Source organism: Neodiprion pinetum, chromosome 2 (genome assembly GCF_021155775.2).
Source record: "Neodiprion pinetum isolate iyNeoPine1 chromosome 2, iyNeoPine1.2, whole genome shotgun sequence".
In the NCBI taxonomy this organism is placed as follows: Eukaryota; Metazoa; Arthropoda; class Insecta; order Hymenoptera; family Diprionidae; genus Neodiprion; species Neodiprion pinetum.
This window is the reverse complement of record NC_060233.1, coordinates 39817141-39868579: the sequence shown is the minus strand read 5'-3', so window position 1 is coordinate 39868579 and position 51439 is coordinate 39817141. Positions and strand designations below refer to the sequence as shown.

The 51439-nt window shown below is 42.5% G+C and overlaps 1 protein-coding gene across 2 annotated transcripts; it reads right to left on the bottom strand.

The window, feature by feature from the left end:
- Positions 1-18367: 18367 nt before the first annotated feature.
- AstA-R1 (allatostatin A receptor 1) lies at positions 18368-51177 on the bottom strand. Of its 2 annotated transcripts, none has more exons than XM_046614037.1 (5): positions 49397-51177; positions 46268-46397; positions 38727-39005; positions 36577-36828; positions 18368-18766 (listed from the first exon to the last, which is right to left on the bottom strand). In XM_046614037.1, the coding sequence occupies exons 1-4, from the start codon at positions 49798-49800 to the stop codon at positions 36577-36579; spliced, it is 1065 nt and encodes a 354-aa protein (XP_046469993.1). In that variant the 5' UTR covers positions 49801-51177; the 3' UTR covers positions 18368-18766. The 2 variants fall into 2 exon arrangements, with proteins under 2 accessions (XP_046469993.1, XP_046469996.1); XM_046614040.1 differs by having other exon boundaries at positions 38727-38987.
- Positions 51178-51439: the final 262 nt, after the last annotated feature.

Sequence of the window (51439 nt, the reverse complement as noted above, 5' to 3'; positions counted from 1 at the left end):
ACCCATTTAATCGTCGAATTTTCAACGCCCATTTTCCTCAAATTTTCTGCCTGGACCGCGAGTTTAATACATTGTACTATATACATTGTATATACGTTTGCGCGACCCTCGGTTAAGCCGGAAAATGCTGTTGCGAATGGGATTGCCTGCGATTGCAGCAGATAGCACATTGTTGAGACCGGGTAAACGGTCGTGCAAATCCAGATGATTCGTGGAGACATTTAGGGAGTTGATCGTTCTGAAAACGGCGATACTTTGAGTGAATACAAAAACCCGGTCCGCGGGTGAGGAAAAATTAGGGTTTCTACCCGAGGCGGATTTTTTCAACTTTCATACCGCTGGTCGACGGGCCAAAGTAGTTCTGACCCTCTATGTAACTGACATTTCATTTCACCCACAAAACCCGGGACCGACCCCTGCGCTTTATTCATTCGCGCCCAGAACTACGGCACTCCAAGAGAGCTGGATGTAAAGAAAACGGTGAAAGCTCTTTGTGCCTGGCGCTCGAGCCGGCTCTGAGTATCGGCGAACTCCATCAACCACTCCTAATTCAGCGATTCCTCACTCTGCTTGATTACGCATTTCGTTAATTACGCCGTTATGAGGCAACGCTGAATGGATGTTGAGTATGCAGATTCTTCGCCGGGCGGCACGAATCGTTCCTCAGACTCGGGTAATCGAAACGGTGTAGAGGGCTTCGCCGCAAGTTCTGGGGGTGAGGTTCTCACTTCAAAAAAAGTGATTTGCTTCGGTTGGTTCGGGGTACGTTTTTTCTACAGCTGTATTCACATCCACCGCGACGCGGTCTGGTGAGCAAATACCCTAACAGGAATTAGGTACCCGCTGAATTATAAATCATGAGCAAACATTTTTCCCGCAATTTTCCGCCCGTTGACTGAAATAAGCGGTTTCGCCCTCTGCAGCCTCGAAACTGTGCATCTTCCAGGTTTCCATCTTTATTTTAAACCGTCCGCGTCTGACGCGACGGAGTCAACTCGCCTGTATAAATTGAAATGAAATCTTTCCTCGAGAAATATATTGCGTCAAATTACGTTTGCAGATTGCAGAGGCATTCGGGGACATCGTGGGATTAGAACTTGCCGTCGCGATTCTTTGCGTCTTTCAGCTGTCGGGACTCCTGGTTAAGGCAACATCTCGGCATTTCCGTGCCTCGTTTCTTTCCCCAGCAAACTCGTCAGCCTCGACTTCTGATTGAATCAGCGCAGACGATTAACGGCCGCAATTCACAGGCGGTACAAAAACACCGATTCACATGTCGGTTGTCCGCCTAGAGTTTTTATCAGGATCTATTCACCCTGTATCAAAGGTCGGGGGTACCGTGTGGCTTATACAGCATTACTCGCGCGGGGTTCGAAGTCACATTTCCGGACGAGCGGCTCTGCTCCCGACGTATTTTCCATCCGATTGAACAATCGGTACGTACCTTATGTATAAAGAAGGGAGTTCAGCTTGACGCTGAGTGGTTGGAACGTGCCTGAAGTAGGTACGAAGCGGGGGAGACCTCTAATGAATTCATCAACAGAGACTGGCCTCAACGTCATACTACGGAAGAGAATTTTCAATTTCCAGAGGCGGCTGCGGGGGCGGCGGTAATGCACTTTGTACCAACTTCGGCGCTGCAGCTCGTGCTAAATCGGAATTATTATTACGATGCTTGTAATCCCGTCGAAAATTTCTCACGACGGTTAAATTAAAATATCCAAATGTACGACCTCGGTTATTAAACTCGTATCAGGCTTGAGAACTCTCGACGTGGCAACGCGCCTCCTAATCCCTGACACGCCCACAGGGCGCCACTTCTCATCTCCGATGCTGATCGAGCTGATAAAACGTCCTCATCGATGCCCGAAGGACCTGGTTCCACTAGTCGTTATCACGCCCTAACCAAGTTGCGTGTAAAGTCTTGATTATGCTGATTATGTGACCTCGACCAGTCCACGTTCTGAGGGCATCACGCTCTTTGGTACTTTATTCTTGCAGGGCATGCCCACAAAGGGGCGCGTGCGAAGTGATTTACTTCACACCGTTTTCAGTGTCAAGCACCATCCGAACGCTCGTCGGATCCATTGACCCACCGGAAATGTTACACTGCGGCAAAAGAGGGAACATGAATGTGACGCGGAAGAGTGACTTGGTACATAAGGTGGGGAATAATTTAGTCCAGCTGACGATGCATAATGCAGATGCTGGCAGTTCAGCTTTAGAATACATAAGCTCGCGGAGTAGACTGCAGGTTTGCTTGCTGCCAGCTTGCTAATTATCCGCTAGCCGCGACTCGCGTAATTACACGACGGGTATCTTGTGTACGTATAGGTATCAGCGCAACTTCGTAAACGGAGGTGAGGAAAACTAGGGGGGAGGAAAAAACCGGGACACACTTACTTCTCCATGGCGAATTACGTCCGGCGTTTCTCGGCGCGGATTTCGCAGACGCGATTCCCCTGACGATTCCAACTATCGTAGCTACTTCATCCCCTTTCTGGTTAAGGGTGGATCTCCATTCCCCTGGGATAGCGTGAACCAACTTTATTATCGCCGAATCAAATATCACGAGTCACAGGGGACGTAAACTTTCACATATACGTATTGCGATGAAAAAGTACAACGGCATTGAAGACTTTTCAAACGCGGTTTCAGCGGTGAAAAACGATTGGCTGTAAGTTGAAGCGAGATTCTGCAAGGATTTTCGCAATTTTATATCCTCATTTTCTCCTGTTACCTCACATTTCGCTTCTGCAGCTCAGCGTTGATACAGCGGATGTCATCGTTCACTTTCCAGCCTTAGCTTAGACCTGCCAAGTCACGCGGGGCTGAGGAGCTTTCGTGTTTGAACTGAGGGAGATTACTGTAACGTTTCGAAATAAGTATTTCCTGAGCATTTCCGGATTTTTGTCCCTCGTTTCCGTTGGTCAAATTCTTCCTCTTTTGTTTTTCTATAGACCGTTTCCGTTCCTTCTTCATTCCTTCATACCAAGGACGGAATAAAAAGCTTATCCAAGATTTTTCTACTCTGAACCGTGGGAGGCTGTTTAACAGACATTGCTGCAAATGTGACCGGTAGCAATAACGTTGGAGGAATACCCGCCGCATATCCCGTTCAACGATTTGTCAAGGATGGAAGGAGAACGCCTGTTGCGGCCTAGGCCTCTGCTTTCCTATCTCTGCGAACAATATATCACCCGGTATATAATGAGGTATGCGAAGAGGAGCCGAACAGGGGCTGAACGTCGTTTAGTTCAGACTCACACGATACGCTTTCCTTGGAAATTCCACATCTGTCTCGCTCAGAATTTCAATAATTCAGAAATGTGTATTCTTTGGAGTAGAATTTTGCGGTTGAAAAGAATCCAAATAAACTCGCCACAGGTATTGTCGCGTGCAACTGGAAGCGAGGAAACGATCACTTCGTCTGTCCATGCTCTGAGGGATAAATTCTTTCCGAGTTGTATTATTGTGCCGTCAACCTATATGCTGTAATTTCCGGACCAAATTCCGGCGGACAGAATTCTATCAGAACAAAAATTTGAACTACCCGTATCAAAGTTGACCGGAAGTTGCGAAATTTTGAACTGACGGTAGAATATTGGTAAGGAGCATGAATTGTTGGACGAAATTTGGGTAGTCAACGAGTATTGGTACATTACTTTTTTTAAAATGTTATTACTGGATGCGGAATCGAGTGAAATAAATCAGATTGCAAGAGCAGGCGAATGTTTACTGAATTTTGTAGATCCGTCAAGTATCAAAATCGCAAAGGCTGACATCGAAGACGAAGGCGAGACAAGAGATTGAAATAAAAGAAGTTGAAAACACCGAATAAAAATACCGAAACTCCGTGTCGAGTGACGAGCACCGGAAACCAATTACTCATCACGCTTTGCGCGTCGTGGCACTGATGAAAATTTGTCTACGTGAATTGGGTAAAAGAATGCATGAAAGACAGACTGATTGATTGATTGATTGATTGATTGATTGGTTGATTTTATTATGCCTTGGCAAGCCTTTGGCAAACAAAATAAATACAGTAAAGATAATACAAAAAATAACAAACTAACAAAACGGTGCTGTAAAGCAGAAGATTATAGAAAATTATACAAATATAGGTAACGAAATATAAGAGAACAAAAATCGTATGATTAGATGGAACCTAAAAAATGTTACCGTGGCGACCATAATTAACGAAGATCAAAAGTGAAGCGGATGCAACAATTGATGAGACGCTCAAGAATTAAGATTATGGTAGACTAAACAACGATAGTCAAGAAGCGGAAAAATCAGAGAAACAACTAGTCATGACCACAATTTTTGACAGAGTACACTTCGATGGAATGTTAATATATATACAGGTCAAAATGAATCATTTGCGAAATATACTGAACTTGAGATCTCCACGACGGATTGTACTGCATGATCAATCCTAAATTTCGTGCCTTGCTGACAAATGGGATATTCAGTCAATTAGGAGAAATCAGTAGTGATGCAGAAAAATCAATTTCGCGTTTTTAAGAATTACTGCCAAGTAGCAGGACCTTGGTTTTACTAATATTGAGCTGAAGACCGTTAGTGGTTGCAATGTTGGAAATCGCATAAACATCCTCGGTAACTAATCGTATGCCGTGGTTTAGTTGAGGCGGTAGACAGTTGAGATGAATTTGCGTGTCATCGGCAAATATCATGCGATGCGAGTGTTGAAGAGCCAACCCGATATCATTAATATACCTAGGACGAACCCTTGTACGAATCCTGATCATCTCGTGGGTAGACAGGTGGAACAATTATCGTGATCGTCGACAACTGCCTGCAATCTGCCAGTTATATATGTGAAGATCCAATCGAGTATTTTGTTTGAAAAGCCGATTTTTGAGTCTCAGGAGGAGCTGGAAGTGAGGACCGGTATCTAATGTTTTGTCAAAGTGAAACAAAATCAAGATTCTAACGCGTCTGTTATTAATATTCAACTTAACGTCATCACATTATATGTGTAAAATCGCTCATTGAGAGAGAAAAAGAGAGTGAGAGGAATGGAAGAGAAGCGAAGGGAGACAAACACGCCATTTGATTTCAAGTTGGATCGTGAAATGGAACACGAAGGAGAGAGAATAAGCTCTACCATTAACCGCTTGAAATATTCGAGCTTCTGACCCCTTCCGATGAAACTTTTAATACACGACCGCCACGGATGTTTCGCGGCTAAAACGGTGTCTCGGTGAGGTCGATGAGAGTAGCAAGACCCCGTGACTCTTCTCTCCTAGTGGTATGAGGGAGTGCGAGAGGAGACGAAGAGAACGGAAACGTGCCCACATCGATGTCGGAAAGGCGTCTCACATCCCTCGGGACTGGAGCCAGGAATCTTCAATCTTGCTGCTTGAGGACAGGATCCGATCGCTTCCGGGTCGCTTAAAAAACATAAAAGTATAAAGGGGTCGTGGGATGGCCGTTGAAGCGTAGCGACGTGATTCGGCACCCCATAGCTTTATTGCTGCAGTGTATAAAATTGGCGCCTAGGCTGCGAAAGCTCGTCCATGAATTCATGCAGCTTCAAAGGGTTCCGAGTGGCAGTTCCCTGCTTCGGCCCAAGCTGCTCAGACCTTTTGCGACCCGGATGAACCCGAGAATTAGATGCTGAGCTCCGCGTTATCCTGCACTACGCAAATTGCAATACCGGTACGAGCATAACAAACGAGGCGGGAGGATTCGTGTACCCATGTAAATGTCGGTCCTATCATCCGGAGAAATGTGCCAACTGCGTCGTTTCGCCCACACTAATCCATGTCGGGCCTGTCTCGCAGCTGGGGACTCGGAACTCCTTCAGGACCCGGAACCACGCGAGGGGGCGGGGTTGAAGTTCCGAATTCAAAAAGCTCCGATAGCGCCTAATTCCGAACTATTTGGAGGCGAAACTTGAAGTAAAGAAATTAGAATTTGAAGAAACAACAAAGTTTCGAATGGTTGGAAAACTGACGGCTCAGCAAATTTCCGAAAAGTAATGTTCCGATAGAGCGAAATTCGGAAAAATAAAGCTTCGATAGAGTGAAATTCCGAAAATTCAAATACACTCACCCATCGTGCTTTACTCAACGAGTGGGTGTAAAAAATCAGAGAAACAGAAAATCAGAATGATCGGGATTCCGAACGTAAAAATATCGAAAATTCAAAACAAAGAAAGATCATAATGGTGAAATTTCTTCAACCCAGATATTCACGGAACTGAAAATCTTCGATCAGGCAGAATTTCAATGTTTCTGATCTTTTAATTTTCTCGTTTTCGCACTTTCGAAACTTTGAGTTGTCGATGTTACACCCTTTTCGCATTTTGTCTTTTCGGAATTTCGCCACCATGCAATTCGAAATTCGGTCTTTTCAGAACTTATCAAATTTGGAATTTCAGAGATTATTGTTATTTACTCATCTGACAGGCACTCATCGTGCTTTCGTACTCCTGAAGATCTGCTGGAAGCTGGCAATGAGAGTGAATATTCCAGCTTCGAGTTCGGGGAGTTCTTTTCAGGGGGTCTGTAACAGGGACGGTACACGATGAAGCTCGGTTCGTGTATCTGCTCTGTGAACTGACGGCGATCAGTTGCTGTAAAGACTTGAGAGCGACGGGACTTTATATCGTGGGGAAAGACGAGGCGGTGCGATAGATAAGCGACGGACGAGGGTGGCGTATTGATTTTCATTTTTAGGATGACCCGTTAACTGCGTACTTATCTGAAGAGACGGGGCTGTTGGCGGTTCAATTCACGGGTAACTTGACGCGGGATGAAAGAATCCGACGAACATTCTGCGAAGACGGGATCGGACGTATCGAGGAGCTCGACTACTCGACTTGATGGGCTGGACGTGATCAGCAGTTAGCAGCTCGGCGCTGTTCGATAGTGAAAAAATCGTACAGCTTGCTTCAGTTAATGCAATTTGCAAAAAACCCCCGTGGAAGTCTGAAGACTGTTTTAAATCTTGATCAATGGGGTTCAAAAATTTCGTGAAGAGCATGGTTAAGAGAAACTGAAAGTTCGAGGAAATCTCAGAGTCTATAAAAATTCAAATTACTCTGTCGGGGGGTAAGTTACGATCTGCGGTAGTATTTTGACGATAAAAATCGCTAGTCAGTATCTCTTTCATGAATTTAACATTCGTACAACACGCCTTTCACGTCGAGAAAAAATCCAGCGTTCACTTTCCAAACACGCACTCGCCGCGTGATGAACTTGACGGAGCTCGTAAAAACTAGAACAGTTTCGTCTCGCTCATGCAGGGTACCATGCTTAATTCATGGAGAATCTTATCGCGGTAGAACGAGCTCCGATTACACAAGAAAAAAACAGATCTACTCACGTGTCACTTCTACTTACCGTTCGATGGTGACAATTGTCAATCAAGCAATAAAATGTCCATAGTTTGACTCAATTTAACCGTGGCAAACAAATTGAAGACAGCGAGTTTTGACGGCGTAAGCTACCGACAACGTGAGCTTGAGTCTGAATTGGCGAGGTGTTGGGGAGGTTGCGGATCGGTCCATGATCCCGAGGTGTTCAAGGGCAACAATAAGCCGTAATCTGGCCGGCACTTTGAGGGACATTAAACGCAGACGTAACATGGTGATTGCAACTATTAGAGTTCAATTGGGTAGAGAATCCCGCCAGTTAAATTCTGTTGCGTAAGCTCGTCGAGTCGTGAAAGCGATCCTCGTGTCGGTGGCGAGGCTTCGCCGTGCGGCTTTGGCATGAGCTGCTTAACTTATCCGAGAACTCGCGATAAGAGCGGGCACACGGCTGATTAAGACGAAGACCAGAGCTTGATAATTGCGCGAAGAAACTTTGGAGCCAACTTGTTGCACGTGTGGGTAAAACGAACGTTCACCCTTGGCGTGATTAGGAAGCGAGCGGAAAGCTCGTTTTTCGACCATAGTTCCACGAAATGTGCGATCTGTGATAATTTTAGAAATTAAAAAAATTCAGAAACATCGAATCCGCCTGAAGCACTTCTCGCATCAATTTGTGAGTGCATTAGTCGGCAATAATTTTCGTAAAGTGTTTTCCCTCGATCGAAAGCGATCACCGTCAAATCGACACTTAGGTGTCACTATAAATTTTGGCCAACAGCTTGGCTTGTAAGCCCGAGATTCCAACGGCCCGCCTACCGGCGAAGGTTTATTTTTCGGCAGCTGCAAGCTCGGCACCATTCCAATAAATTCTCTCACTGTTAGTTACAAGGCTGCGATTCGATTGCCGGATCGAAACTCTAAGTCTTTCCCTCTCTCTGTTAACAATAATCTTATACAACTCACCGCATCGGAGGAAATAACTTGGAGTGTTAATTGCTGTATAAATACGCAATGCGCGTGTGCGTGCTTTTTCCACTTTTCACCCAATCGTGTAATCCTGCGAAAGAAACACCGTATTTTTTGATTTTGAATAAATCAAGACACGCTTTTCGCGGTTAACTCCTTTGATCTCTGTTCAGGGAAAAATACGTACCTGCAAAATTGAGGAAAACCTGGTCTTTTCCACGTGCAAGATTTTTATATTATTTACAAAATCGAGTAAGTTGCATTACTTTGTCAGCGTCTTTGAACGAGGTCGGAATTTCACAGCACTGCATCGCATTTCTATGTAAATATATTTTTTCCATATTTCTCGTCGACGAACGTGTCTTTCTCGCAAAACTATAGACTGACTGCCAATGATATCGCGAAAACACGCGCACACGCAGGGAAGGGAAGAGAATGCGGAAAGAATGTTTATTTGATTTTGTCTCACGATAGGATGAATAGAAATGAGATTTGTAAAATGTTTTCACCAGATTTCCGTTGAAACGGATGCTGGGCAAGAGAGAGAATCCGAAACTCACAAATATATACAGCACAAAACTTTGCAATGATTTTTAAAATGTATAAATTGTAACTTGACGAATACCCTTAATATAATATATATATAATATATATACATAAGAAGACAGATTAATGGGAATCAAAATATCGAGTGGCTGTTTGAATTATATCCTGCGATTTGTTCCTCGATAACATTCACGTACCAGCAATTATTCAATATCATGATAATTAAACAACGTCGTGACGGCTTGACAAAAAAAAAAAAAAAAACCGGATTAAATAATTACGAGGATAAAAAAAAAAAGAAAAAGTGCGAAGATCAAAGAGAATTTTTCGAATGAATTTTACAGAATACACGAAGTCGATTCAGCCCGCGTGCTGTCTTCTCTTGATCCGCGATCCCTTAATTAATGAAAATTGTCTTTTTTCGTACATTTTTATTTTATTTTTATTTTTTTTTGCAATCCTCTTCAATCCCGTGTATAATACTACGGACACAAAGGTTCGGATTCTTCAGGCCCGGTGCTTGGGCTCTTCTGGTATTTCCAGCGATCGGCAAACCTTGCCACGATTGCCTTTATACCGAGGTATAGAAAGAAAACAAGGGCTATTGATTGGGTCGACCTAAGGGCGCGATACGCGGGGCTCGGGACTCGGAGCCCCGGGCTTGGGAGTGATAATCCTCCCCGAGATCCAATACCTTAATACTCGCGGAGGCTGCGGAATTCCCCGACACGGCGCCCTGTCACCCGTACAGCAATTTACCTACCGGCGGTGATTGACCGTTTCAAGATTAGCCGAACCTGATTCCTGGTTGGTTAGCCTTAGGCTCAGAGGATTTTGGAAACGGTAGCGAAACCAAATGTGAAGACGAAAATCGATCCGGAGCATGAATCCCGGAAAATGACAGACCGCCGAAATTAACCGATCAACTCGATCGGGCATCCGCCTCATTTCCTATCGCCAGCTGATTCGATCAATCAAGCGGTGATAAGGAAGAACGTGTTACACTTACACAGCGGAAAAACAGTCAAGGTATTTTCATCTTCTCTCAACGTAGAGTTCTCTCCAGCCTTTGAAGAAACTTGAAAAAAAGAGGTAAAAAAGACTTGTACATCACAGCTTATCCCGGATGCGAATTGGGGTTGTCATTAATTATGTGCTAGCACTCTCATTCAGGGTGATTATCTCAGCTCGGTGAAGTAATCGCTTACAACTCGGAGTGGAAACTCCGTAGGTACTTTTGTTCGAGCTGTCGTCGTGAATATATCTCCGACTGAATAATTGCCGTCGAATTTTAAGGCAGTCTGAAAGGCTTGCCGGGTATTTAGAGGATGTTTAACACTGCCGCTGGAGATCCTTTTTCCGCGTTTGTCACCTCCGCGACTGTAGTTGAACTCGAGCAAAAATTTGTCATTCGTTGGCTCCTGCGGCTCTTGAAAACCGCCTTGAATATCAATCAGGGATCCACGTGAATAATTATTCGCATTATCTCAGTAGGTCATTTTGCTAAAACCGTGGATGGTAAAGGTCCGGAAAGTTTGTTTCTGCATTTGAAAGTCATTATTACCTACCTTCGAGTCAATGATTGGACTGCAAAGTTTAATTTCTACACTGATAACATTCTGCGAGATGAGAAATAATTTATGTACGGCTTCACACACACATATCGGAGCGATTTCAATCCTTTGATTTGAAAAAAGCTCTGGAGATCCGCATTTCCAACGAATATCTGACTTGCCCAAGAATTCTTCATGCCTCCAGTAGACCGCGCGTATAATTCGCCTCGAAAGGTAATCAGCAAATTCATCGGCAGGAAGAAGCCTCACTTTATCGAAAATTATTCATATGCCAATTGGCATACGGACTGTGCTCGAGTTGCACATCGTATAAAAATTGTTATACTCACAGGGATCTCACCTTACGTTGAATTCCACGTACCTTCTAACCCATTACACATATTGCACGAAGTTCCAGTTCCCAGTCATCGATTAACGATGATGAATACAACCGGAGAGATATTTACTGCCTTTCAACATTTTTATGCATATATATATATATATATATATATATATATATACATATACATATATATATACATAATACCTTTATTTATACACATAGGTACAATCCTCCAGAAAATCTTTGCATGTAACATCATATATCGCGATTTTTTATTTTCATCATTATCCTGATAATAATAGTCATTTTATTACCGATACACTTTCGACTAATTTTATTTCATTATACTTATATTTTTAAGCCTGGTATTCGGGCGCTTATTCCGAATCCAGAATGGTTGTAGGATAAATTTGAAACTCCTGTGAAGAACATTATCAGGTGCGCACGTTATTCAGGTCGACAGAGCAGGCAGGGGCTCATAAGCCGTTATCTATTGACCTAAACTAATGTATTACGGTTTAACAGTGACAATATTGTTATACCTCTACACCGTTGCCTCCGACTATCACGATCGCGTAACATCAATTAACAACACATTACAGACGGTAAAAATAATAACCACAACGACGATATAATAAATACACTTTACACATATTTTATATTAATTTATGTACTTACTTATCTTTAGCCTATCGCTAATAACATAATGTTGCTTCCATACATGCCTAGATGTTATTAGTACGAGTAGCTGCGCGCCTACATTCAACGCTGCGATCGATTACCAACGTATTGTAATATATTTTCACTTATTTATACATGTATATTTCTGTTTTCAATCTTACAGTATTTATGTTAATATATGTATATTTCTACTAGCAAATAATTAGCATTATCAACTTTATACACTTTATTTACATACGCCGATTACGGTAACTATTTAATTCTAATGTATGTATACCAGATCTTTATCCAGCATTCGGTGAACAGTATTATTGTTATTATTATTGTTATTATTATTATTATATTTATTACAGTTCACGTAAGAGCTGCGCGTCCTTGACTCGGTAACCATAGCTTAAGCATTGCTCGAATATATTTGTAGAATTAATCGTACGCCGAGCTCTTTCGCATTTCAAAATACCCGCATTACGTACAGTTATATTGATTGTTTGACCAAAACTGTTTCAATCGTCGTACAATGTGAATCGATGTCGGTCAGAGTCTAATTCTGTATAAATAAACTTGCATAACGGTGTTCCGCTGATACATTGACAGGTTGGAAATTTGAAAATGGAGAACTATCGTCCGAGAATCGGAAACATCTGGATGGGGAAAGAGGATGAAAAATTAACTGGCAGCCGATCAATCGTGAAAACATTTTACGCTCCGTTGAATGTACGCAGGCTGTGATTTCCCGACCCGACTCTGAAGCGTACGCGTCACCCCGTGGCGAAGGCGGAAAATTAAAAAATTGAGCATTTTCACCGGAGGCGGCGACGCGAGAAAATTAACAACGAACCGATTTATTTTCAACTCTGTTGCCGATCAGCCGGCATGCCGAGTACGATCCAACTCTGTAAACCGCAACCCCTTAATTTTTAACATGATTTCGGTTTGATTGATGCTGAGTTTGAACAGTGCAAGGGATGCTGGAACCCGAAGCGCGTTCACCGCATGAAACGTAAATTCGACTCGCCTCGTTGAGCGGAGGTTATTTTCACTTGATTATTATTGATACCGCGGTGAAATTTTTTCCACTCGGATTCAGTTCGCCGAAGACCATCGCGCCTCGCGACAAATCGGTGAAAATTACAGAGAGTGATGCGAAAAGAATAAAAAACCATAAACTTGTTATCAAACGTTAAAATAATTTTCGATGAAAAACCTGCCGTACATACGAATCATCGTCAGAAAGTGAAGAGGGTAAATTGACGTTCGGTGATAGAGGAAAGACCCTAAGCCCCCTCCCCTCACCAGGCCCCTTCGAATATGCTTCGTGCCATTTTCATTTTATGCAGGAAACGTTACGTGAAGTGCAAATAAAAGCGATTCTTTTCCGCACGTGCGCGTCATTTGAACGAGGAGGGGCGGTGAAGAGGGACGAAGAAAACTATAAGTCGATCGGAAAGCTGGTTTTATACGAGCACTTGAAGATTTTAAGTGCGAAACCGAGATTTCAGAAGTCAGGCTCAATCTCGACTGCTGTAAACTGCATCTCAGGTATGGTATTTCGGGGTTTGATAGGCGAGAATAATGACGGTGAATTTTTATTGAAAGACCTTAAAGGTGTAACGGGAGGGTGCAGTATATACCGTAAAACGCCGGTTCTCCTAAAACGGATTATCGCTACGATAAACGTTGATTGGAAGGATCAGAGAGGCGAAAGGATAAAGCGACGTAAACGTAAGCCGCGAGTAATTAGGGGCCGCGGATACAATGAGTAAATTGGAAAATTGGAAACCGCTGGTTGTAATTAACACTCGAGGGCCGATTGGATTGCGTTTGACACTTCGCTCCGAGCGTTGGGCTGCACTCTGGCAGGGTCGAAACTTTGACCCGGGCAGTTTTCACCCGCTCGTCGAGTTCGACAATTTTCAGCGCAAACACCGAATATCTCGAGTGTCGACTGTGTCTGGGACGTGAGAAAAATGAAACGTTGGCTCAAAGGTCCAGACGTCTGGGTTCCCGGCCTGTATCCGTCGCCCATACGCTCTGGCGAGTGAAACTGTTTGAAATTCCGCCGAACCTGACGAGAGCAAACCGATGAACCCTCGTGGGAATTATATTTGTTCTTTCACTGCTTCACCGCGCGCATTCCCCGAAGACAGATATCGCTCCACGAGTCTCTCCGCAAGTTTACCCGGCGATAGTTTTCACCGTTCACATACGCCAGCTACTTTCCCGGCACAATATCTCCCGAGGCAATTTCCATTCCAAGCGTATCTTATTCCTTCTGTCTGGAAATCACATTTCAATACGCGCGTGTATGCGTCGCACGGTGACGTCGGGTTTGACCGATTCTTCGGATATTTGTCCGGCTTTTTCACCGTCGTTTTTGATAAACGCCTCGATCAATCCCACGTCCCACCCCGCTGCCACCACCTCGGCAGGCACGCGTCCGCTACGACACATGGAAACAAGGAAGTGACACCTGGCTCCTGGATCAGCGGAACGAGCTTCGATATCCCTCGTTGTTAGGCCGGGGAAGGGATGAGAAAGGGCGGGAGATCGATGGGCCGCGATACGACTTACGATAAGGCTATCAAGCTTGCAGAAAAGGAAACGCGAAATGCGAAACAGGAAAGGGGAGACACTGCGATAGGATCGCATGGATCCATGGAGACAAGGCCGAGACGCTCCACCCCGTTGAATTACGCCACTCGCTCACCGCTGCAACTTTTTTTTTGTTTTTTTTGTTTTTTGTTTTCCGTCATATTCGATCATTCAAACCCGGTGAACTGGTCTTGTACGCTGCTGCAAGCGAAGAACGTACGGTGATCGAACGTTTGGCTTTCGCTACAAAGCATATGCCCAAGATCTGCCGATTCGTTTCCATCGTTTTCACCCTGACTTCTGAGACCTGTATTTTCTTTATATTTCCTCTTCCTTCTTTTAATTCGATGGGCAGTGGAAAGTCACCAATTGTTTGATTGGACTAAGGGAAAAGCCGAGTATGTTTTCCACGGGTTTGTATTGGACGTCCAAAACTCATTGAAAAATATTTGTGCCTGTTCGTCTGAGACTCGGATGGAAAGGGACTTTATTTAGCCGGTTTAAAATTTTACAGATTTGAAAAAAATGACGAGGCCGTTGCGCTTTTTCCGTTTTTCTTTGAATGCTTGAAATAAAATTCGAAGCGATCAGACGCCTTTCACAACGGACAAAATATATCTTATGGCGAATGTTTGTTTTGAAATTGGGAACAGGGAAGAAATTCTGGAGGCGTATTTTTCATTTTCTAGGTTTTTCCCATCCTCCCTAGAGCCTCTTTCCTCCCCGTTTCACACCCCCGCGACGGTGTCAAAGCTCTCAGATTGGATACAGATCTGAGTCTATGACTCGACGGTCGTAAGATAATATTGAGTTCCCCGTCTGCACTTTGCGCTGCACGTCGAAAGGTTCGCATAAAGCCTGATATTCGCCCCGTTGCATCGACGTTCCATATTCCCGCCGATTACCATCCACGCGTTATCCTGTTGAAACGGAGGAGTCCTCAAAGGGATCAGTGCGGGAATTCAAAGCTCAAAAGGGTGTACAGTAAGTATAGATATGTTAGTGATGAGAATGTCGTAGGTATAACAATTCACCGAGTAACTCGAGAAGAGATATTCGCGTCTTAAAATTCCGAGGTGAAACCATCGCTCCGGTTTTACGACCTGGGCATTTTTCATTCCCGTATTATATATATATATATATCATTAGAATTTCATCCCCGTCGTTTTTCACCTTGACTCAAGAAGAATTTTCCAGAGCAGATTATTAAACGCGCACACGTGCTGCGGAAGACCTCGAGTTATGTAGAAACGGCATGCGATGCACTTAATCGAGAAATTCTCGTCCCTCAACTCGGCGTCCTTCGTTTCTTGGATAACAGGGATGCGACATATAGCTACATATTTGCTATTGAAAATCTGCCGAGGAAAAGTGTCGTCGTCGTCGTCTTCGTCACTCGTGAAACGACGAGGTTTATTTCCTCTCGATTTCTTCACGAGAGCGAGAGTCACAAAGAGGGTAACGAAAACAATGAAGCCGTGAAATTGAAAAGCGTCAAATCATTGTTCAATACTGGCACGTTTCAAGGAAGAAGAAATTCAGTGGCGTCAAGGAGTCGGGGGTTCAATCAACTACAACTTTGTCAAATTCGCAACGATATCCATCAAACCTCATGAGTTGGGTACTCAATTTCCGACTCCCACACTTTACAAATTCGGCATTAAACAGCATCCCGATTGAGGGTGGTTGCGGAAATAAAGGTTGCGTAAAAAGTATGGAAACCCCTGGAAATCTCGCGGGGTTCGGCGAAACGAAATTATCAAGGTTAAATCTTAGGTCATTTTTAACAAGGGGTTTAATCGTGACCTTCGAACTTCATATTCAAGGTTATTTTTAGATCAACTTTGATTTCTCAAATAGGAAACACCATTTTCGATACCAGAATCGGCAAGAGCGGGAAGTTTCACGCTTGAATATATATATTAAAATGCAAGGTCAACGTGACCTCTACGGGTCAAATAAAGGTCAAGCTTTTGAAAATTGATCCTAAAGTCAATAGGTGTTCCCATTTGAAAAAACAAATTTGATCCCAAAATGATCAAAACGTAAGGTTCAAGGTCGAGTCAAAGGTCACCGTTGAATCCCTTGTTAAACATGACCTACGAATGAAACTTGGTAATTTTTTTACACCGAACCGCGCGAGCTTTTCAGGGGCTTCCATACTTTTTTCGCACCCTATATACACTTCGGACGGGAATTTAGCACCTCGGGATTCTACCCTCGCGTTATATTCGCTGCCGGTTGACCGAGCAGGGCAATTATTCTTTTCCATTCAAAGTTTCCGCCGTGATTGTCTCCGCGAGGATACGAATGCGAGAACCCCACGATCCGGTTCAAAAGTAAAAATTCAAACGATTTCTCGTGCCGTGGATCACAGGAGTGCCGGATCTTTTGACCGGTCACGTTACACTCTGGCGGTGTAATTACAACGAAGTCGAATGTGAAGGGTACTTTTATATGCCAGGGCGAGAGTTGCGATCCGGTTTTATAGTTGCCAAAATTAGAAAGCCGCTGCGAATGAGGAATCAGTTTAATCGTTCCGTAATTAAGGAAATCCCGTCAATCCAATTAGGCTGAAGTTCCGGCGGGTTTCGCCCAGCGCGATAAAAAGCGAACGACCATTGCTGGGGAAATTGGAAGCGAGAGATTTTCGCACGAAACACCGACATCCTTGATCACGATGAAATTAGGCAATAAATTGAACCTGATTAAGGAATAAATTTCCACCAAGTACCGAGCGCCAAGGTTTGTGGTTTCAGTTGAATTAGACAAATCGCGATTCTCATGGTTTCTTACGACCGTATCGAGACCGCGGTGATCCGATAAAACTCAGCTGAGGTTGGTTTTCCAGAGTTGAAAATAATATTGAATGAAATTTGTTCGGAAGTCGAATCATGGACGGTTTCTTTGCCGCGTTTGAAGGATTATTCGCGGACTAAGGTCACGATCGAAAGCCCGATAAGGCGTGTTCCGGATACTAAGAAAGTTTTACCCCCTTTTCGTAATTTTAACAAACCGCAAAAGAATTTCGAGACAAAGGATAATCTTGGATCTGGGATCTTGCCTGGCTGATGAATTCGTGACAAGTCGCTCGCTTCTGTTAAGTGTCTTCTACGATGGATATTGCATCGTGTCTACGCGTTGCTGCCACGCAAACATCTGGGATCTGAATAACGCGCCTGAGGATCGACGGAAATTTTCATCCCTTTTGATGAAGTCGGTAAAGAAGTTGCCAAAGAAACTTTGTTCGAAACACTCTTCGTCATAAAAAATGACTAAACATTTCATGAATTTGCGAAAGTTTACATTTACCAGTAAATGAAATTGAAAGCCACGAGGAAACTTTTCCTGACCCATGTGAATTACACACTGTGTACGGTATTCAAAGTCTCGTAACTCGAATAAGCAAGCTTTTCAAATATTTTTTCAAAATTCTGATAGTCACTGTTGCGATGTGACAAATTCCATTTCGTACTGTATATTGATAAAGAATTCAACCATAGTTTTTCGGAACAAACTGACTTCTATTATTACTGAAAAACATTTGCGACCTTTGAGTGAAGACATTTTTCGACACGCGGAAAGATTCGTAAGTGACTAAATTTCACAAGAAATAATCTGTGGAAGGGTCGTTTTTATGCTTACCCTCTTTTACGTGAATCTGTCTGCAAGAACGAGGACAAACTGTTTGACGCCTTTTTGCGTAAAATGTTATCGAGTGCGGGAGGAACGGTGGCTTGGCTCTGGTCCAACCCAGACGAGCTTATTCTGGTTGCAAATTGGCTCTTACATGTCGCAATAATTCGGTCTGAATGCCGTGATTGTGCGATATTATCGCTGAGAGGTTGAGTTATACCATAAAATTAATGACTGGCCCCGTGTTTTATGTACGACACACACATATATCGTACATATCTTACATGTGTCGCCGATGTTTCGCAAGCTCGCGAGATCGCGCCCTTGTGTACACCGCGTATCGATTCAACGGCGCTCTTCAGGCTTTCACGTAGGAAAAACCCTCGAGATAAGAACTTTTCACCTAAACTGTCACATCTGTCTTGCGAAACGAGCCTTTGTACTGTTTCGCTGATCGCGTCAAATGCGTTCACAGATACGCAAATTATTTGGAACCATTTCATTTTGACTCAACGGAGTGGAAGGCTTTCGTTTCATCATCGGGACGCTGACCGAGCACCGATTCACTATTCCTGAATTTTTCAATTTACTTTTCACGAGATTTTTCAAACATCAATCATATCGGATCGGTTACCCGAATTTGTAACGGCTAATATAATTCCCTTGTATTCGTGATATTTCGTTGCACGTATACATATCTAGATAGCTTTGTTCCCAGCTCAATGTTAATTCGTGGTACGGTAATTTTTTTTTTTTTTCAACATTCTTTTTTACCTTTCGTTTTTCACAAATCGGAGCGTGGAAACACCGCAGTAAAAGCTTACAATATTCGTTAAAATATACATTACCTCTGTTGCTAAGCGTGCAGCTTTCTCAGTTTTTGTTCGTTTTTCTTCCCAACTTTTGCTTCCTCCGTATTACAACAATTAATTGCAACTAAGGTACAGTCATCATAACACATTGTAGTATTTTCGCTGCGTATATATGTGTAATATTACGTGTATATATATATATATATATATATATATATGTAATTTTTTATAACTCAGTTACCTTTACATCCACGTTGCGGTGAAACAATTTGTTGCCTAGCTTCATTCTAACCTGAAATCAGAAACAAGTTTTTATTTTCTTTTTTTTATATCCAGAAATGTCTATTTTCTCACAACATTGACAAAAACTGATACCATTGACTTTTTTCCTTTAATAACCGCACCTTTTCGTGACCTGGCTACGAAAATTCATGTATGATAGTTTAATCCGGCTATCGTCCAGTTATTAAATTATACGGGGTTAAGAAATATATACATGTACGTATAAAAGGTCGTCGGAAGCTGTTTTACATAATATTCCGGCTATACAAACCGGATCAAGCTTCATATCTCTGCATGACGCACGGTGAACAGGAAGCTTATTTTTTTCAGGCCGTATTTTTTACTGCTATACGTATATATCACATTTATACATAGATATATCCGAATCCGGCTTTCACCAACAAAGTAGAAGAACTCTCCCAATTTCTCGGGACCTGTTATTTGCCCCGTTATATATGCATAAGGAATCAGACCAGCGGGGGTGTCGTTAACGGCGTACCATAAAAGGATATTCGAGATCCGAGATATCACATATTCCCGGCAATTTCAAAGGACTCACGAGTCAGACGAAAAGGTCGGGAAAATTGGTGACCTGATTTTTATTATTACTAATAGTACCAAGTATTATTATCTATTTAATTTTTTTATTTTATTTTTTTTTTATCTCGGACAGGAACACTCCTCGTCTTCCCTTTTCTAAGATCATGCAGGGACAGATCCGACACGCGTACTTCTTTTTACGTTCGAAAGAACCCGGGGTTTCACCCCCCTCCCCTTACCTCTTGCCCATCTCCTCCCTTTCTCGCTCTCTCTCTCTCTCTCCAAATGTCAATGTATTACGACTCATACATGTATGTTCCTTGTAGGATTAGCTCATTAGTTAACTAGGTTTGTAGTACCAGCCTGATAGCATGTGTTCTTCAATAAACATAGATTTAATTTAATTTAAATGTTTCTCACTCTGTTACATGTTTCTGTAACGTTCTATCGAGAGTTCCACATTGTAATGTATTGTTGTCCTTAGGGGGTACCTTGCCCCAGGACATTCTGAATAAACGCTTCTCTCTCTCTCTCTCTCTCTCTCTCTCTCTCTCTCTCTCTCTCTCTCTCTCTCTCTCTCTCTCTCTCTCTTCTATTCTCTCTTTCTCCCTGTGTCTCTCTCCCTCTTTCGTTTGATACCCAGCGACGCGTCGGAGTTAAGCTAACAAACATCGTCTCTTCCCGTGAAGCCCTCATCTCTATTCCCCGGCTCAGAGTTCCCTCAAGGATTCCCGGAGTTGAAAACGAGCTTCAATGAGTCGTATTAGTTATGGTAGACTGAGAATGAAACGGTCTCTCATCGCTAGAGTTCGATTTTAATCCAATCAACCCAAGCTTTCAATATATTCCCGAGTTGAAATTGAGAATCAACGAGGATTCGCGACAGGATCAACAGCGAAAGCTTCTTTTCATACCGCGGCCATAAGTTGCTTTAATTTATCATTCAAGCGTGATAAAATTTATGTAGGGAACGTGTACCTATTTGCCGCGTTGCATTCGATCCTGAATAGCTCAGACTTACCGAAAAGCTAGAAAAGACAAGCCACGCGTTTTAAAAAACCGTTTTCTCGCCGACGCGACGGAGTAACGACGCCGAGCTTTCGGTGCACTCGTCTAGTTATACTCGATTAAATTGTTCCTGGATGACGGGGCGGCAAGACTGCAGGGGCTCGAATGATTTACCGATAACCAGCTTGAACTGCAGCTGCTTTTAATGATAGATAATGAAAGTTCGTTAACTGGAGTCAACCAATTACCGCTACATAAGTTCCCCCCGCAGAGACCGCCGCGTCTTCCGCAGACAACTACCCTTGTTATCTTTCATCATGTTCAATTCGCTGTGTTCGGTTGAAATTTTCACCAATCATTGAAATTTCAAATTAAGCACCGATATCCAATTTTTCCTTTACAATTCCACGATTTTTTGTATTCGGTTTTTGACAAGATTTTCACCGCTTACGAATACGTAATAATTTGATGAAAATCGATAGTATGTATCGATTTTCTGCCAGCGAACTTTCGCAACTACATTTTGACCTCTACGTTTATTTATTGTTTTATTTCTCATTTTGCTTATTTATTTTTTTTTTTGGCAATTACACTTTTATAACGATACGATGTGAGGTGATCTGTCTCGAAGACTGAAAGTGCGCACTTTGCGACAGCATCTGGTTCACGGATAATAAAGATCTCGCAAGCTCACGGACTCGCTATGCTTGTTAGAGAATAGTCGTAATGAAAGTTGGTTTTATTACGCGCCTCGCTGGCAGAACGACTCGGAGATGGCACGACTGTAACGAAGGACGGTGTCTCCCCTGAAATTACCGGGACGTACATCTCCCGGCATATCGGAGATTATCTCCCATCGAAGATCGGACTGCCTGAAATCGAACGAAACGTGCGCGACCTCGGCTCGCGGATGCGGTTGTTTCGAACATGCAAAATCGGAGGCGACGCCGAACACCCACTCACCTTATCACCAGCTGTTTGCCCAACGGATAAATCCACCCCTCGGAGTTTGCCTACCGAATTTAACGAGATAAACACACGCGCCTCAAACATTGTTTGTGCAAAATCGTCTAGTCTTGTATACCTACCAAAGGTACAATTTCGGGGAGCGCGTTCGCCGTGTTTGTCGTTCTCAGGAATTATTAACCCTCACCAAATTCCGTTTAACCTTCTCCTTGCTAGACAACTTGGGATAAGATATACCAGTTTTAAATTTAATTATTCACTAGTCGGATTTCACCCGGCCTATTAAACTTGTTAGATTTTGCAATCGAACCTGTTAGGTTGTGAATAAAGGAGAGGAACATATCTGTTCAGTTGAACGTGTTCGACTGGTTGTCGAAATATGAAGGAACATTGGTGAAATGGAAAGAAGTAAAGTATAATGTCGTAACGATCTTGCGTTGTGGAACAAAATAACGGGTTTCTTTGATCGTAAGGGAATGATCCAACAGGTACAAATAAATTGAGCAAAGATTATGGTTTTATCGGCGATACGTGTTTCTGGATAGAAGTTAGAAACAAGACTGTTTTTATAACAATACTGGTCGATGCATCAACGTTATTCATTTTGTGACATACGCAAGCTCGTATATGTCTTTTATCTATGATGACTACTAGATGAGAAAAGGGGACAAAATGGGTGATTTCACACTTCGTAACAATATAATAGCCTGAGAAATAATAGAGCAGGCTACAACTTGTTCTATTTTTTACTCACCGTGTGGCTGTACACGCTTTCTGCAATTCTCCGATTTTTGCCTCTGCGTACACATAATACGAGGATGAGAGACAGCAAGTTTAATGCTTACGCCAGGCGGTAACGATACTCACGGGTGATTGTCAGGCATTGTGTTAAGCTCTTCACCGAGTTCACAGTGCGCAATAAAAAACCCTCAGCGATGTTGCCTACTTCGCTATTCTCGTTGCGTCAAATAAATCCACGTAAAATTTCAACGCTTCCCCAAAGCCGCTTATCAATTTCAAAATATTCAGAACGCGAATTCACCGCGGCAGAATTTTTCATCATATCTCTATTTAACAGGAATTTTTCAACCAAGGTGAACTAAGATTGAGCAAAAATTGATCTTTCCCTTATTTTCTTTCCACCGAGTCTGAAAATTTGGTCGAAAAATTGTATAAGTACGTGGGTATTATATATATATATATATATATATATATTTTTCCTTCTTTCTGTTTTTATTTATTTATTTTTTTTTTTTGTTGACTTCACTATGTCACAAACACAGTCCGCAATTTACATTTATGTACAAGTTAGAGACTAATTAACGTTCGTGTAATGCCTGGTTACGGACGCGGGTGCAACGTGACTACGCAATTATCTGGATGGTACACGTGAAACTATGTAATTTACATGAAAAAGGTGCGATTGCGTGACTATATAAAATTTAATTACTGCTAATACGTAGTCACGTGTTTCATAGAGGAAGCTACTTTGCCTTGTGATTGTGTTTTACGTTGTCAGAGCTCGAAAAAAAAAACATTCTCGCACAAAACTTGTAGTTTTTTTTTTAAACACACTAACGCCAACGCATAAACTGTTTAAAATACTCCTGCTCCTAATCGGTGAATTAAAATCCCTTCGTGCTTACTCTACGAATCGAATATTACGGAAAAAGTGCGGTAGTTGGACAAAGTTGTCGGTCCGAGTCACGACCACGTGATCGAATTAGTCACTTGTCGGTGGGAGAAAATACATATCTGCTCGGAGTTTATCAGTGGTCAGAGCGTTTAATTTAATTTCGTCCGCCGGGTTTATGATTGAATTTTATCGAGGGTGAGCGGCATTAGTTTCTCCATGACCAAGACGGAACGAGGGTTTCTGGGTGGGTTTTAACGGGTTATTGGCAATGTAAAATCTGGTAAACGATCGCCAACAACATTATCCGAGTTCGATCTAAACGGTGGTAATAAACCGTATACCCGGGCACATCGAGGCGCGATCAAGCGAGCTACTATTCCAGTGGATGCGGTGTATGAAAGAAAAGTGAAAACGACGTACAGGGAGTCAATGCGAAGGCGGAGTTGAAAATAAAAAAATAGCAGGGTGACACTGTCGAATTTTCGAAAATATATTTTGTAACATTCGTCAATAATACAGAAAGTCGAAAAACGGAAAGGTCAAAGTGCAGGAAGCGATTGTATTATAGAATCGTGAAAACTGTGTGTACATATTTGTATACAGCAGAATTCTCACGATTCTATATTCTCGCTTTAAGCTTTCGAAATTATAAAAATGGCATGAAAGAGGAGGAATTCTTTGGACACTGCGAACCTTTTACCTTCTGGTATTTTTCAACGTTGTTACCCCCACCCCTCGCATCTCACTCTCATTTCACAGACGCAGAATTTATACAAGCACCGCGAATAACGCGTAGGGCAAGAAAATGCCAAAATCTGATTTACAACCAATTACGGATAGAAGTATTCGGCGATAACGCGATATCGCGATCCGTTTATCGGGAGACACTGGGCAGATGTCGAAGTGGTTTTATCCGTGGGCGTGTCGGGGGTGGACAGGTGGACGCGTCGCCCACCGTCACAATTAGGTGATACAATTTCCCCCATAATGCCGATATATCGATTGTCCGGTAGTTCGTTTCGCGTCTGCATGGTTCGCCAATTCCACTCGTACTTCCCTCGCCTCGATTCGAACCCGAACCCATTTAATTCCCGTAATATGTGCGGCGTGGAAGCGCGGAGAATCCAATGCGCGTTATACGATCCAAGCTCACAAGCGTCGACACCGCCGCCAATCGGGGTCGCTTTTACGGTCTGGTATTAACGAAGTTTGAGTTCTGGAAACTGGATCCTGAACTCGGGACGAGGGGAGGAGATTGGTCGACGCTTGGGTTCCTAGATCCTGTCGAGACGACAGCTGTAGTTTGTATAAACCGCAGTTCCACTACATCAACCGTTTGCGAGAGACAACGGTAATTGCACTTCATTGTCGGTACAATATCTCTCCAATGGCGGCTGCATTCGTTCAATGAAGTACCCTCGCCGATTTTCCCAAGTTTCGAAACGTGACATTTCTCCTCGAATTCAAGTCGAGACTCAATTTTTCTTCAGTTCAATTTGATTTTAATGCAGGAAAGATTTCAATTTAACTATGTATTAACTACGTACGTTTTCGAATAAAGAATATTTGATTTGAATCAAAAATGTATGATTCAATTTATAAAAACTGGCCCATCCTCCACAGCATCACCGGTTATGATGCTCGAATGCGTGAAAAAAATTCTTCACATCTCCTCTTCTAAACCATACAACTTTTGTAGGACACATTCTCGAATTGAACCATTAGGTCGGCTGAATACGTAATGCGTCTCTTAAACTGGAACATCCTGTATAAATGATATCGCAAATTCTGTAGACAATTCAAGCACGCCGAAAATTTCTCTCTCTGATTGAATTTGGGGTAGAAAATCTGTTGCACAGCACATCGAATCGTAATTATTCACCGAATAGTGGAATGTAAAGTCAACTATTCGATACCGGTTGATTTTAAAGAAAGCATATCGATGTGTACCATCAAATGTCCAACGATTGGCGAGGAATTCCGTCGAGCAGTGTAGATGGAGGATTGAGGGAAAAAATTCGACTTCTATGAGGTGATTAATCGACTCTCGTATTTCTAAGTAAAATACGTGTATATTAAACATACACACCGCTATCGATTTCGAATTATCTTGACCGGCTGGCGAAGAGTCTTCAATCACTCGGTATATTTCACCTCGTGCTTTTAACCCATTAAAAGTTCTGACTTTCCGTATAAGCTGTGTCCCACAGGGCAGGGGATCAACTTTCGAAAACGGTTATACCCCCCTTCGATTTAACGTCGTAAACCCAACCTCGCCAAAGTATCGGCAAAAAATGTTCCCCGGATAATCTATCGGTAGGAGATAAAGCGCCATTAAGGGATCGAAAAGGCGCGGGATAAATTCCCAAGGGTATAAGAAACAACCGGTCATTCCTTTCGGATACAGGCACGTACGTTCCCGCATACTCGACCCGCCTTAATCGGCTGAATTTTTCTCCCTCGCCGGCTGCTTTCGACCTCCCTAGTCGGAGGTACAAGGATTTCGCTGTCGCGTAATTAGGACCTCGAGTCGCTTTTTGACCACCGGCAGTGGTTTGCGGCTTGTGGTTTTTCCTCGGCGTCGACATATTCACGGTCCGTTTCGGCCCGTCGACATATTTCGGCTCTCCTAGCAGACCTGTACCATCTGTATCTACGTATCGCGGTATGTTTGCCGAGCATAAGCGGCCGCGGTGAAGAAGTCGGGCAAGTGGGAACCGGAGGGTAGAAGTAAAAGAAAAAAAAAAGAGGCAAAAACGACTTACGAAAACTAAATAGGCCACGATTCAGAAATCTCTCGGCCTTTGAGGACAGCGGGAACTGACTCCGGGATGAATTTTAAAGCACGCTGTTAGAGCAAAAATATTATACGTGTACGTATTTTATCTGGAGTTTACGTAAAATTTATATTCAGCAGGTAAACTTGATTCTATTTTTGTTTTCCACTGTTGTACGTTTGGTGATTACGTCAAGACACAGTTTGAATACATAAAGAAGAAATGCATCGAAGTATCGATGAAAATGATGCGACGAACTTTTCAAAGATCCCTCGCGAACTCGTTGATACGTGTGAGATCGGCCAGTCGAATTTCGCCCCCTGATTTCCGACACCAAGTCACGAAGCGGAAGTCTACTCATAGTTTGGTAAAAGTGTTTGGTGGAAGTGGGGTCGGCGATATCAAGACTCTTGATTCACACGACTTAAGTTACGTGGCGAAGTGAGAAGAGTAACAAGAACGGACGGTTGTAGCTGAAATCTCCGCCTGGCAATATTCGAGGAGAGTTTTTGCCCTTTCAAAAGATGGTGGGGAAAACTTTTCTGACTCATCGAAAGTTTTTGCGATATCGGGGCTCGTCCTGCAAGCTTTGGAAAAAGGAACTTTCGCTGAACTTTAGCATTCATCGAAGAAGTTTCGGTGTAGGGAAGAAAGCGATTTACAATACTTTGCCAAATGGTATTTTACTACTCCATGTGCCGTATGTATGTATCATTCACACCAATCTCCGAACCTCTGAATTCCTGAGAATGAAATCTATTAACTCGATCAAAAGATTTCGATATTAGCCTGAGAAGCAGTCGCGGAAAGTTCAAAGTACCTGCTTGCGGAGTACCACGATTTATATTCAAGCCCCGGTACGTGTAGAATATACATATGTATATATATAAATATATATATATACACACACACATTCATATACCCCTGGGGTATATTTTTCCGTAAAGAAATGCTCCGTTCCGTGGAAGCGATCAAAAGCGAGTGACTCGACTATCGTAGTTCGTCTCGAATAAGGCGTATTTTTCTGCGGAATCAGCGGTTCCTACTGTCATTCTAACTTCGAAGTTGAGCGCAACTCATCAGACATTTCAGCGTCTTAGACCGTGCGGTGACATTTTCGAAAGTCAAATCGGACAAAAAAATTCACCGAAAATATCGCGGAGTTAAATCACGACTCAGAGGCGTGTCGAGAGTCGCTTGTGAATGAAAAAACCAGAAAGAGAAAAACATACACCAAGCTTCGTCGGTCGTGTTTTGATTTACCGAGGTCCCTGTCACCGCGTGTTCGAGGCTTCGACGCAACACGTTAGGGTCGAAAACCGCAATAAATAAAAGGACGTCGCGTACTATCGGCGCCGCGTTAACACCGCTTGTAAATTTTTGCGAGAAACGCGGTTTTTTTTCCGTCGAAAAATGTACCCGCGTATCGCGGGGATCTTTTCCGTCGGCTATAAATTTTGATTAGTAGAAAGCGTACAGTTTCTCGCCTCTGATGTAACGGATGTGATTTCCCGGTGCAAACTGAGAGCCGCTTTTTGGTCTGAGAAATATCGTTGGTCGGAACCGGGGGATCACGTAAGGCCGCGATAATCGGACCGCGGATCAGTCATTGCCGAAAAGACTGGCGGGCAAAGTATTTATAAATCGAATAAACTCACCTCTCAGCCACGTAGCCACGCACAGCGTTTCCGTCGCACTTATCGCATCTCCGGTTCGTCCGAGAGCTCTTGTGAAATTCTTCTTTTAGCGGTGAAAATTTTCGCCCTTTTCACCCTTTGACAGAGAGGAACGCTGAAAATTCTTGCAAGGGTTGCATATTCTCCGAGATTTTTGGGCTCCCACCAAACGGGCCGAGGATAGTTGCATCGCAACCTCAAAGCATTGTCGTCATTTTTAAACTGCGGAAGGAGAATATCGGGACAGAAACACCGCGCCTGTATCCCAAATGGATTTTTCAAAACAAGAAAAAGCTGCGACAGCGATTGTTCGACGCGAAAAGTGGAACGCATCGCCGGCGGAATGACGGGGCGATCAAACAACGCGAAGTGATATCAGCGGTTGAAGGACGGAAGCTGTATAGGGTGAGATAGGTTGACCACGGTCAGTTTTTACTGCCGGCAATGATACCACGCGGTAAATTGTCAGCCGTAGAAATGCCGCCGTTCGTGGTAAGAAAGAATAAAAGAAGCCGAAAGATGCTCGTCAAGGGGGTGAGAAAATATCCCGGATGTTTCACCCAGGATGAATTAGATGGGAGGATTTCCGCAGGAGAACAACTTGGGACGGTGAATAATTGAATTTCAATTCGATGTGTCTCAGCGAATGGACCGGAAAAGGAAGACAAATCCATTCCTGATCCGGCAGCCAATATGGTGAATCTTTGATCATGTATCGGGAGTCGTTCCGTGCACATTCGTAAAAGTTTAACTTTTGATACAACCCCGGGAAGATTGGTTCAATAGGTTTTAGAGACGTTCGTAAATTCCCGCACTGACGATGAGAGAAATTTTTAGTTCCGGTTACCGCTCATTCCTTAACTATTTTCATTTTTTACCACAATCGAAAAATATAGTTCCAGGTCAAAAATGAAAATTAGTTTTGTAGCTGTTACCGGAAAGTCTAGTATCCGTTACTGTTTTTTCTCATCAGGATCACTGTTGCTATATTTTCTTGTAACCGTTGCGAAAATTTAACGCTTGTGCAACAATAAATTGACGTTAAGGCCTTGTTTAACTAAAAAAGTACGGTAAACCGAACAAGCTGATTTTGCGTTGCAATTACCAAAAAAGGATCGACAATAGCGCAAAATGGTTAGGCGTACCTCGTTTCTCGTAATTCCAACAATACTCAAACAGTTTTTTTAACGATACTTGTTTTACTGAATTTTTGTAGTTATTATAACAAATGAAATTTTTCCGAGTGCGGCTATGTGTAAACTTTGAACTCTATACGCGCTGAGGACACTTTATCCATCTAGATAATTTGTTAATCAGTGTAACGACTAGAGACAGAGGATAGAGACGACTTTGATCACTGTTCAGCGGAGAATAGTTATGCAAGTTCTGTCCAACAGCTAACGAAGCACCGGCACGGTCAAGAATAGGCGAAAAGTTTGCAGTCGTACCTGAGAGAACGAGCAACTCGGCCCCTTTATACTTGGGTAAAATTCTTGACCGTGAACACGATCTTTCCATTAGACTTTTTCCTCCTCTCAGACGCGTATACCCACAGTCTGAGAGCTTGCAGACGTAGTTCATGCGTCTCGCCCGGGGGAAACGGACGGCGATTAATCAATAGAGAAACAGTTTCAACTCCCCGCTAAAACGAGTCGCGAATAAACCGGACTTCGAACGGCGTACAGATCACGATTAAGTGTAGCTGGAGACCCGAAAACCCGCTCGGGTTTCGATCACGTAGTCTGTGATGAAGGTTTCTGTACTAGAACTACTCCCGAGACAGGTTGCTCGGTTTTCCATGTAGAAGGAGCTGGAAAATCGGTCACGTAATTCTCGTGCTCGGCCGAGTTTCAATTAATTATCCAAACTTTACACGAAATCGAGTTCAGTTCAACCTCCACGTTTCTCAAGTTCCGATGCGAAGAACGTCTGCTTGCTGCCTGTGCGACACAATCGGTATGAAAGGATCTTCGGCAGCTAATGGAATAATTTTGGATTCCTACCCGCGTCAGATCTTAAAGCATCCGCATCCGATTTATCCCATGCAACAACTTGAGTCTGTGAGACGGGTAAAGAAAGATAGGGCGAAGCTTTTCCAAGCCGATATATTTTCATCTGGTGATTTTAGATCGAACATGCTGAAAGTGTTTTTTTTTTTTTTTTTTCTTTTACTCTTTTTCTTTCTGCGAAAGAGTTCGCCACTCGAAGCAGGTGCAAAGGCTTTTGAGAATCGGATGAAAGAACCTCTTTCGCAGCCACACTTTACGCCTTTGGACGATCGAACGGTATCATCGTAACTCGAATCACACTTCATCAATATTTGAAAGGATTCTTCCAAAGCCCAGACCTGATATTCGTCTCGTTTGACGTTGCGCTCCATGAGAGCCGAGGCTGTTCCATCTCGGCGAGGAATTCGTGATGCGACGAGCCGAAAGTTTCCTGAGGGAGGATTTTAACTGAATATAGGATTAACGAATGCGAATTCGTTGCTAGCCGGCTGGAGACGTAAAATTAATGACGAATTAAACCGCAAACAACGGAGTGGTGGTGTGTGCCCGTTTTCGGCGAGCATTAATTGGCTCGTAGCTGGTTAGCTGTGGCCGAAAAGATGCGAGAGTGCTAAGGTAGTATTGACAAAGCTGCGCCCTAATCCAACTTCACCGAGTAATTTCCATATTAGGTTATCCCGCGTTAATTAACTTAACGGCACTGTCCTAATTCGGACTGAGTCCTTGCTAATGATAAGCGAAATAAACGGTGAGGTGGCGCCGTCCGAATGATTAACCTTGTCGGAAAGATAGAAACGACGAGATAGAAAGAGAGAGAGAGAGAAAAATGGCAACTCACACAAGTTGGCAAACTCATCGTCATTTGCGTCCCCGCCAGAGTTTCATTCGTTTGTTTATCTTCGCTTTTTCTCGACGTTTGTTTTCTCCCGGTTTACAACGACCAAGCCTCAAATTATACCCGGGCTTAAAAGCTCTGACCAGACTTCAACTTGACTGACGCACTCTGCGACAACTTGATTTTACCAGCGGACGCGTCGCGTCTCGTCGAATATTTTCATCTACCGTGGGTGAAAAAATTATTATCAGGCTTTAATGTGATCCCAGCTGTCGTACACCTACTTCGACTCATTGTGTGACGATAATACATAAATCCTGATCCGACGGGGGTCTCAGGGCTTTCAGAACTTTCTTTAGAAAACTTTACTGTACACCCTTCGCGTGTTCAACTACGTGTAAATAACAATTTGTACACGCTATTAATGTGAACTCTCTACAGACTTCTAGGGTGTGTGGCCAAGACGGCGTTTTTCCATGGTTGGAAGCTTATCCTACCGGCTCTGGAGAGCTTTGAAGGATTTAGCACCGCGCGTTTCTTCGTAGTGAAATGAATCAGGTGTAATGATTTTGGACCCAACGTTTTATTCACAACAGCCGATGACAAAGGTACAAAGTACACTGCATTGAAATCTTGATCGAATTGCTTTCGTTTGAAAATAAAATTCTATTTTCGAGATTTTAGTCAAATCTCAATGAGAATAAATTCGTAGGTTTCAATCCGACCGATTTTTAAACTTTGAACGAACAGAAAAACTGTCAATTTCATGGGTTTCTGATTGTTTGTTGAATTACGATTCATTCAAATGAAAATATCACAATTATTTTGCGCGCAACCCGAAACGACATCGATACCTTACTTATTTTTCACCACTACATTATTCTGACAAACGAAGCGTGCAGAATTACCCATCTCACGTGCATCTGACAGAAGACGAATATTGCCCCAAGTTGTTGGAGGAGGCGGAGAATCTTATCGATGATCGACTTCAGAATTTGCCAGTGACATTCCGTATTTCACGATTCAGTAACCGACACCTAACGTATCTGCACGAGAAAAATGGAACTGCACATTTCACGTCGATTATAATAACAATTTCCACAGCAGTATTTTGCAATAGAATCTACAGTAATCGGACTAGATAACACAATTCAGATGTAATAATTGCACAACAATTAATAATTGCAACTTTTTGTCGCATAGTATAAATAAAATACCGCATCTGCTAAAGTATAATTTCAAGTCACGATTGGAATCGAAACGTGCGCCCGAAGTCTGTGCAGGGTGAAAACTTTTTCATGTGAAAAGAAACATAGTTTAGATTTAAAAAAAAAATTGAAAAATTTTGGCCAAAAATTATCTTTACATCGTTACAGAACGTTAATAGTACGTTAATTATCGATCTCCACTTCGTTTCTTCTCGACATCTCGTCGGCTGTGACAGACAATGACGACCGTGAAATATTTCCTTGCGCGGTGATATTTTCTTTCATGTAACTCAACAGCGGGAAGGTTCGTAAGAATAAGGAAAAGGAACTCATCCAGTCGCTTGACAGCGTGTCTTCTTCGGTGACAAGAGGGAAGAAACGAATGGGGGGTGAAAATAGAGGGATGAAGTATAAAGGCGAGCGAGGGCTGTAGAAAAGGCGAGAAAAATGGTTGGAAGGGAAAAACAGGGACCAGAATAACTGCGCGGGTAAAACGAAGTTACGTTTCTCTTCGCGGGTGTGCGGCGGGAAAACGAAATGCGTCGGGGCGTTAAAACCGTCGTCAAGACGCGCAGCGGTGAACCGGAAACTGGGTTTTAACTATTCGAATTCGAAGTAAACTCCGTTTCACTGAAAGCGGCTGCTCCGGGTATTCCAGTTACCGCAAGCCTGTGGTTCCTTGGTGCAAGCGCAGCTTGAATGACAGCAAAGGTGAAAAGAACATTTGTTTGAACTTGCAGTCAACCGAGTAAACGGTTCCGATTCGTTTCGCTGCAGCGGGGAGAAATGAGGGCGGTTTTAAAACGGAATTAAACCTGCGGAATGAACTGTAAGTACGAGCCTCGGAGTTGTTTATTTTTCAATTTTCAAATCAGAATTTTTAAAACGAATTTCTCTGCACAATTCCTCCGTGAATGAGCTCGAAATACTAAAGATGGAGAAAACCCCGCGTTCACCGGAAATTGAAACGGTAAACAGAAATTAATTACTCTCAGGGAATTGAGTCGAGGGTTGATGCGTCGGAAAAAAAACACGGCAATTTTGTGTTAACATCATGGCGCCAATATTACACGTAGGGCAATAAAACGAGAGAAACAGACATCGATTACCTGTAAACGATTCTGCTTCGCACTCTGCGCGAGATGCTGGCTTTTTTCTCGGGGGATCAAAGTCTCATATATTTAAGATCCCGAGCAGCGTTTAACCGCCGAAGTCTCAATGAATTCGAATTAAGGCGAACCAGACGTACCTCATCGATACGCGGTCCGCATCTCCATCCAGATCGACTTTAAATTCGAGGAGAAATCGCCTCGGAAATCTAATTTTTCAACCTTCCGAAGTTAATTTTTTTTTTTTTTTTTTTTCGCTTCTCCTCAGACGGAAAGTTTTTATCGCAAGGGTTGTAAGAAAGCATCAGCCGCAGCGTAATTTCGACCGTAAATTTCTGTTGAATCGAGGCTCCGTAGTTCCCACAAACTGCCTCCATCAGGTTCGCATAATTTTCAATTACTCAATAGGTGAATTTGGATGCGAATATTCGATTCCACCACTTTTTAACGGCCTCTTCTTCTCGCATTTTCGCGAGTCTCGTTCCAGGGAGTAATTCCTAAGAATTGCGTTAATTTAGCCATCGTCGACTCTCGAAAATGTTTCAGCCGCGGTTCGTAAGCTGAGGTCTCGATATACAGCGCGGGATGATCCGAGGCACGATTCTGCAGTAAACCGAGCTTTTTCAACGTAAAGTTATGCATTTAGGATAAGGTATATGATCGTAAATTGGGCAATTCTGTATAAGCTTTTTACGGCGTCTCGTTCGCTTTCTGATATATTCGAGCGAGCGATGCGGCTCGTATAATAACACTTTTATACATTACGTATGGAATTTATGCAGGTTTGCCGTTAACTCGGAGTACAAGCCATGATTCCGCACGTACTTCCGAATATCGGTCCTAAGCCGTTTGGTTATACGCAGCGATTTTTCCTCGTATGAGGAACGGAGGAAAATACAAGAGACCCGATTTTCACCAAAAATTTTCTCCACCCCCATTATTATTTCAGGGGATGCAGACTGCAAAGTGCCGTAAGTTGAACCACGTGAGTCGCTACTGCTACTTTACGTTAATTCTTACCAAGTACCGGGAATAAAGTTGAGATACCGCCAGACTGATTAATCGCGAAAAAATTCGCCCCCGAGATCAGGACTGAGAAATGAACGCACCGAGTAATATATACGAGAAAAGTTTAACCGCGTTTTGCGTTCGTATTCACATGTTCAAAATGGCGGGTACTGAGCGACCGCAATTCATCCTCTGCTAGATATAATATTTCTCTCTTTTATTTTCCACGTGCAAGCCCGTGTGAATTTATCGCGAATATTTTCATAAGGCACCGTCTCATTTTCACACGTGCAGCTTCAGGCCAGAAATCGCACAAGGTTGGTGCCCCCGGTGTGTGTATTCGAATCGTGGAATATCTCTTTCACGATTCAATTTACTTTGCAGACGATGTTTCCCGCTGAGTATGGGATGTGACAAGGTGAAAAGTCTGTCTAAGAAAGATTTTTATCGCCGAGTCAATCTTGTCGCTTTTTAGAAAAAAATTTACGTTTCACTTCTCTCGCATTTCAATATATTTCTTCTCAGAATCGGTCAATTTTACATAAAATTCACGAACTCTCGCTGTTTCGGCTTCGAGGATTCAGATTGGAGAAATCAAATTTTTCGAATAATAAAATCGATACGGAACACTTGAGGGTATTCGTACTATCGTGAGCTGTTCACGGCGAGACGGATCGCCATTTTCTTAAAAGTATAGTAATTCTTACATGCGATGCGATAACGGCGAATAAAAATTTCCGCAGGATTTTCGGCCGACGAGCAAACTTTCATCCGTGAAATTTTCAAACTACGGTAAGGTGGAAGCCGTTATACACGAGTAACAGCCTGACCTGACATGGTGCAAAATTCGAATTCCGAAAGGGGTGAAATTAGCAAGTATAACGAGGAAAGATACGTCCCTAACGTTATAACGCATTTTTCACGTCAATATCAGCCGGAAGGTTGTGTAATACAGGTATAAGTAGAGATGTATGAGTTTATAACACACGGGCGTCGATCGCGAAGGATAGAAAAATAACGCGACTATAATATACGATCGTAAAATGGCGATATTAAAATGTAAACTGATATTAAAATGAGGCTGATGCTGATGCTGTACTGAGCAGGTAATTTCCAATAACGTCAACGCCCCCTGTATAAATATTCAGTATACGTGTAGACATAATGTAAGATATTATCGCACCTTTGCTGCAGGAGCTAGTCAAACACAGGACTGATCCCCGGATAAAATCCGATTGACATACTCTGGGAAGGGCTGTTCGCCGAAAGATCATCCCCTGCTCTGTAACACGAGTAGTATATTACGCATACTACGCTACACACCCCGGGAATCTTGAACGTATTTCCGGCCCGTATAGAATTATCGAGTGAAAAATTTCCAGACGGTCTCCAAGATCCATAGGAGAGCAATCGAGGGGCGATTCATATTTTCCGGTGAAACATGACCGATTGAAGTTCTGAAAGGAATGCGATTTCATTTTTACAATACGTCCGGGACTAGGATCAATGCAAGTATACGTCTAGCTGTTTGGAAAATTTTTACCTCTTTCCGTTTCGTCGCGAGCAATATATTTTTGGCATCAGACAAATATCGTGGATCAGCGCTTGTGTAAGAATTATGAGTGAAATACGGGGGCTGGACGAATTATTGCTGGTTCACGGTCAATTCCCGATGAATCAGATATCGGGAACTTGATTTATCTCGTGGCATAAATTTTCTCGCTCTGCTATAGGCTGCGTGAATAAGTGCGCGGGAATGGGTTCGGTTTTCTCCCAGCAAAAATGATAATTTATTAGAGTGACGTGCGGCCCAGCTCCTGGTTCAAATTGCGGGAATGTACGCTCTTGATTCTCGATGTAGCGAAGGGAACGGAAGGTTTTCGTCAACGTCAATGGGGTGGAATGACGTGATTTCGAATTGTTTTCATTCCGCGAAACCAGCCGACTGGCTCAAAAATGGTAAAGAATTTTTCACAACAGGTTTAATTAAAAAACAATGAGAGAATATCGAAGAGTGCTTTGTCCAAGTAAATCTGTTATCGATTCAGCTCTCGATTTTGTTAAAAAAATAAAATAAAAATCTCGACATTGGATCGAATAATCAAGATTCAAGATTATCAAAAGCGTATACAACACCGCAGCTCATAAATCTACAGCTTTCGAAGATTAAAAATACACGAACAAATCGAAATGAATCAAGCCATGCCCACCGAGTGAGAGAACTATTCAAACAAACGGAATCGTGTACGTTGTCTGCCGGTCGGGGTTAAAGACGGACCTTCAATTTGAAAAAGAAAATAATCCGCAAGCGTTGAAGCTCGACTCAGGCATTAATTAACCGTCTCACGATGGCCGTCGATAAAACCAGCGAGAAATCTAGAGTTCTAATTTTAATCGGCGTAAACATTTCCGGACTTATAATGGTCGGCCAGACTGAAATGACGCGATGGGATCGAGGCGCTTTTAACCTCGGATTCGAATCGTCTGTGAGCTTGCGGATGTTGATCCGTCCCTGCAGCTTATCGGTCCAGCGTATAACTTTGCCCTGCATTTTCTTTTCCCCCGTTACTCGCCCCTTTTTTACCATCGGTTTTTTCCGACAAGAGGAAACCTCCCGTGATATTTACTCGAGAACGTGACTCGCTCAGCAACGATTGCTTTAATCAAAACCTCGTACAGCCTCGCCGTGGGCCAGCCGAAAGCCCTGCAGCATTACCCTTGTCAAAACCGAACGACTCTTCTCGTCTAGAACAGAGCCACCCCATTTTTGCACAGAGCAGAAAGGTGAAGAGAGTAAAAAAAGAAAAAAAAAAAAAAAACAATTTGAAGCATGAAAGACCGTATGTCTAGAAAAGAGGACAGCTCGGCAATTTCACGGCTTATTAGCATCGAAATTCAGCGTCGTTTCAATCATATTTAAACATCAATCGCTTCGAGTTTTCTGCCAATTTTAATGACCAAATTTCATTTTCAATCGGCGACTTAAACGGAATTACAATATATCGAATGTTAGTATCGTTATTCGTAGAATGCGAAGAGTTCACTCACCTATAGTATGTCACCCGTGCTGGCTGCCCGGGTTGTTTTCGTCGACGGTCCTCCCAGGCGATGATGAGGATCGGGGCGAGGTCTGCAGTAGATAACCTTGCGGAATGCTTTGCGAAAATTATCGCTGAGAAACGCGTAGAGGATCGGGTTGACGCAGCTGTTTGTGTACGCCAGGACGTGGCTGACTATCTGGACCATGACCGCGGCTGCCGTCATCGGATAAAGATCCAAGGACTTTATCACCAGGATCAACTGCAATTCCAAATTTGTGCGAAATTGGATAAATCGCGCTCCAATTGACGAAATCTTTTGAAATAACCCGAGACTTTTGCACGACAGCTTTCAAATCACGTATCGTGTATACTTTGAATAACTTTACGAAAAATGTTTTTCCCCCTATTGTAAGCTGCCCAAAAACTCGACTCAAGTCGTGGGCGATTTTTTGAATTTTTTCTATCACCTTTCACTCTCTCCGTTCTACGAAATAATCGCCATAAAAGTTATATAACGTAAATGTCTGAGAAGTTTTGCGACGTATGAAAAATTCTTCCAAGTAATAAAACGTGTTCACGTATTACGATAACTTGGACAACGGAATTTTTATCGCAGTGATTTATTACTCGCGGTACGAAACAGCTACTGGATGCGAATATCAATGAGCATCTGTGTGACTGTCATAGTTACGCGTGCACACGTACCTAAGTATAATACTCGTTGTATGCGCGCGTATATAATGCAGGCCCGTGTTTAGTCGAGTAACGCATTTGCAACTGTCGAATGTAAATAATAATCGTAATCAATCGACGCATCGAGCGATGATTAAGTATCACGTTTTCAATCATCATGTATGCCAGGGACTCGGGGTAAAAGATTCGACGTGGGGAAATTGATGCGCACATCTGAACACACTGCTGCCTGCTCACCTACAAACGAACAGTATTCCCCAGTGGTCAACAGGTGAAATAAAGCACGTTTCCCGAGCCGTCGGCTCGGCGTAAACTCAATATCGCGAATGAAACGTCAATATTGCGGTACAGCTGGAGAATCGTGTAATGAACTTGTTTGCAAACCCGATTTAAAACTGTGACCCGCCAATTGAACGACTAAACGGCCTGTAACCGGGTTTCCCAAAAAAACGGCAATCAGATGTGAGAATTAATCCGGACGTTGCGGGCAATGCTTTTCAAATCAATTTCTACTCTGTCAGAATAACTGAGACAAAGGAATACCTGTCAAATTAATTACGGTACGCTGATTGCTTTGATAACATGAGTCGTTTTTAACACCACTGCTGCTTCAAAGAACGCGTTACTTTGGTGAAAATAATTTCTCGAAGACAGATTGGTTATTTAATATACATGAACGCGATATCATCCAGCGGTAGTTCATTAAGCTTGCGTGACTCGCGCCGCGCCCTTTTCTCTAATTATAATTACGAATACATGCAAATGTGGAGAATATGAAATAAGAAAGCCGAAGCTTCGTCGAAATTGGAGATTAGGCCGGGTGATTACGACTACATCTAATGGAACTACCTCTGATTCACGACTTAAGTAATACCTTTCAGATTCTCCCTTGATTCGGCCCAACTCTTTCCGAGTAATGATAACAGTAATACCGCAATACTTGGCGTGTGTCGAATACGAGCTTGAAATGGAAACTAAAAACAAAATGTGAATATAATTCTTCCCCGCATGATTTACGAAGCGAATAATCGATATTTTGGCTCGTTCCGTCTGCAACCGCGCCCCGCGTTTTTTGTCCCTCAATTTTTTCGCCCTTGAGAGTCGGTTTTCAGTTTGACGCGTTTTCTTTCACTCCGCCAACTTGTGTCATATACACCGAACTTTTCTTCTCGCCGCAGCTGAAATTGCGACCATGATAAAATATACATAAGCAGAAGCCGGTATATCGACTGACGGAAACTTTTCCATTTCATTCTCTAGTCTTTCGTCGCTGTTCCAACAGAGTGACATACGTAGGTACGGACCACGGTTAGGGTGTCTGATAATCTTGGCAAGTGCAGATGTGACAATCGTCCCCCGTAGAATAATTCACCTTTATTCGAGGAACGCAACGCAGGGGAAATTCGATCCGGATTCGTCTAGACTCCGCGACTCCCCGAATCGTTTGAGAATTATATTTCTCACCTGAATGGGACACCAGCAGATTGCGAAAACACCAACGACGACCAAGACGAGCCTGGTGACTCTTCTCTTCCCGCGTCTGCTCTCGGCGCTGACGTGAGCTCCTTTCCAGAGCCTGAGCAGCATGCAGACGTAGAGGCCGCAGATAAGAGTCAGGGGGATGATGTAGCTGGTCAGGAAGAACGTCACTTGAAACATCGGCCAGTTGAACTGGGGAAGAAATCGGCAGGCCGTCACCTGCTCCGTTGTGGAATTGTACTGATCCTGGAAGACAAAGCAAATCTACGTACATAATGTAAGAAGCGGCTTCAGCTTCGAACGATCCTCGCGACACGCGCCGAACTTTTCTCAATCTCAGAGGGTAAAGAGCAGGGATGTGTTTTCGCCGTTTCCACCATTCGCAACGCATAATCTTCCACTTCACGGAAATCGTTGAGGAAACGGAAGACTTTCTGGCGTGGTGGTAGCACCGATGTTTTCCAACGATTGGAAAAATTTGTTAGAGAAATACTTGGCACACATTTTACGCCAATCTATTCAATAACCCTCCGGGCTTCGCTGAGGTACATATTTGATCATCCGTATATCATAGCCAGAGTTTAGTACCCTGTATACGGGAACAAACAGAGTGTATGAGATAAAACAATGTTTGAAGTTGGTTGTAACACCGGCTCGAGAGTAAAACCATCCGGGTTTCCTATTATTAACGGTATTAGAATACGAATTAGCTACAAAAGCTCTTTTATAGTCGAAGCGTGTGAACATAATCCAAGAAAAGTTGATATTACGTACAATGAATTCGCGCTTCAATCACGCTGTGTGAAATATCCCCGGGTACTTTCTAATTATCGAGGAACCCTCAACTTCTGTAATACCCCGCAAAATTCTATACGTGTTGGAGTTTCTCAACTATTGAAAATTCACGGATCGGCTTTGCGTCTAGTTAAGTAGGGTTAACAAAGGGAGAGCCTTGCTTAGCTGCTACATAAGTAACGGAATACTAACGCAGCCCCGCAGCCGCACCTTTGTTTTACCAAATTGCAATCAGTGTTCAACTACGGTTCTTGGTTCGTAATCTGTTGCGAGTCTGCCGTCTCTCTTCTAAATCCCCGCTTCAACTGGCTCCTTCTAGTCGAGAAGTACGCAAATCGCCCAGTGATTGTTTTAGCAGTTGGGCCGGCGCTGTGCAGAACCTTCGGCCAATATATTCGTGCTTCTCAACAACGGAATACAGCGTTTACCACAACATTAATTAACTATTGCTACATATACAGGGTTAATCTTCATCAAGATCCGTCCCGCGCTTTGTTTATGCACCAGGTCTATAGTATAACGATATTCCGATTTGCTTAGGGCGAAGTTAATGGAAGAAGAGAATTACTATAATTAAAATTCATTTATAGATTTAGGTAAGGAAATTAGTCACACATCTTTATCATGTCTGGATCTACCTGATTTATCTTGTATGTTTATTCCAGAGAAGATATTTAGGCGCAGCGTGTCTCTAAGTTATGCAAAAAATTTGACGAAGCTACATTGAACAGGATTTCGAAAAAAAAGGTAATCACGAAAGAATGACTGTTCCAGCGATCTTAAAATTAATGGACTCGACTCGATTTACGAAGAGAATTTACGGACGAGTGCCCGTCTCGTTGTCGAAATCGGATGTCCCGTATTTCGGCAAACTTGACTTATGCTGTATCTGATAAATATTCTTCAATTTACTCATAGGTGTCATTCTCTATGTACCGCGTGACAATAAAATTCCAAATCATACAGATTTCACGCCATTTCGAAGATTCTCAATGATAAGATTGCTGCATTTTGCAAAGACTTCGAAGATTTCACTTATGCTGAAATCTCAAACGGTTTGATGAAAAGATTTCTCGAAGTTCTCTGGCAGTTTCGAAACAATGTTGTATTCAAATATTTCATCGATTCTACTTCCAAAGTAATCCGATAATTCAGTTTCTCAGAGTCTACTGACATACTTGTCATGTTTCCCTGTGCAAATTATTGAAAAATGCACGCTATACAAATTAGTTGAAAAACTCGATAATATCTCACCACGTATAAAGTATAGAGAGGAAACAGGAAGAATTTCTGCGAAATTAAGCACATAATTTCAAAGCGTGCTTATTTTTAGATAAAACATTTCAAACAGGGGTAAAAAATTGGTTGATATGAATCATTGTAATAATAAAATAATAATAATGATAATAATAAGAATAATTCCTAAATTTCTCGTCTTCGTCGAGAATTTTTGCCGGTGAAAATATGAATCTTTTCAAATATTCACGAGTTAGCACAGAGAATATAATTGTGTTATTATCGTCCAAACTGAAACTTGGAGTGAATTCAGTGCACACCATAATTCGAGTGAAATAAATTCAAACAGGCTAGAATTCAACTACGGGTAATTTATGCAGAGAAAAAAAGTATGTTTTTTTTTTCTTTCCAAACCGAGTATAGTGCAAGTAATGAGACTATTCTTGATCCTGAGATTCGTCGGGGCGCGTAAATAAAGCTCAGAGCGCGACGGGGCGACTCGAGGATTCTAATTAAAGCTGGAGTTATAAGTCTGAAGACTGTCTGCAGGCTCATATAATCATGCAGAAATTTCATTACAACTCGGATTGCCGGTCGCAGTAAGAGACTGCAGCGAACTTTGTCCCGTAAAGCAGCTTCATTTCCCAAGGCGAGTTTACCTTTGGCTCGAGCGGATGAAATGCACTTTTCTCCGTCTAAATGTGGAAAGAAATAAGAAAATAGAAAACTAACAAAAAAATTAAAAAAAAAAAAAAACATCTAGAAAAGAAGTAAGAGGACGAGGAGGTCGCTCGTTGCCGGCTTTACTTTTGCCTCTCTCGACTCGTTTTAACCCTCACCGTGAATATAATCCCCGCCTATAATAAAGAGGGAGTAAAGTAACGCGTAGTATATATGAGGTCGTAATTTTAACCACACCGCGCGCTTTATAAAAGTTCTGCAACAATTTCATACCCAGCCTCAAGTGCCGTTCGGAGCGTTTCATTAGAGACGCGGTTTTCGAGTAAACCGATCCTAAGAAGGAATTGCAACTTCTCAGGTTCGCAAAAACGGAATACAATCATAGAAGGATTGTAAAAGCGAAGGACACACGTTGGCTGTAATCAAAGTTCCGATCGGGAAAAAATTTTCTCACCGTACAATCTCAGCGAATTTCCGCAACGTTTCACAAGTTATTTCGCAAATTGAAGCCCTCCATTTGCGCGTATCACGTTCTTCGAACGAGCATTTATCCGGAAGAAATTTTCGCGGCGCAAATTTCTCACCAGTTTCCTGCAGGACGAGATTGTCGAACCGGGAATGCACAGAGGATGTCGGGGTTTACGCTATTCCGGTATAACGTTGCATCGCAGATTGCACTCGCGCTCCGATCTCATCCGCGTGAATAAACATATCCGGCAGGGATCTTGAACGCGCCTGGATTTGCCGTCCGTTTGCTAGGAGGAAGCAGCTGACACCCACGTGCAATTTATAGCTGGATTTCCACGCCCGGGATTCACTCTTGACATCGATCCGTCGGGGTAAATTTACCGTGGAAACTTCTGCAGACGATGTATGGAGAAATTGATTGAAAAACATCGAGACTCGTATTCTTGTTCTCCGCCAACGGTAATCGAGCTTCACGATCGGACGGCGATAGTTTATTGATACTCTAAGAACCTCTCGTAACAATCGACAGACGTTGACGTCGCTTTACGGTGCCAAATCCTGTCACCGATTGGTTCGGACATTGCAACTCCATACAAGCCATTACGGAGTATCGCGTCCGCTGATGTGGACTCGCAGGTAATCGATACAATCGCGGATTATACCCACTCCCACAGGATCGCCTGGGGTCGGTTACAGGATTATTTCCAACCTTAACTGCAGGACCTATTCGGACTTCGAGTCGTCCTCGATAAGGCGACATGGTTGTTTGTGGACGAAACCGATAGAAGCTGCAGCCGTGAATTGAATGAGATCAACTTCTGTCCACGATTACGGTCAGCAATCGCAATCAGCGATCGTCGAGACTACGAAATAGATAATATGCGCAGGTTTCGATTAATCCCATCGGGCGATATTTGGTCAGGGTGGCAACGATCCGTGCAGACTTATGGTATCAGTTGGGCTTGAGATAACGCTGATCCGTTGTGTGTATGGGAATTAATTCAAATATGTTCTATCTCTGAGGGCAAAAGGTTCATTTTTTTCGGCTGAATGCCTGGGTATACTCACGACGTCATTAGGCTGGGCGTAAATCGCGAGAATCAAGCGAAGAGCGAGATACTCTGATTTTTGTTAGCCGATAATTTTTGACCCAGTTTGAAAAAAGTCTGGCGAACTTCTTGGAAATGTATTAAAAACTTGGTTTCTTTTTGTCATTAACACAGAAAGTAGCTTATCCTCTTTGATATTCTTGGCTATAAAAATGCAAATTCGTCGGTTTATTTTCAGGATTTTTATTCCCCTTTTTCATTAAATTTCATTCAAATTTTATACGATATTTGCTCCGATGACCCTGCGAGCATAACGGTAGCGGAAAAACAACCCCATTCAAATCAGACTCGTGGACTTTATTGGGTCACGAGCAAAGCTCCTCTTGTCAGTGCATTTTGAATAAAGCCCTGCAGCGTGCTTTGATCAATGTGACATCGAAATTTATTCGATTTGTGCGAAAAATAAAGAATATACGAACAATCGTATAAATACCGATGCGAGCAGTGCTTGTCTACGTACGCAGAATGGAAAGCCACATGTGAAATCGAAATATAACATATTCCGAAATGAGTATTGGAAAAATATGGAAACCACGCTGCAGACAGAAAGAGTGCAAAGAATTGGCTGTGGGAAGAGTAATCAAGATAAATTCCCGATGTCCGTGACACTGTTCGATCGTAATTTGTATGTTCAATTTCAAAGCGATTTTAATCCCATTGTACATATAATATTGGTTTCATCTCTTCCGTCGTTTTCGCGCAACGCTGTCAGCAGCAGCGTCGAACTTTTAATTAGAATGTTATTTGTTCCAACAAACCCGTTGACGCAAGCATACGAACACAAAAATATACCCAAATATATTGTAACTATTGATCGAACTCTCGAAATCGAAATGAAAAATTTACCGTCGACTTTTGCGCAATCAAAGTCTTTTATCGCAATTCAAATGTCATTTCAACAAGCTGCTTGAGTATATTAGACACCTGCACTCAAACAAACATCAATCGCTAGTTTAATCACATTCGAACAACTGTCCCTGATGAAGCGAATGAAATAAATTCATCATGATTCGTGGATAACTTTGCTACCAAAAATATGTTCGCCACTCAGCAATCGTTCGATAAAGCTTTGACAGAATTTTCGAAGCGGTACACGGAGAGGGATAAATTGCGGAACAAATTTTAGCAAGGCCAGTTTCAAGGGCTGCGCCCATACCGAAGCACCTGTTCACAATAGTTTGAAAAGTTAAGGTAGCAACTAGATGCTCGACAAATATCGCGAAAAGCATCGTGATGAAGCGGTGCTTGACTCACAGAGGGACAAGATGATAACGGCGAAGAAAGTATTTTCCGAGGCAAACGGTGCACCTGGCTTTTCGAATCGCTCCTCTCGTACAATGGAGAAACTCACGGCAGCTCCTTAAGCAAAGAAAAGAAGTTTTCCGCCGTGTTTAAGCTGGCGATACACGAAGCAGTCCGTACCCAGGCTCTTGGGACGTGTACATTTCAGCCGGAGAAAACTCGAATCACCGACCGCATCGACTCACTCACACAAATCTTATCTCGAGTTCTTTATATTCCGTGTGAATGTCTGTTCCTACTCCCGTATTTGTGCGGAGAATTCAGGGGAATAGCTTCGGTCGCCTTCGAGAAATGTCGATGGTGCGGATTACCTCGTGTCGTAATTACTGCGTTCATTTCGTTTGGTTTTTCAAATGAGAAAACGATAATTCGCTCATTTTTTGAGGGATAAGCCATGACAGGCGGGTTTTGGAAATTTGTGTTACATTATTTTTCCATTCACCATGAAATTGCTACTTTGTCGTGCTCGATGAGAGTCGAAGAAATTAACCGATCGTAGTGAATAAAAGTTGAGGGAAAGAAACGAAATCAGCGACGACAAGTTGTGTGAAGTTGTAGAAAGAGGAAATAAGCCCATTTTAGTTTGACCCCTTAATATTAATATTTAGTGGTTCCTCAATGCAATTTTCTATTTTTCATTTCATTGATATTGGAAAATAATTTGAGTTATTTCTGAATTTTGTAGCTCAGTAGCGAGGCAATGTACGTGAATGTCCGATAAATATTTTTGTACGGAATTGAATGCTGTACGAAAAAAATTGGTTATAATTTTTCGATAACTAAGCTTTTTCAAAAGTTATTCAAGGTTCATTTTTTACGAGATTAACACCGAAAATACTGGACTTGTCACAAAATATTGTGGATTTATTTTTTAAAGCATTTCGACCGCTATGAAATCATTTTATTCAATCAATTTTCAACGTAAGAAAATTTTTTTTTGCCAAGAAAAAGGTGATTTCAAAGTGGAATTACACATATTGCATAGTATTACTTGTAATAATTACAAAATAAATTTGCATAGGTTGAAACTGAATTGAATGACATGATCTCATAGCGGTTGAAATGCTTTGAAACAAAATTCCACAATATTTTGTGATAAGTCCAATATTTTCGCTGGTAAGAAAGTGAAGTTTCACACGATTTAACGTTAATTTTACTTTAACCTTAAGTAACTGTTGAAAAAGTTTATTCATGAAAAAGTTATGACAGGCATTTTTTAAAGAGAATTCAATTTCCGACAAAATTCAGAAATAACAAAACTTATCTTCCAACGTTAATCAATTGGAAAGTGGAAAATTGCCTTCAGGAACCACTAAATATTAATATTAAGGGTTCAAATTGAAAGGGGCGTCTTATTTTCTCTTCCTATAACTCTTAAACCAGTGACTTTGAAAAAAAGGTCGTCGATTTTTTTTTTTTTTGGACCAGTCTAATATATATATATATATATATATATACCTATCTTATATTTATATACGTATCAGAGGTACGGAATGTCATCAAGAGCTCGCGGGATGCTGGCGTGTACACAACCCGCAGCTTCTATAATTACAAACTGAGATCTAATTAGCTCCGGAGAACTGCAGGCTTCTTATCCAATGATTGAGGGTGTTTTCATCGAGCAGATGCCGACGACTTGACGAATCACTCCATTCACGTTTAATTATACCTGCAGGCCGGTGCGGTAATTAGAAAGCTAGGATAATTGAGCAACACGGATCCTGATTATATTCGAAGCTGACAGACTGAGCCCAGATATTGCGAATAGCGGGAACATCCGGAGGTGTTGTGGGTGAAAATCTATACGCTGGAATCCGAATTCCGAAAGGCGAAGATTTTTCCTGCTCTTTTGTCAAGCTCGGTCGAAATTCCTCCCTTGCTTTCCGTCGATCGATGCAAGGTAAAACCAAGCTGGGACAACTTCAGATGACTCACCTCGCCGTGCATGATGAGGACTGGAATCGAGGCCGTCAGAATGACCGCCCACGCGATACATATTGCGAAAAATGCGTGGGCCTCTGTTCGCACGGACATCGAGGCTATGGGGTGGACCACGGCGAGATACCTGAAATCAGGGCGAAAGTCTGATTAGAATATTGTTCGAGGCGATCGAAGATCGAAGCTCCGGTAACAGAGCGAGCGGCTAATTTCAGCGCGGAGAAAAGAATTTTTACGAATATTTTTGCGTGAAAGTTGTTACGATAGAATTGCGAGGTATCATAAAAGTCCGTACTTTATCGGCTGTCAAAGCTGAAACTTGAAAGAATATATCAAAGAAATTTCAAGCTTCTTCATAACGGTCGGTAGAGGAAAAAAGTATAACAATTCCGATGCTAGACAATTTTTTACCCCTTGAAACAATAAGCTTTCCTTTTTTTGTGCATTGGGATGTAAATTGGACATGAATTTTTTGTAATAACGTCAAATTAGGGAAAGACTTATGTTCGGGGCTGACTAGCGTTTGTTTAAGGCAGGAATATCACTTTGTACGCACATATAAATCGAGAGACTTCGATAAATTTCAGTCAACTCGATACTATCTAATCATAATTGTGTGAATGGAAATAAATTACTGACGTTGATGAATTTTTCACCAAAATGTAGTTACAAAACTTCACCAGAGATAATCCGTGTTATTTCATACTTTTCAATTGTAGTCACATATCCTGAATTTTGCAAAATCTTACCGATCTGCAATCTTTGAACCGTCGCATCTTTTTCTCCACGCGCATTGATAAATGTGTACGAAACGAAATAAATACGCATAACACAGCGTCTCGGAGTTGACAAGAATTCGCGCATGAATTCCTGATACGCATAAGGGGTAGAAAAAAAAAACTGGCTGAGTTTGGCAGAGAGCCGAGTCGCAATTCGCTACGGCACTCGTCGGAATTCCGACAAAAAAGAAAAAAAAAACAAGTATCTCAGTAACTCGCATCAAGTGTTTATATTAATCGAGCATAAAGAAAATGCGTAGAACTTTACGCGGTTTATGGAATAAAACATTCGTACCGGAGTTCTTGATGCGAATTTTTATCAGAAACGTAGATATTCTACCGCGATTTTTTTACACTCGTGGAAAAGTACAAACGTTGGTATTTCATAATGCACGGACAGATAGAAAAAAAAGGGTGGAAGGGAGGAAGGTGGGGCGATGCAGGGGGAGGGGAGGGAGGGCGGGAATAACTCACGGCATTATTCCACCCCATCATGTAACCGAGAATTTTATTGTGAAAAACGCTACGCGCTACGGAATTCTTTGTTGTTTTAAAATTTCAGCTGAGTAAACCGCTCAATTCCGAATTACCTTAAACGTGGAATAATTGGATAAATAGAGATTGGGTCGGGGGTAAACTCTCATGGCTAATTAGTATCCTTCCGCAATCTCTGCACTCCGAAACTCATCCCTGGATCCCGTCATTTCATGCTCCGCCATTCTCATAATTATAACGATCGAGAAAGTCTTCGTCCGAATTGTATCCGATTAATTTCCACCCAATGCCTAATTGCGAGCTGATTCAACAGCTCGGATTACCACGCAATTAACTCAGATATTTTTCAGAATTATATCGCAGAACAGTGACTCTCAGTCACGTTAGCTGCAAAAAAAAAGATAAATAAATTTAAAAAAAGTTACTCGACTACTGGAGTTTCGAAATGCAGAAGTAGAAACTCCGCCGCTCCGTCAAACCCTCGAGACTTGAATTCTCGGTACCTGAGCTTTCAACTCGGGCGTCGCGAACGTAAAACCGTTGCAGCTTTCACGACGAATATATGCGGGATACAAATCTGACGCTATGCGTCTCCTAGATGCAGAAACGGAGCGAATAAACGCGAAATACGACAATGACGTACTTCTTTGCTCAATTTGTTTTACGGCTTGTACCATCAACAGCTCTGACGCCTCTGCATGTTTCAGACTTATTCCTTTCAATCATAAATCCAATTCCATTCACAGTCCGGACTATCGCGTCTTACGATCCGTCGTTAAGATACAATTACGGGAATTTCCTCTATACCGTATTCCCGTCTGTATTATATTACAAGTTCAAATGTCTGAATGAATTTTGGAAAAAGCTTGCGCCCTGTTCAGCCGTTTCGTAACGAGAAAATGGTGAGGAAAATTATTTATAAAAGTTTATTTTCAACCGCGATAGGATGCCGTGACGCGAAGTACCTACTCGAAGTATCGGTTATTAAGATACGAGACAATTTCTTATCACACGCACCGTTTAGTGTATTAGATTATAGATACACGCGTGTGCATATATAGCATGTACATACAATGTCATCCTGTGATAAAAACTTGTCCCTCCTTTCACGCTCTAGGAATTGCTGATGAGAAAACTACTCAGCGCCAGAACCTTTTAGCGGATTATACGACATTTTTTTATACCGCTATCACGATTTTTTTTTCCCTTCTACTTCGTGTCAGATCCGTGTTTGTGTTCATGCGTATTATTCGATTGGACTGTGGGCGAAACTGTCGCGGTCATTGTACCGATGTGAAAAGATCAAAGCTTCGCGAGAATCGTGAATGCCAGAATTTTTCCAGCGTTGTGGTTTAATTGCAAAGAAATAAAGATAGGAAATTGAAAATATACAGAGGTGTCAATGACGACTCTCCGATAAAATCGTTTAGATATTTGTCAAACTAATTTTGTCGGGTTCTTTCAAAGCGCCAGCATAAATACATAAATGATCGATCAATGAACTACACAACACATCGTACAAAATTTCTTACCGATACTCTGAATTGATTGAATATCTATTTATCATGTTGTCTAGCCAGCTTGTTTAACGATCCTACAAGTGTTTGACGGTAGAAATAAAAAAGCCTACTTCATACGCTGATGTGTTAAAAGTCCCCCTCCCCCCAAATGGTAATCCATCACAATATATGTCTACAATATTTGATCTCGGGTCAACTTTTTTACACGCTTTCAGAATCGAATTTTAACCTGACAAGAAAAAAAGCACGCTCGGTTTCATTTTTTATTTTTAATCAAAACTTTGGACGAAAAGTTTGACACAATTGCCGTACAGAAAAATCGTTCAACTCACCTGTCGAGACTCATGAGGACCAGAGTGTAAACACTGGCGCAGGCAGTGACGATGATTAAATACTGAACAACTTTGCACCACAAATTTCCAAAGGGCCAGAAAGGCAGGACGTAGTCTGTCGCGGTGAACGGTACACAAAATATCACAAATAACAAATCGGCAATGGCGAGATTGATTATCAGCAAATTTGTCGTAGATCGCATCCCGGGATTTGCCGCAACGACAATAACGACTAGAAAATTTCCAAGGAGTCCGACGATCCCGATGACGCCGAATAGGAGCGGCACGACGACCGAGACGATATTGTGGAGCAGCTGATGGTCGAATCCGAACCCAAAATCGTCGGGGCTCGACTGATTGAAGGTGCAAACGGTAGCGTTCGAAGTGTTGCAAATGCCGTCCATTTTGGTGAACTTTATGGAACTGATTGTATATTTAGAAGAACTTCGTACGCCGTTTATTCACCGATACTTTCTCCTAGCTTTTAGTCGAATTATTCGCAAAGTTTCGCTAGCTTCTGATCATCAAGGCCTCTGCGTTGTCCCACGATCTTTTTCTTTTTTTCTTTTTTTTTTCACAAAATTTCACGGGAATTACAGCTCTCTCATCGTTTACCCTTCACTTGTACACATTTTTTTCATCTCTGCACTGACGAACGCTACGATCATCCGATTCCTGCAAGCCTTCACTATTTTACGCTCTTGACTGTCGGAGATTCTTGAGATCGGAAGGCGATCCGTGAGCGATAAGCCGGTCTTCCTGTTCGCCATTTTCGGCCTGACTTCATCTCCTCTCTCTCTCACACCTTATAGAGTTATTTGACTTTGGGTTGGACAGCCGCAAAACAGCGAGAAAACGGTGACTGGAACAGAGCAAATCGACATGAAACTGAACGAAGCGACGGCGATATCGCGTCCGGTTTTCTACCGGATTAAAAGCTCGCCGCTCTCAGCATCGTGTGCACAGAATCTCAAACTTCACGGCGAAGCAATTTTTTTCCAGCTAATTCCAAACCCTTCGTAAAAATCGCGGAGAGCTTTCATCGCCTCGACAGCCACGGTATTGTTTTTCCAGTCACGTAGCTTCGGTTCGACGTGTTTTACTTTCGATCTGTTTCATTGAGGATAAAACGTTTCTCTTGTGCTTTTTTTCATAAACATCGAGGCGAGTCGAAAGTCCACTTGAATAACTTATCGTTAGGTCCGAACGTCGTCAAACTTTTTTATGCTTGCTCGAGTGAATTATGTCAGAATTTCCTGCATCAGCTTAAATTCCGAGGTAGAAAAACGGCGGTCGAGATGAACGAATCGTTGCGATTTTTTCATGAATCTTCGTTCGTCGTTATTTTGAACTCAGTTTTTTTCCTGCAGCGAAAACGTTTCGGCGTAACCGCCACGTTGTTTGGAACCCTCAGATTCCACACAGAGAATTAAAGAACTTGGGCACATCGATTGGCCAATTTGATAAAGCGTCGTTTATTACAGGGTCCGACTACTCCTGGTTGATTTATGCTTTTCGATAGGAGCGGACACGTTGACAGCGTCGTATTATCATCCCCGCGAAGTGCGATCTTGGTCGTTCAAGTTGCGTGGTTAATGTTCAACGCGACAGCGCGTGAAACGGGCACGTTAATCAAACGCGAGGTGTTTTCGGGCGGGCAGCATCAGAGCTTTTCCATTCTTACCACTAAACTCGGGGGGCTGATTGGTCACGTGTTCGTTTTTGAAACGATCACGACGTCACTGGGACCGCTGAATTGGAGTTACGTCGCTGACGATGGATGCGACGCGACTGTCGCAGATTTAACCGGCGATACCAAGTAGCGAGATCAACGTTTGAGCCGGCGCGCGTTTCGACCGAGTGACTGAAGCGCGTGCGTCGATTTTGAAAAGCGGAACACCACTCGTCGGTAAAAACTCGCCGCCGCTTTCAGGAACTGGTCGTCGGTAAAGCGGAGTTTTTTCATCCCTCGATCGATACTAGTCGAGCTTTTATCCACGCCAGTCCTATTCTAAAGCAGTGAGATCAAAGTTTGATCTGGCG

Bases quoted from the DNA above. Each gene is read 5' to 3' on its own strand.
- AstA-R1 (XM_046614037.1), bottom strand. From the start codon at position 49,800: ATGGACGGCATTTGCAACACTTCGAACGCTACCGTTTGCACCTTCAAT. The intron at 46,398-49,396 runs GTGAGTTGAACG...CCCTGATTTCAG, and splicing joins GTCCTCATGAGTCTCGACAG to GTATCTCGCCGTGGTCCACC. The intron at 39,006-46,267 runs GTGAGTCATCTG...TTATGTACGTAG, and splicing joins TCCTCATCATGCACGGCGAG to ATTTGCTTTGTCTTCCAGGA.